This window comes from Rhyacophila brunnea, unplaced genomic scaffold (genome assembly GCF_057557595.1).
Source record: "Rhyacophila brunnea isolate RB1 unplaced genomic scaffold, BYU_Rbru_1.0 scaffold_156, whole genome shotgun sequence".
In the NCBI taxonomy this organism is placed as follows: Eukaryota; Metazoa; Arthropoda; class Insecta; order Trichoptera; family Rhyacophilidae; genus Rhyacophila; species Rhyacophila brunnea.
In genome coordinates, this window is record NW_028232812.1 from 432,697 (window position 1) to 504,785 (window position 72,089).

The following is a 72,089-nucleotide window of genomic DNA, read 5'->3' on the forward strand; positions in this document are numbered from 1 at the left end:
ATAAAGACGATAAAAGTCTATTGGGAACATTGAAAATCTCTTGATACCTATTTTGACACATTTAACTGTTCTATTTACATCATTAGCACTTCTCCTCCTAAATCAGATGAGTTTAAATGTACACCGTTTATCAGATAAAAATGTAATTGATTTAGTGTAAAGATTTATATACTTATACTATTCTAAGATGTGGTCATAATTTTTCGAAATTACATAGTTCTCATTAAAGTGACAAAAAATATACCTATTAGTGTTATGGAATTACATATCTGCGTACTTTTTTAGAGTGTATATGCATGTTTTTAGCTTACTTTTTTTATTCTATGTATCATATCTATGCAAAATTTACATTTTGATTTTATTATGTTATGTCGAAAATTTTCATTAACGATATAATTTTTAATTAAAAATTAGAGAAATTTTTGTGCTTCGATATGTTTTATATATATTTCTCTGTATTTATGCGCATATATAGTCAGTAAAACTGATTACAAAACATAGTCATACATAAACCGTTTTTTCTTTTACACCTTTACATAAGTTTTAAAAACTATCAATATTTAACAGGCTAAAATTAGAGCTCATATAAGTAGAAAGTAAAATATTTATATTATAAATTCATGGATGTAGTTTAGCAAACAAAAAAAAATACTAAAATGTAAAAAATACTCTAAAAAAATACATATTTTTGAAAATATTTTTATCTAATTGTTTTCTATATATATAAAGTAATAAAAAAATATGGTAATTTACTGTTTGACATTATATGAGATGCATAAAAAATACACCGACGAACTTTTATAACCATTCCGATGAGAACTTATAATGGACAGAAAATAAAAAAAGAAGTTGCAACCGATATTTTAATTGTTTTTATATTAGGATTAATTGAAACACTTCTTCTTTTTTATTTGTCATAAATTAAATTTTTTTTTATTAAGTTTCAATGAAATGAACATATGTATAAATTATATTATCAATAAATAAATTTCATGATTTCATTTAAATGTTTAAATGGTAAAATCGCATATGCGAAAAATCATATAAAAGTAAAATGTATAGAAACTCTATAGCTATTGCAATTATTTGCACATAATACAACGATCGTAAATTTTTAATCGAAAATACATCTAATGAGTTTGCATGCAAAACATACTTAATGCAAAATAAAAAATACAAGTATATTTTTTTTTGAAAAAATCAATTTTATATTATAAAATCATAATGTTTTCTAATAGTAAATCTATTAAGTATATGTTCAAATGCTCTATACTAATTTACATATATGTTTTTAAGAGATTTTTCACGTAAAATTATATCAGAGAATGTGCCTATATTTTGAAAACGTGTTAAGATCTACAAAAAAATATGAAAAAAATTCTGAAATATCTAAAATAAAACAGAAAATAACTTTTTTATATGGATTTCCATATGAAACAGGAGAACAGTATAAGCTCACTCACGAAACCCGTAAAAATTTTACATGATTATTATTACCTATTACCAATAATTGAGAAAAAAACATTTATAAAGTATATACTGTATTTACTAGCAATGATTTACCAATGTGAACTAATATAAATAATGAGCATTAAACGCCTTTTGCCATATAAAATGTTACTAGACGCAAATTAGAAAAATTCAACTAAAAATTGTCTTATAGGATAATATGAATATTTTTGCAAATGAAAATACCAAATATTCGATAAAAGAAAGCTTCTTCTATCTAAAAGCTGCAGTGTAGTTCTTTTATTTAAATAAATTATTGAAAATTTTTCTTATAAATACTTTTCAGTAAGATTTCTATTTTACAAATAATTTTTATGTTTTTCAAGTGTATCTTAAGGGTTGAATATATTAATTTTAAAATCATTAAATCTACTTGTATTTTTGTAATGAGTTAAAATTGTTTTATGATTCTTATTAATCTGCCAATATAAATTCTAAATTGAATTAAATCTACAATATGTAAATATTCTAAAAAAATTATATACTTGATCAAAGAAAAATACGATCAAATCAAAATAATAAGCAATAAACTAAATTAGGATATCTATGAAAGCTAAAAGCACTATCGTTTTAAAAAATTACGGAATGTAAACTACTTGTGTCAAACAAATACAACCCCATAAAATATGTACCCCTTAAAATTAATAAAATCAGTCCTTATATCACTATAAAATATTATAAATATGAGAATATAATGTAAAAAAATTTGTCTTCTTTTGGATTATTCTTTTAGATAAAAAAAAATACAAAATATTCAAAAGCTATTAGGCTTTAGTTGCAATAAAAGAAAAAACTAGAATTTAGCCTTAAATTTTGTTTCTCGTAGACTACGTTAAAAAGTATACTATTAACTAGAAATACACAAACTTTCTTTTTAAAACAAATTAGACAAGCTCAAGATTACATGATGATTTAATTTAATCGAGCATAAACAATATATACTAAAAAGAGTTCAAGATGTTTTTACAATATAATAATCACCCTTAAAATTTTAAGCATAGAATCACATAGCATAATAAATTTTACTTCTTCGTTAACTTGGTCATAATTTAATATACTTAGAATAAATTTAGAAAAAGCCATGAAAATGTTAATTTACCGAATACATTTATTTTTTTGTCCACATTTTTTGTTATATATAGGAGTAGAAAAAATCCAGTAACTAAATGAACACTTCGTTATAACACGAACTCTCATATAACAATGAAAAACTCATTTTGCTTTTTATATAAATTATTTCGTTATGTTTTTCCCGTGAAATACCCCCGTAAATATATAATATTTAATGCATGAATTTTTTAAGTTCTACTATAATAGTTTGATATATAAAAAATTAGAAAATATGTTTTTATATCAATAATTTTTTTTTCATTTGGCTTTAGCAATGCTTATAAAAACCCGGTACCTACGATATGGTATTTATATAATCAACATCAAATACAGGCTTTTAAAGTGCTCAATAATTTTTACAAAAATCATAGATATGAAATGTACAACTAAAAGATTTCGATTTGTATTAGAATAGTTTTAATACGTTTAATAAATTACTTTACTATCAAATGATTGTTCACTTTAATTTGGATTTTCTTGATTTTAAAAATTGCATCGTTTTTTAAATTCGAGTTTTATAACTAATAAATAAATGGAACTATATACTTTTATAAATGATAAAACGCACAAAAAAATATTTTGAGGCAGCCTGAATGATATTATTCAAATTATCTTTATATATAACTGTAAATGTACCTAGATTTATAAGTTTATTTATTATTTCTGCCTAGTTATGCCCTGATAAACCGTAATATTTAATCAAAAAATTATTAATAAATTTAAATTTATTGAAAAATTTCTTATAATATCAGAATTTCATGTTTAAGTAAATATAATGTGTATACTATCATGAAATGCCATTATCTTTATCCAAGAAAAATCTTATGTTGAAAAGGTTTATTATGACTTTTAACGAGCCTTCTTACAACATATTTCAATATCATCTTAAATTATTTATTTTTCAGACTACTTGTTCTTTAAAGATACAATATACAGTAACCTAACGTTATTCTAGATGCTATTGTTTGTACGTCGGCTTCAGCTTTATATTTTTTTATGTTGATGCTTTGAATTTGTGTCGTTTTATTTTTGATTAGTTTTATGTAAAACATAAAATCTTGTTGATTGCTTATGTTCATTGTACTTCTTTTTATCTTATTAATTCATCCTAAAATCACAAGTTCAAAAGCTTTTCAGCATTAAATTCATTTATAATATGTAAAACGTAAATTAATTACTTATTATGCGTAATTAACACCCTTAATAAATATTTTGTGTTAAACTAATTGTTGTTTATACATATAAAACGACGATTTTTTTACCAATCATTTTCATATTTTGTAATATATAGCATAAAAGAATTATATAACGAATACACTTTCTATAAATAAAATAGGTTTGATCTTCTATGCTATTGTAATTTATAGTTTATATTTTATAAAGATATCTTTGAGCTATAGTTTTCAAAGGGAACTTGTACTTAAGTTAATTAATGTATACTTTTTCAAATATATTAATCAAAATTACACATAAGCATGATAAATTCCTGCAAAATGATGACTTTCTATCTATACGATTGTTATCCTGGGGTGTGTATATATTCAATACCCATCATTATAGATATATTTTTACATTTAGTTCCTTTTCTTGGTCCCATGAGTTATACATGGTTACACATATTCGATAGCTTAAGCATCTGATTGGTCTCAAAACTTGTTTCTACATCTTATATAAAGGATTTTCAAGATATTTCTGTGATTTGGAAAACAAAATAATAGACAAGAATTTACGGTTAAATATTAGTATTTAGAACTGACAGCAGATTAATGGTTAAATAATCATGATTTTCTCTTTTATTTTAACCCATTGGCATGAATATCTTATACATCTATTTTAAGATATGCAATATGTTTTATTTTGAGTTAGAATATATATTTGGATAGAAATTACTCTACGTCGCAGTATGTATTTTATAAACATAAAATATTCATTTCAAACTTAATATTAAAAATTATAATTCACGGGTTTTCACATAATATATTCTATTGGGAATTTTATACTATCGATAATAACGGTAAAATCTTATTCTTTTGTTCATATTTTTTATAAAATATTTGGCATATGATAATAACATCGTATTGATGTTTTTTTATAAAAATAAATCATATAAATATGTATAATACCTGTAAATAAGAAGCAAAAATAAATTATAAATATTATTAGACATGATTGAAGCAAATTAAACAGTATTTTATTATCAGATAGATCTATAATATACGTAAATTTATAAAAAAAATATACTGATATACTGGAATCTATAAATTGAGAAAATTACTTTTAAAATACATTCGATCACTATATATAATTTTTACCAGAAGACGATAAAATAGATAAGAGCTTATGCTTCTATGCTGTATATACAGAAGGTGAATAGGATGGTATTTATAAAATATTATTTTATAAAATAGTTTTTTGTAATATTATTTTAGTTTATATGTAATCATTTGTGAATGTATTATAATGAATGTAAATTTTAATTTCTTAAATCATGATCTATAATATAGCGCGAATATAATAATATCAGATCAATTTATATAAAAATTACCTAATCATACTAACATTTGTTGTTAAAATTATCATGTGCCCAATAAATATTGTAGCAAATATCAAATATTACAATATTCTTACTTTAATTTGTAAATATTAACATTTAGAATAATTTTTATCATAAAAATATTATTAAATTATTTAAAAATTAGATTGTTATAAATCTATTTTTTTCCAGTCTCCTAAAATACTTGTAGATATTAAGAAATGTTTATAGTAGAAAAATGCATTCGTAAGCATGAACACATGATTTTACTTGTAATTATTTTTTTTCCCTTATATTAAATTTAAAAGAATATCTTTGATATATATGTTCATTATATGTAATTCCCTTGACTATCATATATACACAATTTGATAGTTATTTAATTTTATAAAAATTATTTTGTGCCATTATTATAAGATCTTTAATACAGATTGAATTTAATTTTGAAATACGAAGATCTGTAATTATTTCGCTTATTATTTGATTTTATTTTAAAAACAGTTAATTTTACAACGATGCATTACAAAAACTAAATATGTAGATTTAAATCTAATATACAGTTTATAAATTAAATTTTTTTGCGTTTTATGTCATTTTTTGGTTAGATAATATAAATTCTATGTCTTTGTATAATTTTTTTGTTTATTTATTTTTTATTTTTCTTGTTATCAATTTGATCAATTTAGACGTGGTCAGCCCATTGGAAATATTTCACAATTTTTTGATGCATCTTTTGACATCTTCGCCTAACTTATCTGCAACAACTGCTATTATTTTTTCAAATTTAGTACGTTAAAGGGTCTTGCGGAGTATGAGAGCTTGCATATATGCTTCTACTCGTCCGGGATTTTAAACTTTAATTATAATACAATATTTTTTATAAATAATTTCAACCTATAACAGAAAATATGAAAATAAATATGATTGATATTTGTCAAATATAGAAATATAATAATGATTATTTAAATCCAATCTGCGTATCATAGTATATAAATAATTCAAGTGTCCATAACATGAGAGATGTATGTACTACAATGATAGTTTAAAAAAATGAAATTCTAGCATACACGATAATACAAATTTGTAATTTTATAAGATACTGTATCTTGAGTTCATGTTATTATTTATTGTTATTTATGAATTTTAGAATAATAACAGTATTGCAAATAAAGACCGTTTTTTATAAGAGCTTATATTATCGTTATTTCCGATTAAAAATGAATACACATTCACATTTTTAATCAAAATATTTGTTTGTAACACTGCTTTTTTTCTATATTATAGTTGGAAGCGGAAAGTTATTATAAAATTAAAGCTTTTTACTTTAAAGAATATGTGATAAAAAAAAGATAATGTACAATGCATAAATAATTCTGAAAACGCATTTTATAACATAAAAATATAATATATAAACATATGATAAATAAACTATATATTTTTTGAACACAAGATGTTTGCATAAATGGGATAGCCATTAATAACATTTTATGTAAAATAGAAGATGTAGCTTGGATATGATGTTGTAATATATGTATATTTTAAAAAAAAACAATGAAGTTTACAATATTGGATGGGAGTATAAAAAAAAACCGAATAAATATTTATGAAATATAATAACATATCTGTATCTAAATTTATTACAGAAAAATATAATATATTACAAAATTTGTATTTGTTATAGAATCAATATTATATTTTTTTAACCAGTAATCGGCATATCTATACTTTTTAGAATTTTATAAATCGAAACGTCATAAAACTTGCATTTATGTCTTGACTTTTTTTCATATTATAATTTTTAGTGTATATGATATAAGATATTATTTGATTTTTATTTTAATGCTTAATTTATTAAGTAAACATGATAAATAACTGTTATTTTCTTCTGGATAAAATCTATAATTTTTTTAAAACTTCTGCTATTATTTCACAAAAAAAGATATTCAACGATTCACTTTTAATAGAATAATTTATTTTTTACACAAAATAAGATGTAGTAAAATCTAAACGCTATGAAATAAGTACATTGCTTAATAAAATATGAATCATTAAGCTGTAATAACCCTCGAAAAAATTAAAAAAAAATTTAATTTAAGAAAAAATTGTGTGCCGCGCTTCCTAAAAATAATGTATAATTAGATATCAATTTACATAAAATGTTGAAAAAATTTTTCAAGAACTTTATGACTTTATTTAGTTTTTATTTGTTCATATTATCATAATAAATGACTTTAATATAGCATACGGGCTAAAAATATGAAGAATTTATGCTTGTTTATTATATGGTATCGCCTCTATAATTAATACTAAAATATTAGATTACAAGTTCTATAGACCAGCAATATCCAAAAAATATTACATATATTGATCTTTAGATAACTAAACAATAGGATTTATATAAAAAAACGTATAATTAAGTATAAATCACACATTTATTCGTAGTTTGTAATTATGGGTTAAGTTCCTTTTTTTTATGATTAGATCCTCGGAGACGTTGAAAGCCCGTTTAGAATATTGCACAGCTACTTGATGCATAAAATGCCCTCTTACCTGATCTTTCTTCACAAACATCTAGTCTTCTGCCAAAATATATAGATTCAAGTGTCTTGACAAGCGCAAATTTTTATAGATTAAAGGATTAATATATGATTTATAACATTTAAATAAAATCTAAATAAATTTTACATGATGCATGGTATATCAAGATAAAAGAGTCATCCGAATGAATTATTAGACCATTTAATTACTTGAATAACCGAATGAAAGGGGTTATCTGTGCCTTTCTGTTCCATGAAAAGCGTATAAAAATTCATTTTATTGCCTTTCTTAATATAAAATCCAATCTTTTAGCTATAGTCTTCTTCACTTCAATGAATTTTAATTTAAAATGAAGTTATATATTATTACTGCAATTAATATATGTTTTGTATTAAATTTGTGTGCTCTATAAATGTTAATTGTTTTTAGATATAAACACGTTTCCATGTTACGCCCTACTTGTTATCAATATTTTCGAATTCAAAGGTTTGTTAAAAAGAACACATAGCTGTTTGAATATACATTGGCTCATAATATATGAAAATATTGATGGGTTATTATATTTTTTATGTGATTTATTTTTATGTTTATATCTGTTTTTGAGATGTGTATATATTATAATTTTGCTCCGTTTATTTTCAATACTTTTCACTTTTATTATTTTTAATTATTAGATTCGATATTTATATTTGATTTGCTACAGAACTACCAGAATATGAAACATATGCTTATTTTAAATTAATTAAAAATTGACCATGGATTTTTTACTAATGATCTTCAAATAAGAGGAATTAAGATAATAGAAGAGGAGACTATCCACGTAAATAATTATTAAATTTCATATAACTATCATTATAATTGTAAAATCAAGACGCAATGCCTCGTTTGCTCATACTATCTGACGAGAAATGTATCGCGTCATGTTTGACAGAAGATAGGAATTACAAATAGATTTATGTGATGTACATCTATATCTTCTAAATATTCCAAAAAAAAGTAAATTTACTGAAGAAATTTCTTTGGTGTTAAAAATCTTGTTTAGATTTACAAAGCAAGCATTAGCATCAAATTTTTGAAGACAATGATCGGTATATAGAGAAGAGTCATATATTTTAATAAGAAATATAAGTAAGAATTCCGAGTATAGAAATAAAAAAAAACGTATTTGGTTAACCTGGGAATCCATAAAAAATCATTATGATAAAATATTTAACGATGAAAATATTCGTTATATTACCAAGTAAAATTATCCTATGTGTTAAAATATCTCACAAAACGGATTGGCTGTCATGAAATTTATGGATTAAATTTCATTTATATATACTTGTGCGTTATTGTTGAGTATCACAAAGTCTTTATGTCAGGTAGCAAGAGCCGGTACACATTCAAAACACCAAATATAGCATTTAAAAAAAACAGCATGAAGAAGATACATGATGAATGATATCAAAGAATTTTTATAACGCTGACTGTAAGATCCAAGATAAAAAAACGTGTCATCCTGGCTGAATAAGCAGAGTTTAGACTCTTGAAAAACTAATAAAGGTTTATTTTACTATCTGATATACGTAAAATTTTATGGTTCTAAGGTAAATATATTTGCATTCTACAACACCGCAAATAAAACTCAATTAGAATAAAAGCAGAAAGAACAGATAATCGAAATTCTGCTCGAATTTGTTTCAGTTAGAACAAAAAAAATATGCAAGCAGAAATATCAGAACTAATCATTCTCTAATTAATGTCTTTAGAAATAGCACATCAAAAAATAAAGTTCTTAAATATGCTCTAAAATTTACAGACTTAAGACACCAGTTAAACGGCACGATTGGGGCATTTTAAAGACAATGACTATAGTTTAGTTGATGATTTCAAATGAGCTATATGCATTGAAATAAAAACTATGTGTATTTTTGATGGTAGCGTTCTGGCATAACTTATTCTGTTTTTCAAAAAATTTAAACCCAGTTTAATTCATGTGCAAACTGCTATAAAAAAAAGTCAATGAGCTTACATTTATCCTACAATTTATCGACGATCTAGTGTGTCTTTTTATTCTTTTCTTATTTTAATTATTAAAAAGGTGTAAAATCGCTGCGTAAAGAGACATGATCACGTTGAGTTGAAACTGAATACCGCACATCAATTTCTTAGAATAGAAAAAATGCATTAAATGGGCATTATTTGTTTTTTTTGGTGATAAGCATTGCATTTGTTGCAAAGTCTTATCAAATAAAAATTATGGCTGCTATATACAGTAAATCTGAAATATTCTTACACGATCTGTGTATTTTTAAGGTTCTGTTAATTTTACATACAACCTCTGGTAAATATAATGAATAAATTAAAAGATAATTAGAAAGCTCTGCTCATAAATTAATAGGTTAGTAATCTGAAGGTGGATGATTTATGTCGTAAATGATAATACACGACTTTAATATAACTCAATTGATATTATTAAAAATAATATTATGAAAACGCTTGCTTTAATTTTAGATCAAATAACATCGATTAAATGCGACGAATGACAAAAGAATAATCACCGAGACTATATGTTAAACATATTCAGTTTCTAATTTACAAGTACAGCACAAGCATTATATCTTTCGTAATAATTTTTTTGTTGTCATAATAAATAGCATAACTTCTCTTGTAACTAAAAAAACATGCTTGAAAAAATGTAGATATATCCAAAGCTAACATATTATAGAGAATCGCTAATTCATATCCAAAGAAGAAGATTTTGTGGTTGGAAACAATGAAGAATATTCAAAATAAGATAAAAACGTCCTATCTTAAAGTAAATTGAAAAATATGAATATTTTATGGTGAATTATACTTCATAATACAATACATGTATATAAAATCTAAATGCAAAAATATGAACGATTTCGCAAGTGAATTAATTTTAAAAAAGCCAAAAAAGAGGATGCTTAATGCTCTGTATATGCAAGCAAAACATAATTTTTTTTTATTTATTTATCCAAGCATGAATTTTATTGAGTAAATTGTAATAAAAAAAAATTGCATGCGGAATATGCTTGAATTTAGAATTCTTTTGGATATTTATATGCTAAAAAGTGCATTTGAGTGATCAAAGGATGAATTTAAGAGAAAATGTAGTTTAAATAACTAAGGAATAAAACATTTAACATTAATTTGTAACTAATGAATATTATTGGTCATAGGATTCTAAGTGATATAAAAATAGCAAAGTGGTAAAATAAATTATTAAACTAGAGTTTGGATATATAGGAGCTTATATGGGTGGAATTTTCGGTTTGTGAGGCCACATTCTTTTTTTTGAGATTGTCATGAAGCCACATTCAAAGATTCCTTTATGTTAAAAAATATATAAATTACTTTAAAATATAAACAAAAAATGACATTTTTAGGTATTTTTAATTAAAAGTGTTTTTTTTACTAAAAGTTTCATATCTGGCTATAATTTACTGATTTTTAATTTTAATATATTTTCGTATGAATTTCTGCTAATTATTTTCTCTGTTGATTTTTAAATTAAGCAAAATGAGATAAGATAGACGCACTAATACGTGCTTAGAAATCATTAAAATATACGACTGGATTTTTGTTGAAATTTAGGATACTCAATTGGATTTTCACCTTTTAATTTTGGATCTGTCTTATTGTTATAATGAATTTATGTAAAATCATCTTCTGCTAATTCTAATAGCTCAAATTAAAGCCCACCAGGTGCCTGCATTATGTCTACAAGAACGGTTAATAACACAAGCTGCATGCTTGCTTCATGTTCTAGAAGACCCTTAAGCTTTAATTATATTCAATGTTCTGGACCCAAATACTTCAGAATATATTTATCAGCTCGCTACTTTCGTAATATTATGAAGGATTAGAATATTGCGCAATCGTTTAGAATTTATTTCTTAAATCTTTCTCACAGAAATAAGATCCCTTAAAAATCACAATTTTATGAAAGACTATATATTTTTCCACATGAAAAACACATGTAAATTCTTTCCTTGTAGGGACAAATATAGCTCATTCTTTTTATGTGTAATATTACAAGAAAAGGCAAGAATGCGACAAAATTATTAATCTTTCAATCGACATGCCAATCCTTTTTAAAAAAAATCATTAAAATTTGTTCTTTAAGCTCATATAATTTTATTAAAATTGGCTCTTTCGATTTCATACATAATTGCGAACAATAGGCAACATAAAGACCGCAAGTTCCTTTATTTTAAATCAGCAAATTTTCATCTGTAATTTTTTGTTGCTCTTTTTCTGTCCAAATTTACGATTTATTTATCGTGTAGAACTGAACTTATAAATTTTGTAGTCACAGCACAAAGATTTTTTTGAGGCATATTCATTGCTTTTCTAACAGATTTTTTAGATTTAGCTTCTCTTTATAAAGCCATGCGTGAATTCTACCAGTTTGATTTATTTACTGGTGCACAAATAGTATATATACCTACCAATTTATTAAGATTTACATTGAATATTCACATATTTCTTCTTGTCGTTAATAAACTAATCTCTGTTGTTCTACAAATTAATATTCCTATGACTAAAACATTACATAACAGCAAAAGTCGTAATAATAAAAAAAAATCGAGAACCTTAGCAGAAATATTTTGTTTGTCATTATATCGACAGAAATGAACTAATTGGTATCCAAATTTTGTAAAAAAAACAAAAATTTGCTTTTTAAAATTAACTGACGTTTTATGTTTTCTTTGATGATTAAACTTCTTGATAATGATGTGGAACTAGCTTTCGTAACTCAATCTGGAAAATTTGTATCACCGTTTTTATCATGCATTCCCTGATTAGCTCGATATCGCTATATAGTTTACTTAGTCTCTTTTTAGACAAGCTAGTTTAAAAATCGTCTCTGTGGCATTGAATTCATATATAACAAAGTAAATGTAGCTTAACTTGCTCTTGTTTGTCTTTTTTTCAATTTAAACAGCTTCTGAAACGTGCTTCTTCTATTAACACATAGTGTTTATGCTCTCTATGGAAAGGAAAATATACATTTGCATTTTGATGCTGCAACGTAAGTAAAAGCTACTAAAATCAACGAGAAAATCTTATATTTTGTTGCACGAAAAAAAAGTTCACAATCAAGGTTAAAATTATCTTTTTTTCCCATTCATGGTATTGGGGCAGTAAAATTTCATTAATATTTTTCGTGTCATGAATTTATGTGTCACAATATAAAATAGATTCGCTCATGTGTCCACAAACGTTCCTCTGAAGCTATTTTTGTTCTTAAGTCAATGTTGCTCTCATTCGGCTTATTCTATGATAAAATTATAGATTAGATCATAATTATAAGTGACAGAACAGAAAAAATATCAATATAAGAGTAAATAGTTTGTTAAACATCAATTTCTCTATTTTTTTGGTATACTTAACTTTTACTGTTCTTACTGAATTGCAAGAATTATATTTAAAATTATAAAACGTATTTTTTTATCATAATGTATCCGAAAAACATTCACTAGATAGACAAATTAGCGCGATCTTAGAGCAGATGTACTATAAAGTTTTTTTTTTGCCGATTTAATGTGAATAAAGATATATTTTGGTGTTATTCACATTATAGAAAAAACAGAAAAAAAGGAAATGTAAAATAATGCCTTACAATAGACACAAAAAATTTAGATATAAATGGCACAAAATTAATGCAAAACGGATGAAGTATGCGTCCATTTAAACAATTTGTTTCTCCAACTATAAAACAGGCAGAAATTACAAATAATGTTCAAGGATTATTCTATAAAGAAATGAATAAATTATTGTTTACATTTAGTCATAGCATAAAATTGTATTTAATTCGCATGTATAACGAAATATGTACACAGTATAAATTTTATAAAGCCTTTCTACAAAAATAAATTGAATCAATGTAGAATTTCGCATCGAATTCCAAAAGAACATAATGATTACATTTTTGCAATGAAATAAGTTTATTGTGAGCAAAAAAGAACAAAAGAATTTATTCAGAGTATATGAATGTATAGAAATTCAAGTTAGAAGTCCCTAAAACACAATTATTATCCATAAATCACGCTTATGTAAAATTTTATTACTATATTTTGCACTCACAATAAATTTAAAAAGATGTGTGATTCTTTAAAGTACAAAGTTATTTTTCGAAAAGAAAATTTAATCAAAAAAAAATATAAATGTGCTTAATCCTTTTTTTATGACATACATTGAAAAAAACCATCTTAATTATTCTCTAAAGGCATTTTATATATTTTTAACAATTAAAGTATATTTTTTTCTGAAGATCTATATCACGTCTTTTATATCTAAGATATTAAGTGTTAAACTATCCGTATAAAAATAACATGCCAAAAAACAAACTTTTCAACTTAGAAATATTCCTTTCTATTTCAAGTCATTCGTATGTTGTCCCTTGTTATATGTTTAATCAATATGAATAGAAATGTATTTTTTTTTAAATTGATATTCTTATATTAGCGATGTTTTATATCCTCATATTGTGACATTTCCCATTTCTATGGATATGATATTTTTTTCCGTAAATGGAACGAATACATTATGCTTTAATTTCTATTTTACAGATTTAGTTTTAATTGCCTCTGTGTTTTAATCAATATTAAAACTTATTCGGTAGGAATCTTATTTATTTTTTATTTATCAATCACTGTGCAAATCATCAATAAACAATTTTCCTTTCTATTTGCACCTGTCGTTCTTCTAGCAGTTATATTGATTTGCCAACGTGAAATATGTGGAAGCTTCTTTTGTATCAATTATCAGGTTTTTCTTTTGAAAAATTATTTGGTATAGTTTTTAATTATTGTATTTTAGTTTAATTATATTGTTTGATATTCCCCCTTTTCAAAAATAATTTGACACAAGCATTAAATATAAATATACAAATCCAATATCAAAAGGGATTGTAAACGCCTGGTTTTTGTAAAAGTTTCGCATATAATATGAATTAATGCATTTAAATCTATCCATAGCTTAAATGTGTTGGAATTAAAAGGATTTATGTGCAATATGTGTTCATTAGACGCTGAAAATCCGATCGCTTATTATCTTATATGGATTTTCTGGTTGAGACTACTGCTCTAACGTATACCAAACGTATGTAAACATGTGATCACAAATTTATTGATGTGTTTTATTGCTTCTGATAAATTCGAGGCTTCAGGAAAATAGAGGTAATGATACATATTTTTATATTTTTCAACATTCATCAAATATTTGCATATGTAAAGCCATTCGCTTTTAAATCTTTAATAACAAATTAGAAGCACGTAGAATAGTACAGTAGCAAAAAAAATGTAAATATGAGATTGTTTTGTATAACATGGTATATCTCTACTTTAATTTAGAAAATATATATATATAACTGTAATTATGTAAAGCCTATCATTTTTTGACGCAAAGATTAGAAGATTTTGTGCTTTTTATACGTAATTGTGTTTGTATTTTCCTTAAAATAATTCGATTAACGGCCTCTTTATATATTTCGCTATCTCATTTATTTGTCACAACCTTTTTTTATCCTTTATAAAACGCCATTTGTTCTAAAATTAGATCATATAAAAATAAAAATTCAAGTTTCATTTTCTAAGGATCGTTTGCGCACCGGAAATTCCGATATTAACAAATATGTACCACGCACAAAAAAATGGAACTAGTTAGCAAACATTTTGATGCGTATATATCCACTTGTTCAGACTAAATGATCTTATTTAATAGAATACAAAATATAATTATAGTTTATATTGATAATTTTAAAAATATTTATTTGATAAAAGAGTCAAAATGTCATTGTATAAAGTTAAAAGCCACTAAAAATAATTTGTTTCTGCAAACGATTTGTGGGTATGTTCTTTCAACTATAGTTTCTGTGAACGTTATTTGATATTTAGATCTTTATTATCTTCAATTCTTTCTAAAATATTTATTATACAATCATGTTATATATTTATTTTATTTATTCCAATTTATATTATTCATATATTGAATGTGGTGTTATTTATTGATGATAAGACGATTTATATATCATAATAAACATAAAGCCCCTATTAACAAGCTTATTCTCATAATTACATCACAAATTTTCATAAATAAGTAAGTTATATGGTGGATTGCTATTTTATGATATTTAATCAGATCAATCTACTTATTTTTATAAGGTTTTTCGCAACCAGAATCTAAGTATGTATTCAAATGCAAATATTTTTACGGTGTTGCATGTTGATATATTACTTTAACATAATTCTGGAAAAAACATAACGGTCAGATTTAATTTAATAACGTCAAATTTATGGTAAAGGCAAAGTTCATGATCAAATATTGGAATAAAAATGATGTTCCTATACGTGATATGTTAAATTACAAAAAAACTGCATCGATTTTTAGATTTTCAACCACTAGTTTGTGCCTTTTTAGATTCACGTGGATTTTAGTTTACCCATATTTGCAAAGATATTTTTTTGAATATTTACAATGGCATCTTTATAAATTATTTCTACATTAGATTTCCTTTAATTTATTGAAATGATCATATAAAAAAGAATATTAATTTGCATTTATGCATAGTTTATTGAACAAATCACAATTCAAAAACAGGTCTATTGTAATATCTAAAAACTAGTTTATTTATTTGCTATTTGTAAGAAATGGCACATATATTGATTCTAAAACATATATACTATACCACATTTTACATTTAAAAGATAATCGTAGAAGATCTATTTTATCTGGCAGTCGCATAAATATTCTCATCTAAACCCAAAATAATTATTTTTGCAGGACCCTTGGACCATGCTATCATACAATAAACTCTGTAAACAATTGGTGTTGTCATTTATAATAATCAATAAAGTTTATTTATATGTTACTTATTAAATTTTATATTAAAAGCGTAAAGAACAGCTAAAATTAAATTAAACCAAAGTATCGTCTGGATGTCTACGTCGTTCCAAAGTGATTGTAAATTGAATTACTTTCTACAACTTATTTAGCTCTTAGGTACAAAAAATTCATCATATTTTAAAATTGCTTTACTTTAAAAAGCTTGAGGTCTATGTATAAATATTCTGGTGGAAAGCTTTGAAATTATTAAAGAAGAAAAAGCATCGTAAATCACCTTAGTATTCATATCTTAATCAGTGAAATCTATAGACAAATATTCGTAAAATTATTGTTTTTTTAAGTATCACCTTTGTTCGATGTATTTTATTAATGTACAGGGGATATCCGAGGCTTTTAATAAACAAACCTAATTCAAAATTCAAGGACATATAAAATAATAATAAAATGAACGAAATAAAGCTATTTTTAAAAACATTATAAGATAATTTGATATAACAAAAAAAGATCTGGATGATTAAAATTTGAGCAAACTAGCAAAGTATTGTTTATTTTTCAATTTTAACGCTTTTATTTATAGAGATTTTAATAGATTAAAAAATTTATTATTCTAAAACTTTTCTTAGAATTAGTAAAGACTTATCTTTACAATACATGATTTATAATTTTTTTGTTTATTCTTCTAAAAAAGTCTAAATTAAAATTAAAATAAACCTTATCTTAGTTATAACCCCATAGAAAGTAAATATTTTAATGCTTTTACCTTCAAAAAACAGAGCATATTAAGTATTAGATGAAGCGTTCATTATTTTAAATATTTAATATTTTATTAAACCAACTATTAAAACATTATAGTTTAATTGCTTGTGTTAGGTCATATATACCATAAAAACAGCCATAGAAAATGAGATGAAAATTCTAGGAAAATATTAAATTTTGTATAGAATTTTTCATCCTAATTTAGTTGTATTTTATTTAATAATATGTTTTTATTGTAATTAATATATTTCTATATATACTATAAATTAAAGCTAATTTTTATTCTAAATATTTTGTGCAAAAAAATCATCAAAATTTTTTAAACCTGTATTTTATTTACATAAAATAATATGAGATATAAAAATGCTTCTACGGTTAGTGTATTGGTTTTACATCATGAAAAAATATTTGGGATTTAATTGAGATTATATTATATCCAGAATCAATTTATACGCAAATTAGCATGCATTTAGCTATCTATTATTTTAATCATATAAAGACGGTAATTTTTTCCTTTACCTTCATCATAGCTTGTTCAAATACAAAATATCAAAATAAAATTTTTTAGACAATATTCTATCTGATTTTTTTCTAATCGTCTCTTCATAAAATACATCTTAATTTAATTTTTTTTTCATGCTTTAAATATATCCAAAACAATATTAAAAAAAATCAGCTTAATAAAGTATTCATTTTTACATAAATACTTTATTAGCGCGATAGAAATACTTAAATAATCTCTATACACAATCACATGTTTCTCTTTGATGCTTCTAAAGCCACTATAATTATATGGTCTCTTATTTTTCTTATGCAAAATAAGTTGGTTTTCTTTCTTTAAAATAATGAACTGCGTATTTGCATTCAAATCTAAATTTTTATGTTTAGATAGCATAAAGAAATACATTACATTATATACAATTATTAACAACAAACATGATAGATATAAATTTAAAAGTCATATCTTTATAATCGGTTATGGCTACAAAAAATTAATCCTTTGATTAGTTTAGTAACATATAATGCTGATGATAAATACAAATAAAAATTGTGCTTATATATCACTTTTAAAAGATTTTTCAAATAAATTCTAGTAATCTGAAAAAGTTTAATAGGCTTGCAAAAGCAACAGCTGCTATATGTTTTTAAAAGATATTTTAGGCGATTTCTATTATTAAATTGTTGGCAGGATTATAATTGCTCATAAGTGTGGATATGATATACATCACACAAAGTTTACATTTTACGTTGTTAAATTTTATTTTCTATTCTAGCAAGATTTTTTCGATTCTTTTCCGATTTTATAATTTAATCTGTGTAAATTATTTTCACATAATAATGTGTGAATTAAAAAACATTTACTTTTGTGACGTAATTAAAGCATTTGTATATATCTTTTTGATTCCACTGATTATCATAATATTATCATTAAATAAAAAATGAATATTATTTTGGAAACGGAAAGAGGGAAAATACGCTATATAAGTACAACAAACTTGTAATGCATTCTTTTCAATACTTAAGAATCCTTTTTTGCTGAATATGATTTTTTAAAATCGGCATCTTTGGCACATTACAAAACCCAATTATTTAAATGAATACAAAGATAGCAAATTACATGCTCAATTTGGATCTAAAAATCACGAAATTATAGTAAATAAATGTTTTTTCTTAAGTTATCGTATAAAAAGTCTTCTAATAAATTTTTTGATTTACGTGATAAACTGTGAAGTTATACAAAATCACAAGATATTATATAGGCTTCAGAGAATCCCATTTAAATATATGAAGATATTTGTGGGGAGGGATAATTTATAAACAAGTATATAATTTCAAAAAAATATAAACATTTAAATTAACACTTTGTTAATTTAAAAGATATTTTTGCATATAAAATGCTGTATTGATCCAACAAAGTTTTTCGCATAAAAATACTATCTGTTATATCTACATTACTATATTTAATTTTGCGTAAAACCAGTTGTCATTTACATTAGTTTTAATAAATTAAGAAATGAATTATATTTGAATTGAATCCATCCAATAAAAGTTACCCCTTTACACTATATTTCAGCCCAATAAACTTGCCAAAGATGTGAAAATATACTTTAAGTTCCAGTATGAATGAATTATAATTAGTCTTGTGTTGATGTCCGAGTTCTATTTTGAGGCACTTAAAAAGTTTAATGGTACTGTATAATCATAATATTTTTAATTGTATTTAGAAAGCAAAGATATATGATAAATACGAAATATTATATATTTAACTAAACTTTGCGTTTTTTTAAATTTCGAAGCACTTAAGACTATATATAGTTGAATATTGCAAGCTTTCTTATATTTAAACATCTAAATACTGATTTTCTGTTTACAAAAAAAACGAAGCATCAAAAAATTCTAATTTACAGTTTTGTTACATTTTTTGATTGGTATAAAGGCTAGTAGTGAGTGAACTTAACGATTAAACATTAGACTTATTTTCTTTACCTATTATTGTTTGATATTCATGTACATTATATGAAGAATCGAATAAAATATTCAATATTATGTTTCAAATTAGATTCAAAGTTTTACTTTATCTAGAAAAAATCATTTATAAAAGTTTTTTTACAAATTTTAATTTTTTTACATGCCAGCTGGTTGACATATATTTCAAAGCAAATTAAAACCATCCAGTATAAAATATATTGTGAATCAGTATTTAATAGCTACAGATGCTGCACATAATTAAGCGTTCGTAGGTATATAATATAATGGAATAATAAAGGCCCGTAGCATGACCAGGAATCGTATGATAAGACTGTATGTGTTTCTAAAGGTGCAAATCATTCATATTAAAACTTTTTTAAATGAAATATTCGTTCATCATTCAGTTTAAAACATTTTTAAAACGAAGGATATAATTATAAATTCAAAATATAAATTTTTGCTTTTGTTTCATAATTATAATAATCGATAGTGTAATAATATGATTCTTTCTTTGCGTCACTAGTATAGCTTGGATTGCCAAATAAAACCAATAACTGTAAAAATATCCTTTAAAAAAATATTCGAATGCATGAAACATAGTTTTTTATCATCATTTATTTACATTTTCACTTTTGGTAAATTGAAAAAGAAATAACAGGAATATATTACAAGCTCTGAACAAATAAAAAAAATATTTATCGGTTAGGAAGAAATAACAATTCATTAACAAACAAAACAAGCATCATAGAGCGTTTACGTAAACCGAGATCAACGCAAAATATCATTCTTTTTTAGATAATTTGAAAGGGAATAACCCAATTAATAATAAAAATTCTTAACATTCTAATTATACATGTTAGTGTTAAAATAATTCCACTTTAAATAAAAAATAAATTCAATATAATATAGACATACATTTTTTTATAAATTAAAAACTTTTTACATATTTATAAAAAAAATAATTTTATATCTAGAAAATATATTTCCAAATTGATTATCGATAATAAGGATTCTTTATTATACTTTCCAGCCCTAGATGACAGATGAAGATGTAATGAGATATTTAACCAATTTTTTTTCTATTCAGACGAATTAATTTGATCAAAAATGTTTCATGTTTATGAAAATTACGACATTTAGCCATATTATGAAGGTATTTAGAAAAAAATATATATATGAATTGAGTATATGGGACTTTTTACAGTTTATTTTATAGTTTATTAAAACAGTAGTGAAGCCAAAATAAATAAAATTTTTTAATAACTTAACATTTCATATGTATCAATATTACGATACAAATATCTTGTTTAAAGTTTAAGCAATATAGATGCGATTACATGCTTTAGATTACTTAACACACAAAAAAATACAAAGATCACACAAAAATTACATTTAAGATATAATTATTTGGTCAAGTTATAAAAACAAGATGCAGATGTGACATATCCAAGTACTAGAAATGGGGTTTTTATAAAAAATAATACAGTTATATGAGGCACGAAAAGAAGATAAATTAGATTGGACATGGAATAAGACGTTCCTACAACCTTGGTGTGTAAAAAAGTCTACTGTATAATAAAATCACGCCAAAGGCAAACAATTTCTATAATTTATTGTATTTTTACACCATGAAGATGGTTTTTTTTGCCCGTGTATTTATGTAAAATAAATATTGTGTCGTTTTTAAAAGCTGAAAATCAATAAATTGATTGAATTGTTGACTGAATAAGATTCCTGTATTCATTTCTTTATTTGCAACAACAGGGAATATTGCTTTCTGAAAACAAAAAAAATCGATTAAAATATAGAAAAGCAATATAATCTTAGAAATTTATATATTATATATAATATACACTTTATTAATGTAACTTGGCATTATTATTTTTTCTCGTGCCTTTAAATTTTTAAGATATCAGACTTTAGGTTTCTAATATAGTATAAATGTATACATTCGATTTCCTTACTCTTAAGATGTTAGAAATGCATACTATATATAAAAAAGGCAAAAAATATTTTTAAGGTATCTAAATAAAACGCTACACTTTTTATGATGGGATTTAAGATTTTGAAGTAAATGAATATCATGAAAATTTTCCGAGATGAAACAACAAACGAAATTTTGGAAAATTCTCTATTAATTCAGTATAATGTATAATAAGGTATTTTATTTGTGAACTCTAATAATTATTACTATTCAAAACACGTGATATATAATAAAATTAATACTTTACCACATTTAAATATGAAGATGTATTGTATAATTATTTTTCATATTAACCAAGTCACACTTTTAATATTTTACTCATACACATTGCAAAAATTAGCATTTAAAATTATCTTTTTACGGTATTTTTTTATTCGCATTCGTTTTTTACACGTAAAACAAATATCTTTTAAATTTTCATATGCAGCTAGATATTTTTAAACATGAGATTTGAATGTAATTTAGTAAATTGGTATATTACATCATTATAGATATCATTCTATCAATTCTATTGTGATATTGTAAGAATGCTTAAATAAAAGAAATATAAATTATGCGGAAACTTTTTGTTGACATATAAACACTATTATATACTATAAATAGACGATTTATGCGCAACCGATCATTTGTAAAATCAAAAAATTCCTGATTTATTTAGCATTGTGCAAGTACAGTTATCAAAATGACGCAGCTTAGACAATTATAAGTTTACAAAACATTGTTATAACATATTTTTTACGTTTTTCTTGTTTTTTATTTATCATATTTGCGAATTTTTCTTGAATAATATCCAAATTTGGTAATAAATAACCCCACATAATTTTCGGTCTTTATATTACATTTTAAACTAAATGCATTTCTAATTTTTTATATAAAAGTATAGTCCTCTTTTATAACTTTTTTGGTTATATTTTCATAAAAAATCTATGATTTTCTCATATCAAAGCCGATAATTGATTTTATTTATTTGAATCAGAAATATAAATATTAAATATCTTTCTGATCAAAAAAGAACCACAAGCCCTTGAATAATATGAATTTATAAGAAAGTGTAAAGCATGCTTTATACTGTTAATTGGAGATATTCCTTAATCATTTAAATCAGTATATTAAAAAAAAAATGAATTTTTATTTAGTCTAAGTTATAAATCTTAAAAAATAATTTTTATTTTGCAAAAAAATTTTCCAGTAATGTTCTTATCTAGAAAATTTATCTATACAGAAAAAACAAATTTATATTTTAATACAACACTCGTACTAATAAGAGTTAGAAGGCTTATTTTAATCACATTTATATAGAATATTTCACAGAATTCAAGTCAAAATAAAATTAGTAGTAATTTTAAAAATTATCGATAATGACTGTTCGGTGAACAATAGATTCTAATTAGTTGCTCTCTCTAGCGTTATGTTTTTTTTTTGTAATAAAATATTCGAAAACATATCTTCATGAAAAAGAAATCAGTGAAAATTCTTTTGCTTATATGAATATTTAGCTAGAATTTTCGGAATTCTATATTGCATTACTCAAAGGATTACAAATTTGGTATACATCAGAATCAAATTTCAAAAATATATACGATTGAACACAAGAATAAAATAGACTTATAAGATTAAATCATGCTAATTTGCAAAAATTCCAAATAGAACAGAAAGGTGAAAGTGGTAATATATAATTCTGATAGAATTTAGAATAAAAATATACATAAAAAATTTGTCAATATTCAATAATTCAAAAATATTATTCTATAACGCACCTTGCACTAACTTATCATATGAAAAAAATATTTTTTCATGATATTCGCCTTGATTTTAGTTACCAGCAGAATAATTAGTAAATATGTTCAATTTAGGTTTATAAATAGCTTTTAAATTTTATTTCTTTTTGTTTTATTTTTCTTCAGCCCGCATTATAATGAAATATTAGGTTTAATAAACTTATAATCATGTCAATTTTTATTCTATTGATCTCAGATCAAAAAAATATGATTTAAATAAATTACATGTGTAGAGTTTACCAGATTTCATAATTATCAGGTTTGGATTTTAGCTATATTTGCCATTGTGTAGTTTCTTATTAATAATAATGAGTTAAGTGACCCATATAGATGTATAGGCACATATATAAATAATTTTTATAATCTTGAAAGCATAAAGATTCGATAAAAATGAGCTTTTTCTTGGTTTCCTTATTTAACCAAAAAATATAATTATCATAAAAGGAAAGTGCATTGCGCTTTAATACAAATGATGCATGCTCACATAACGAAAAATACCTTTTAATAAACGTTCGTATATTGCAAAGCTTTATTTGACTAAAGATTTTATGATAGTGTATACTAGAAATAAAATTAAATTGTAAAATTTTTTTGATTCGAAATATCTTTAAACCTGTTTGTAATAATGTCTTATTATCTTTATGGGTAGTTTCACTAGTATCAAAATCAATACCGTGTCACAATATTCAATATTTAAAAGTAGTACAGTAGGTCAAAAAATATAAACGAAATGGTTGTAAAATATGCTATTGAAAAGATATAAATCATTTAGATTTTAGAATTTTCCATAAATAATAATATGTAAAGCCAATTTTCTAATTTATAATGTTTAGATTATATGCATCGGAATAGGTAGACTAACTAACTAATATATAGGATTCGAAAACAATCACACAACATTTTTTAATAATAATACCATCAAAATCATGAAATAATTCATTGATCATCACAGGTTTTCTATTTATTCAAAAAATTGTATTTTACAGTAGACACATATTCTTATACCGATATATACATTATGTCTAATATAAGTAACGTAAAAATCTCATTAGTTACTTTTACTATTATTTTAGCTATTTTGTAAAGTCGAATTCTTTTATAATCTTGCTAGTTACAAATCAAAAATAAAACAAACATTACGAAATTTAAAATACAAAAATAGATGATAAATATATTTTCAGATTATAAAATCATCTCGCTTTCTATAATAAAATCATGGTAAATATGCTTATTAATAAGAATAAATTTCTGTGTAAACTATTTATAATTTTTTATTTATTTTGCGTTTTATTTATTATACATACCTTTTTTTTTACTGTTATAATAATAGGAATATAATCACATATGTGTATTCTGTATAATATATAACAATTCTATATAATTTTTTATATTTTGGTAAAGTTTCTTTTTATAAATTTTATCTATTTAGACGTTTTCAGCCTAATGGGAACATTTCACAACTCTTCGATACATATTTTTACTTCTTTCACAGATCTAATGCAAAAAACGCTTTCCTTCTTCGCAATAGGATGAATTCGCGTGTCTTGAATTTTGTTATAGATTATTTTGAACTATAACTGTAAAAAATATTTACCCTGAATTTTATCAATATTTTACTTTTAAAAGTAATGAATTTATAGAAAATTATTTCATCTGTGTAATTATTTATTTTTTTTTGACTAAAATTTAAGCGTAAATCAAATATTAAAATCATAATTTATTTTTATTTTGATTTTTTTACTGTTTTTTAAAAATATATAATCCTCCAAAAGTTCAATTTTTAAATATGAAAAGGCAGAGAGTCTACAATTTATGTCATTTTATTATATTTAAAATAACAATATTCTATAAAAAATCATAAAAAAACATTAGTTACATTTTCATGATTGTTTAAAAGTAATATCTCCATTTTTGATATATATTTATACAAAATATATGATTTAGTAAAATACTAATTGTCTCTTTATTGATGACATGTGTAATTTACTTATAATTAGAATTATAATCTATTCTATTTATAGTAAAAATTATGAAATAATATTTTTAAACTGACTTTCGTGATATAATTTATCTATATTTTTATATTATCAAACATATTAATCCAATATATCACATAAAAACATAATTTCATAACTCTTACAAATATAAATAAATTAAAATAATTTATTCTATCGAATTGTAATTATGTAGATTTACCATCTATAATATAAAAAAATAAAAATTTGTATATGTTACCCTTTCTATATTCTAATCGTCCAGTATACGTATCATCTATTTAAAAAAAATTGTAATATATAATAAAAGAATAAAAAATTTAGTTAAAATCGTTTTTCTTGTGTTTATCGATAACATTAGGTTTAAAGTGTTTGTTAAAAATAATATTTAAATTTATAATTTATTTGGAAACAAAAATTTATATATTTTTCATCCATAGTTTTGATATACATAACTGTTATGGTCTAGGGTTTATACATCATAAGTCCAAAAGATGTTAATTGTGCTCTAGATCGGGGAAATAAAAGTTTTGAAGATATAAAAGATTATATAATATACCGCTAATTAGCCTTTTATTAGGAAATATATCAAAAAATTTCTAATATAATTATCTTTTTAAATCACAAAAAATAAGAATTTGTTAAATTTGGAAACAAAAATTTATTATTTATCATGGATCATGGCAGTTATGTTCTAGATATATTATAATAATAAATTAAATTAACATTGGTTTACAAGCTAACAACACACAAACACTTTTTATGGCAAAGCAAATTAAATATTTAAAGGTCGTTAATATCTTATCTGCATATTTAAAAAAAATTTAAGCCTGAAAATAAAATTTTTCATGTTGCATCAATTTTATTTCTATAAATATTATTTTTTATATAATTCGCGTTATTTTTCGGATGTGTTACATAATATAAATAAACATACATAATAATTCGAGATTCGCTAGATATTATTTAGATTTGATAGATGTTTAAAAATTGACTTATAGATATGATAAATAAAAATAAAGGAAGATTTGGTCTTGGTTTAAGAAAAGAAATTATAGTCAAATATGATGATATATATAATAATATATTGTGATGAATATTTTTTTAAGATCACATTTTTAATACTGTTCTAATCTTTTTAATGTATTGAATGATTCTAAAATATTTAAATGATCCAGTTTACAAAGTTTTAATTTGTGATTTTATAATATAAAAAGCATAATTTTTTTATATGAGTTGAAAATTTCATCTATAAATAACCTTTTTTAACGGACCAAAATATTCATTGGTACTTTAAATGGCGAATCAGATATTATTTTCTTGAATAAATCTGATTTAGAGGATATAGAAAAAAACATAAAGCTCAAGGAATCGAAAAATGACGTAAATTCTTTTATTGCATATAACTTACTTACATCAAAATCGCATGTAAATCATGTATATAATTATCTTTTTAAGTCATTATCTGCAAGAAATTTATTGATTGATTTTTATTTTGTATTTTAGTTGCAATATACACATAAGCCGTATAATAACAGTTTTTTTATGGTAAGACAGTGTGTATCTGGATATCTTATATGTATTCTAATACATATTTTTTTGAATACTATTTTTCGGAATGCTATTTTTTTCGTATTTGTGTGTTCACACTGCGATTCAGAAAGATATATCAGCAATTATATTTTTATTAACTATACCCAGTTTTATAATTCTTTATTATGGATATATAATTCTATTCTTTCATTTTATGCCTTTGATTACACCTTCTGATACAAAAGTTTATATAATAAATAGAAAAATTTATATATTTTTTTATATGCGTAAATAAGACGCAGGTAGATAAAGGGGTAAATGGTAATGTTGATTCTATCATAGAAAATATTTTTTTATATGTAAATGTAAAACTATGTTTAAAGTTAATAATATATTTGAAAATTGTTATCAGATTTCCTACTCATTTAAAAATTTTTTATAAACGACATACCAAAATTCTTATTTTGAGCGTTTTAAAGACTTTTTCAATTTACAATGTGTTTCTGTTTTAAATATTAATATAATGAAAAAATATACAAATTAATAGTCCTCTAAAAGGATATTTTATTCATAGGCTAAATTTATTGTTTTGATTTTAGTTTAAGTTTTCGAGCAAAACTTGCTTGATTACCTGCGCGCGATCGCATTAATACTCTTGTACACCTTCCCCTCTCTAGAGTCTTCTTCAATACCTTTTATCCTTTCGAGACACATTAATTCAAGGATTTATTCTCAATCACAAGGTTGTATAAGCCTCTATATGATTTGTGACATCTATTTCCTTCAGATATAGAAATTATAACGGCAATCAATTTTAATTAATGGAACACTTCTTATATTTTATAACATTTATTTTACTGCGATTAATTATATATTCGGTTCCTCAAATAGCAATATCTTTACTTTTTAGGCTTCAAATTTTCTTCTACACACTTTGCTTCAAATATTATAGAAATTTTAAATACCATTATCTGCTATTTAGCTAAAATGTCGTTTATAAATTATCAATATCAATAGATTTAACATTTATTTATTTGTACAGATCTACAAATACATATTTTTGATTACGATGCCATTTCATAAACTATAAATTAAAGTGAATGAATTTACCATTATTTATCAATTTAAATATTTTTTACCCTATTATCATCATTGCTTTAGCTCTAATTTAAAGTAAAGCAACAACACTCTGTTCGGATTGATATTTTCTTCCGGTTATTACTCGATATACCAAAATTACTAAAAAATGATACAATTTCTAGTTTGGTGGATTTATAGTGTATATATTAGACCATAATTTTATGATTGTAGATTTAAATATTCTCGTATGTGTATTTTTGAATCATTAAACGGCTATTCAATCCGGCTCATCTGCAAGAATGGAGCATACACCTGTAGATTGCCTCACAGTAAATAGCAATTACGTGTGACATACAGTGTTTATGACGCCGAATAAATTTGACTCTTTTATCATGCCAAAAGCACTTGATCTAAAATAATTTTTACGTTTATATGGATATTTCATGTGTAAAATACCATGAATGTGAACAGATATAAAATCATAGATCAATTTGCTGAAATTGGCCTGAAACTATATGGCTTAAAGATGTAAATCCACGAAGCTTCTAAAAATCCTTTTATAAGGAAATTAATCTTATAATTACACTAGCCATATCTTCATAAAATTTTCTGCTTTATATTGCGTATCTATTTGTATTTTATCGGTTTTTAAATCATTAAACTTAATTTATAATCTTTTCATATAAAGGAAATAATTATTGCTGTCCATATGTTCAAAATACATTAAAAAAGCAAAAGAAATATTAAAGTTATCAATCAACTAATAAAAAATAAAAATCAACAATCTATGTTGAAAATTATAATATACTCAACTGATCGAATTATAAATTTTAGATTTGATATCAATAAAAACAACTAGAATTAACCACTAATTTCTGTTTTATATCTATTGATTACACATAGAATTGTTTTGTTTTAATATCGAAATAATATTTTCTAGCTATGGAATATGATGAAAGCGAAAGTATGCTTAATTATGATGCGAGTAATATAAAAATGTAACAAAGTGTGTGTAAAATGATGTTCTTATTCATATTTGATTATTTACAGATTTGTTTTACAATATGATTATTTGTCATCGCCTGAGTATGTGACTGATTTATCGAATAAGTTTATTTAAAAATTTGGAAACACATTTATAATGAAAAATACTCGTAAAAAGGTATTTTGGCTTGTATTAAATATATACACAAGAGTTTTAGAATTAAGTTATATTTTTTTTTAATAATTTTACCGATGTGTGTCAGCAGGAATTTATGAAATATGATCAATATTTTCTTTTGTGCAATTTTATATATATTTATCTCTATTTATAATTTTCATGATCTGTTTTCAGCATAAAATTCGCTATTTATATATTCAAGCGCATTTTTATGTATTTTTTTTTATATTCTAATATCATTTAATATTTTCGTAGAAATAAGTTGAGCTTGTCGTGGTTTATACAAAACGTGAACAGTGAATATATTACATGTCAAAAAAGCATTCTTTCTATAAATGGACATTTGATTATCATGTACTCTACATTTCTAATGTTATGTATTCTCATATATGGTATAATGGATCTTTATGTTAAATTAAAAAATCGACGGTTTACATCCCAATTTTAGATAGTTCACATGTATAAGTAATTTTCAAAAATTTATTTTACAGCTCATAACACTGTCTCTACGTTCAGAAAGTGCTCAAATTTTATGCAGATCAATAATATGCAAAGTCTACTTGTAAATCTTTCTAATAATATAGGTCTTATACTCTGTTTTTTCCCAGTTCATTACACATTGGCAACATTTAACATATGTTTTTTGATAATAGAATGCCCTCGCAGTTAATCATTATTACCTTTAAATGTTTAAGAAAATAAAATTCATTTAGCCCACATTTATATATGGTTGATTTTAATTTGCTATCTATTTGTCAATGAGCATCAAAAAGGAATTTTTATGCTATTATTACATCGAATAATATACAGAAAAAAACAAAATTCATCATATATACATTTATCTATTTTATGACGCTTATAAATTGCCAAATATATTCAAAACATGTTTAAAAAAATGCAATATCAGGGGGAAATATATTTACATAGGTAAATTTAATTTTTTATACCGATCAATATCTACATTTACATTGTATTAAAACGTTAAAACTTTTTTTGGTCTCATATGCTTAGTAGTTTTGTGCGTGCCAATTTCTTATAAATTTAAGTTTTTTTTCTCGATATCATGTAGTTCAAAAGGTGGTACAATTCTAGCATGAAGATTAATAAAATTTAAAAGGTTTTAGACATTACAATTAACCCTAAGATATTAATAGAATTTAATCATTTTTAAATTTATAATATTTGTAAAAACATTTCTTATTATCTACGACTATTTGATAATGCAAATAAACCTTTTCAAAGGCAAAATTTATTACAAAATACATTTAAAACCTACATCGGTTTAAAACCAAGACTTTTCATTAAATCATATTTCCAGCTTGATGAGCTGTACAGAGCCTTTATTTTTATATACTAAATATTTTAAAGTGTATTTTTGCTAATATTAGGACAATAATATTATCAATAACGAAATTCAGGATTTCTATTGTATAAATATAACATAAACTGCAAATATATTGACAAAATTTGTAAAATAAAAAATATAAAATGTTAATAAATTATATAACTGTTGATTTTAGTTTCCTATATAGAATAATATAATATTTTTTACAATGATTTATAGATTTTAAAAGCCTTTATCTAATGTTAGCCTTACAAAAATTACTTTTTAGAAAACTAACAAAAATTTCAGTCACAGATAGTTAATTTATGATATTAAAGTTCTTTAAAAAATAATTGGTAGGAATTTTTTTTTGTATCTATAGAAAAAATTATTTTTTTGTTGATTTAGATTAAAAGCATATAATATAAACAGGTTTACATTCCGATATTTTTTTATCTTTTAAGTTAAATTTCTAGTCCAAAAGTTAAGTTCTAGGTTTTAAATTACAAAAAATCCAATATAATCACAATCGTACAGATTAATATATAGAATGAAATATTAAAATATTTTTTTATCATATTCATTTTATAATCTTCATAATTTGTCAAAATTACAAAGGATCATATGAAGAGTTTGAAGTCTTTAATAAATTTTATACAAATATTTATGTAATAATTATATTATTTTAAAATTATACTTTAAAAAAAAACTTAAATGTAAAATTTTTTACTTTAACAATAAAATCTTGGTAAAGTACTTAGATTATATAAAAAAACCAGAAAATTCTATTAAAAGCAAATAATCTATTTATAAAAATACATAACGTGTTTTGAATCTCTATTTTACGTTAAATTTTAAGTGCTTATATTGTCTTATATTATATATCTGGAATATATTTTCGATTTCGGGAATTTAAAAAAGTAACCGAAAAAATAGATAAAAGATTATAGTATTAAATAAGGTTGCTAGTATAAATGATAAAAAATAATCCAGTATCACAAAATAGTAAAAAGGCTTAGGAAAAATACTTCGTATGATATGTAAATTCTCTAACCTTTGCCTTTAAATTGAGAAACACAGAAAAACCTTTTTATTATGCAATTTTTTTAAATAAACTTGAAAAGCTGGTTGCGACATAAAACAAGGTAAACATGATTGTAAATGATTCTAAAAAATCATCTTACATAATATAATTTTGATGCCAATAATATTCTTCTATATAAAAGCAACCGCATTTATGATTTTTTATTTCTCCTTAATGTTCATTGGATTTGTTTTGAATTTTTAAAGCGTGATATAGCATATTAAATTTAAATCAATATGTTATTGTATGATTCATAAAAAAATTTTTGAATACAAAATGGCTTGTACTAAAATAAATACCAAACCCATATATTTCTTATAATAACACTTAATATTTGCACATTTATTTTTTATTGTGATTGTACATGTGGAATTTTTGATTTTTTGAATATGATTAAATACTATAGTGAAAAGAGAAAACTTATGTTAAATCGCAAGTATTTGTATAATTTTAATAAATGTCAGTTAGAATATACCGGGGAAAGTTGTGTTTTTAATGTGAAAATATAATATGAAGAGACGTTATAGATTACATAAAATCAAATTAATATATAAAACAATTTAAAATAATTTTTCATTATATTTTTCAAAAAGAAATCAAAAAACACCACATAACAAAGAATGAAATATTAAAAGATAAAATTTACAAGATAAAATTTTTTTCGCAATTTTTAACTTTATTAGTGCAAAAAATAAAAATAATTTTGATCTTAAAAGGATTTTCTACAGAATATATGTTTTAACACAAGTGAGGTATTGCTAATATTTTCTTCTACTAAGTTAAAAATATGTCACAAAGGCATGAAATTCCAATTTAAATCAAAATTTATAATATTCATCCTGCGGATATGAAGTTTTGATTGAAAATATATATGTGCTAAGCTTTTTTTATGGAAAAATTGACATCTACGTATTTGTTTATAAAATTTGTGAAAAATTTTATAAATGAATTCAATCTCTCTTTTTTATATGAAAATGATGGTAAAACGTTTTGTTTCGAGTACATTATATGTATTATAAGTAAGATTTTATACGCATAGCATATGTATTTTAAATCTTTGAAACTTAATATTCAATCTTATTTCACTGTGAAATACAACCGAAAAAAAGTATCATTTGGTTATCATTTACAAATGTTTACAAAGAATCATATCATAACCTAGTATTGCGGCCAAAAATAAATATTACTTACTTTGTATTATAAATTTCTTTGCGTAATCTCCGTTTCTTACTCATTTCATCACTCACGGGAAGGACTTACATACTGAGCATAGTTCTCTATAAAATTTTATATTAGATAATTGTAAAATTCTGCTATTTTTCAATTATATTTTTTTAAATCTCGATGTTACGTAATCCTCATAAATTTGTATATATTGTTAAAAAAATTCATTTTTTATTTTTTTTAATTATAGCTAATTTTTTCTTTATAGTTTTAAAATGTACCGAAAATATTTCTGCATAATAATTAAATAATAAAAAATTATGTTTTTTTTAGTAAATTTAATACAGCGATTATTTCACAAATGATTTACTTTTTATCGATACATATAAGTAATACTTACTTAATTCCTTATAATCGTTTCCCAAATTTATAATATCCATGTTAGACTATATTGAAAGAATTCAAGTGAATCTGTCTATCTATTATAGAATCAAAAAAATACGCATAATTACATCTAAAAATGTCACATAAGAATACAGCTTTATAATTTAGTTCTCATAAAAGCAAATTTATAATAAAAAACACTATTTAAAGTGTTAAATTATAATTATCGACCGAGAGTTTGTTTATAAAAAGTGGTTCAAAATAATTTAAAAATTTTGACCTTTAGTTAACATTTGTTACATTATGTAGTTTACAAGATAAATATAGCCTCTTTTACTAGTTCGGCCAAAATTTGCCATGGAATACGCATAATATATTCTTAATAAATTAGCTGTCTATTTGAGCGCGTTTTGATTATAAGTTTATAATAGTAACGGGGTATATTTTTTTGTTTTTATCAATCTACTTATACATTCTGTATAAAAAAAAACGGAAGAATACACATAAAACCACGAACATTTTCATGTTACATAAGATGAACTAACCACGTAAATTTAATGGTATACATTTTTATATTCAAGCACACATGCCCAGAAGTTCAGATATATCATAAAATAATGAAAAATTTTATGATCAAATAATATTAATTTTTTTATGGCTATGACAGTAAAACAAATAGACTGAAAATCTTAGATTAATAAAATTCAACTAAATTATTTAGTATATATCTCTAAAAGCAGAAAGATATATTGTATAATTGTTGCATAAAATTGGGGTTTTTGCATGGATATAAGTTCTATGGTTTAATAGGAAAAAACTTGACTATTGGTTCTTAACGCTTTGTGGAATAACCATAATTTCTATAATATAGCTATAGCTATATCAACAGTGAAAATTTTTTCTAATATACCTGCAAAAATAAAAAATGGTGCTATAAATTATATATTAGTACCCGAAATCGTTTAAATTAAAACCTTTCTATTTTATAAGCCTTCTTAAAAAGATTTCAAGGCATAGATTATATCACATTCAAAATCCACAGCAAATATAAGTTAGATTAAGCAACGAATAAGCAGACATTACCGTAACATTAAAAGAACAATATTAAACCTGGCTGGATTTTTTAAGCATTTAGACTTTGATTAAAGCAAAATTACCCAATATCAAGAAATAGAGTTTAGCGATAATTCTGCATTCGAAACATTTGCAGAGTCAGTAAAAAATGTGTCTGAGGATTACCATCGGTTTTTATTATCAAGGAGTAAAACTACATATAAAAATCAAATTTGAAAAGTATCAGAAAAGGATTCTTAATATACAGACGAATGAGAATACAAAGAAATAGAATCATATAAAGACTCCAACATTAAAAAAACACGGATAAATTATATCTTTATATCTGGATTTTTTACACCATGAACGATTATTCAGTCACATAAAAGCAAGCTACAGTAAGGTTTTTTAATCCACAATGAAGGATATAAAAAACAAAACGGTGAAATCAAATGATGGTATAATTCAGATTATAATACAAGTTAGGCTGTGTTTATGTCAACTGATCTTTTTAAAATATGATTTATATTTAATTTAATATCATTTCAATTTAAATTCCATAAACATATGTTTTTTTTATTCTAAGCTTGCATAAATTTAATTTTATTTAAATTAATTAAATCGACCGGTCTGATTTTCTGTGGATCCAATATGTCTATGTGACGGATCATCATGATGACTATTTTTTTGCATATAGCTTTAAGATTAATAGAAATGATAAGTTCTCAGTGTTGAAACAATGATAAAAATAATTATTATCCTAAATTTTGACGTGAAGAACTTTTGATCTCACATTAAATTATATAACATATGAAATATATCCTCAAAAAAGATAACTAAATACCAAGTGACCCATAAGAATAGACAAATTGACATAAACACGTGCCAAATTTAAACTAAATAATTAGTTAGTTTATCCAAATTTATGAAGAATAAATAGATGCGAAGATTTAGTGCTATTTTTTCTATATGAGTGCATAAAAAATAATGATACGAAAGGTATTGAATAAAATCATACATATAGCAAAAGAACATGTATGAGTATATTTTTTTGCAAATTATTATGTTTAATCTACTTTAAAAAGCCTTTATTGACATATAAAATATAAAAAAAAATTAAAGGATTTAATCTTATGTGCCATATTGTTTACTTTATTTATGCATATTCTAATATGGGTTATAAAATATGACTTAGAAAGTGTAATAGGCTATTCAAGGTACCACATTACACAATAATGTGTCGATCGAAAATTTCACAATAATAAAAAATTTATCTTATTTTTACAAGTATAAATACATATAAATTCAATTTTTTATTACAATTATGCCCCCTTGATAAGATACATAATCTTGACAGTCTTATCGTGTAAAGTAGTGTATATATTTTCGAAAATAATAAATCCACTTAGATGAAAGGTAGTGTTGTCTATTCATATACGATAAAGTATATTTAACACTAAGAATTGAATATATAAAACGTAATTAAATATACATTGATCTACACTCGATATTCATGAAGCCCACAAACGTATTGCAAAATTTTGTTTATAAAAATTACTAAATGGAATTACTTAGGTATTAAACTATCAAACGACCAAAAAACATATATTTTATGATTTATAGAGCTCATTACCATTTAAAATGTATTTATCATATAATCAACGTGATTTTAACACCTTAAATCAAATTAAAAACGATTAATCGACATTATTTTGATTCATTTATTTTGTAAATATCATCGAGAATTAATTATCAATATTTTAATTATTTTAAATAATCTTGCATCTGCCATTTTAAGGAAATTATTTCATAAAGCATATTTGATTTATATAAACAATTACTGTAAAAAAAGTATAAAAATGGAATGCCATTTTTTTAAATTTGTTTTTAAATCATAGAGAGCACAATGTTATGAGTTCAATACAAAAATAGTATTGATAGAAATTAGACGCTTGAAAACTAAAATTTTTTACTAGCATCAATAATACGTTAAGAAGATAATAGGCAACACGCACTACATGAAATAATATGAGAAGTATAGCCGTTTAAGTCTAAAAAGTAATATTAAAGATAAGTTCGGCTAGTAAAAGATATGTTCAGAAAAATAGTGCAAGTTTTTAGATCAAATGTGTATATTGCATGCTGTAAAAATATAAATATAATGCCTAAATTATACATTAAATTCAAATTTTATATAATTTATGCCTTTTTTGTTGACCAATTATATGATGACTAGAAAATATCTGAATTGTATGTTTAGTCTATCAGATAGAACAAAAAAAACGTTACAGTCTAAATACATATCTAGCTTTAGAAAAATCACTTATATTATAAGACTATTTTTATTTAAACTAAAATTTGGAATACGAGCTTTAAAACAATACAATTATCATTTTGAATGTACATTATATAAATTTTATAGACATACAAATTTGTTACCTTTTTAGTGCCTAGATAGCTTCGTCCACGTTATATTCTTACCCATAGAAGCGCAAAAAATTAAAAATAAATCTTCATGGTGGATAAGAATATTAATTGGTATATGGATGGATATAATCTTATGATATTCATCACATAAAAGTATATCAAATATATGTTAAACATTTTAAGAATAATAGAAAATCAAATTTAAACATACTTGCACATCTATTATCAAAATGATTTTATAAAGTGTATTATATGAATTTTTTTATGTTAAGACTAGATTTCTAATATCTAAAATTTACCTACATGAATATTTGATTTTGTATTTATTTTAACGATAAAAATATAAATTTAGATATATTGTATAATGCATATTTATATATGCAATTATAATATCTATATTAAATTATTGCAAGTTAACTCTAGCTGGATCTTAATCACACACTGTCTAATATTATATCTCATAATCTATTTAACAGAAACAGACTGTACAAGCGAAAGTAATATTTTATTAAAAAAACATACTACAGACATAATCACGATAAAGCGAATATTTCTTTTCGAGTTAAAAAATATAATATATCATTTATAATAGCAGCGCATTTAAAATCCATATTAGTTGAACTTGCAAATTTCTTCCAACAAAAATGCAAAATATTTGAATTTCTGATATATAATATGCACATTGTGTATCTTATATCCATTTATTTATACGTTACTGTTTTTTTTGTTTAAATTTAGAATAAGTAAATTATTTATATATAAATCCGGTCTTAATTGAAGCGTAAATACGATGTTTTTTTATGCCATCAAACGTTCTACTTCATGACCTAATTTATTTTATAATTTCAAATTTATAAATATGAAAAAAACCTAGATAAGACTTATTCGTGTCATTGTATATTTTTGGAAAGAATCTAAGATAGATAAATGTCTTTACCTATAATATATCCGACATAATAAAACAAAACCTGCATTAAAATAGTATAAAACAAAAAAATGAAAAGGCAAATATTGTTATCTTATTAAGACTCAGTTTTATTGCAAAAACTGCTATTTTATAAATTAGAAAAAGAAAATTACATTGAAATAATATAAAATTATAGCCCTCACTACCTTGTAATTTTATTACTATAAAAATGACATTATCATTGCAGGCACTTGAACTCATCTCATTCGAAATAAAAAAGCAGTTTATGACGATAGATTAGGGGAAGGTTTCAAAAGATGTATCGAGGAGTTTTGCAAAGTTCACAATGGACTGACTACGTCTTAATATATTTAAATGATAAAAATAAAATTAAAACACAAATACAATATTTTATTAAAAATTAGCCCTGGAATACATAAAATTTAAGTTTTGTGAACTACACACAGAGATTCTGGTATTTGAGAGAGCCTTTAGCACAAATAAAAAACGAAGTTAAAATATAACGAGCTCATCGGCTTGCAGGAAATAATTCCAGAAAATATTCAAAGAGTATATCAAAAGAAATTTATATCCATCTATTTGTCTGATCACAATAAATTAGATATAATTATAGAAGTCTTTAAATTAAAAAAATGCAAACAAATATTCTAAAAATAATATTTTTAAATTAAGGGCCTAAAATATATAAATATATAACTAAATTATCTTATTGGTAAACTAGTCAAATGTTTATATTTTTTTATATAATTTCTACATATAATTTATAATCACAATCTTTGTATGTTCTAGTTTTGCGTATTAAAGTTCATAATTCACAATAAATATACGTTGAATGATTATAGGTTTTATAATATCATGTCATATTATGATCACAAAGTACTACAATCATCATATATTATCGCAACTAAAAAGCATTGATATGCAGTCGAATATATATTCCGCTGTTAGAATAAATATAGAAAAATGGCTTTTATTGACACAGCTAGATACAGAGAATAATAAAATAAATGATAAGTGTCGCTATATGCATAAAAAAACGGAATCGAGATTTGATATGTAAATATCTTCTGAAGATATTATTTACAAATTTAGGATTAAAAAAGCCGAATTTAGGATCTAATCATATTCATATATAAAATATTGTAATTTTTTTATTTGTATGCAAAAATACTTTCTATAGAAAATAGATTTTGATGTTTGATTTGTGTGTAAAGCCTATAAAAGAACTTAGAATACATTCTTATATATTATATACGAAGTAAAAAGACTAAGCCTATATATTTCATTATAGTATACTTGTTTAAAATATTTGCGCAAAATTTTATGCAAATATAAGTATAGTTAATTTTTTGTTTAAACTCATTCTTTATAGCTTATTTTCTAGGCTTCACTGGAAGAAAATGTTTATGATTTACAACACCTGAAAAATTTCTATTAATATAAATTATAAAAAATCCACTTAAATAGAAACAAAATATGAAATCACAGTTTACTTCAGATAAAAAAATAATTGAATATTTAGTATTGAAGGTTTATGACTTAATATCAAAACAAAAAAGGAAATATAAAATCAAATATGTCTTAAATTACATTTTTTGTCATTTTCACAATTGTTTTATTGAATTTGACACTTTAAGGATAATTAAACTGTCAGTTGCCACAATGCTTAAGATTTCATAAATTTAACATCATGTCTTATTATATAAACATATGAAATTAAAATTCAGTTGATTTACATAGATTTTCAGGGTTATGACAAGTTAAAGTTAGTTTAGATTATATAAATGTCTTTCTTATATTTAAAATTATTGCTTTTCATAAAAATAATTATATATCTAATCTAAATTTTTTTTTAAATATTTATTATGCAGATGATATACACTGTCATTTTAGAGCCGTTTATTATTTCGAAGGAAACCTTTTCCACTTAGATAGTTGTAGAGAAAAACCAGATACAATCTCTTATGCAGTTAGTTACTACAAATACATGCTACGTAACAGATATAATTTGTCAACTAAGAATCTTATACTTAACCAAGAGATCTTTTTAGGTATATGATATATATCATAAACTATAAATCTGAATAAAATACATATTTTTTTAGATATTAATAGATCTTCGAGTGTTTGTCAAAATAAGGAAGGTTATCTTGTATATTATGCATATAAAAAATATTTGGCTAGGTTATAAGTCAATTTACACAAAGAATAATGCAATATATACAAAGTTTTGTTTACTATACAGATTAAAGTATAAAAAAAGATTCTTGAATTTTTATTGGGAATATAAAAACATATCACTTCAAAAAATCGCATAAAAAACCAAAACCACATTGTAAAAAACACCTTTACTAAATAAACAACATGATTTACACCCCAAAATATAGAAGATTCATATACAGAAATTTTCTTGCTGAATTCGTTTTTTACATCATTTCTTTTTAGATCATAATTCCAGAACTATTTATTATAAAATAATCAAATACAGTCATATATTTGCTTCAATTATTTCGAATAAAAATATTGTTTGGTTTTAAAATAATTTGATTTATTATAGTATTCTTTAATATTCAAAGTTTTGTGTTTATATAGCTTCTAAACACTCGTCGAACCATATTCGTCTTTTGTATTATATACAATATGGTATTTTATAACTATTGACGATATAGTTACCATTTATTAAATTCATTGATTTTTTCTATATAGCTAGAAAAATTAAATTTCACCCGCCACTCAACAGACGCAGTATTAAATAACATATGAATACAAATAAAAAATTTACGACTACGTTAACTAAAAAATTAGCTTTATTGTTATATAACCATCTATTTATACCAGCACAATAATATAATGTAATCTTAAACCTATTTAAAAAATAGTGTAAGTATTTTGCTATATAATTATATTTACCTAAATATTTAGACGATTATTATAGTTTATCTGGTTTCTAATTGTTTATAAACAAAAATATATTAAATATTAATTTGAGTTGTTTCTGGACCTCTTGAAAACCAAGATAATTCTATTATTCTATTCTATTATATTATTGTCAACTTATTTGTTTTTTTTAACATATTAGAAGATTTGCTTGATCTATGTTCCATGAGAATTTATTACCTTATATATTTACAATTATTTCTTTTTTTTGATAAATAAAATATATCATCATCTTGATATCTTCTATTATATTTTATCTTTAAAAAATTTCACATTTATCTTAATTCATGCTTAAATAGTATCTTTTTTTGAGTTTTTCGCACTAATTCCATTAAATGACAGAATAATAATAAATTCATTTCTAATGCGTAATTCAATATATGAAATTTCTAAGGTAAAATTAAACTCTTTATATTGATTCAGAGAGTTAATTTTTTAGACAATCATAATAATATGTTTATAGTTCCATAATACATATTTAAATACGCGTCAACTCGTTTTTATGGCTTGCAATCATATTCAAAAACCATAGTATTTATTTAGATATTTCTATGTGAAAATATGAGTGCTATGGAGTATAGTAACTATATTTATTTGTGCTGATTACTATGTTAATGATTTCGATATTTTCAGTCGAATATTATAGATAATGTATAAATTTAGTATTCATATTTTGGTGAAAGATTCTTTCTTTAAATTATAAATATATAATCTAGGCCCACAATGGCTTTCTAATCTTTTTATGCTTATCACTCTTTCTATGTATATTTATTTGATAATTTTGAAGGCAAAATATTTTGAAATCTTGTGTCATCATTTAATATAAATAGAATATTTAGATATTTCTTGTATTAGAACATGATATATTGTAATTTACGGTGTCATCTTATCGATATTAAAATAAAAGTACCACAGTTGCAGTTTACTCAAGTTAATCCTACAGGTAGTACTTATTGTCATAGATACTTCAAAGAGCAGTTATAGATATAGTATTTTGTACCTTTTATTATGAAAAGTTAGCATACCTGGTTATAATGCGATGGTTGAAATTTTCTTTAAATAGACAACAAGATTGATCTGTAACTTTAAGACAATTTACCAAATTCATGACATCTCTAAACCATATTCAATATATATTTATATTGCAGTTTTAAACACGAGAAAAATTTTATTTCTTCAAATTGCAATTTTTATATAAGAATATTTGAATATGATGGATTTTTATATTTGTTTATGTTTATAGTATTAATTTATGACACTTGAACTCATCTCATTTGAGAGAAGAAGAGCAGTTGGCGAAGATAGATAAGCGTAGGTGCCAAAAGATGCATCAAGGTGTTGTGAAATATTCCCAATAGGCAGACCACGTCTAAATAGATAAAATTGAAACCAATCCATAAATAAATATATGCATGTGAGCCATTATATTTTATACTTTAGAAACGAATATAATAAATAGGCATCCGAAATATAGGGAGGAATTCATAAAAGTGATTTATTAAAATAAAAACATTTTTATTAAGGGGAAATGTGTATAAAATGCAGACGTGAGTAAAAATAAGTAAAAAGTCTATAATTAAACTTTCATATAATTTTCACAAATTCAAAATAAATTAAGAAACGTTTAATACGACATTCTTCAGCGTGTGATAGAATAATTTAGTAAATTGTATTTATTTACTATATATCATTTTATTCTGAAGACACAAGTTACTTAATCTATTAAATCGAATTCGACTCGACATATCTTTCTTTATATCTCCTTACATTCCTTGGTTTTGAAAATTGCTCTTATTACGAATCCCGATATGGTGACATATAAATGTGTTTCTATTATACTTATAAATGTAAGCATCTACCAGTATGCGTAATTTAATATGCTCTTTGATGATTCTCTTTATGAATTTGGTTGTTATTTCTCTGTTTCAAGTCATATAAATTATAGACTTAGAAGGGTTTAATGTGTTTTTCGAAATCGTAATCTCGACGCGAAATTTCATTTGTTCCACTTCTCTTTAAGTATACCGCATAATTTATACTATCTTAGTTATGCATATTTCCTGTGTGTGTGTTTCCACGTTCGTCGTCATCATCAAAGTTTTAAAATGGGGTAGAGGTAATTGATAATAGGATTGCATAAGAACTGAGCACACGATATTTCTAGAACTAATTTTTTTACGTTTTTTAGTGGTATATTATTTCATATTTGAATTCAATAATTTTATAAAGAGAAATAAGTCTAAGAAGATCAACGAAGGCTAGAAAGTAAAATAATACTTTATATAATATGCATCTGCATATGGAACATAATTTTCAGTACATTTCAAGCGTGAAATAATATAAGTCAAGAAATTAATTTTTTTAATATTATGTCGAATTCGATGTTCTGATTAAGAAGTATATAGAGCTTGGATTAAAATCAATTTATATTTATCAAATATCAGCTTTTCAAATACAATACAAAATATCCCAATTTTTTATTTTTTTTAACATCATCTTAATACCAAAACAAGATCAATTTAACATACGAAGTAGGTGCCAGATATTTATATTACATAGTATTTTTCTAAAAATAAATTTTTATATGCTGCTAATGGTGAAGGAATGTATAAAATCTCGTCAAATATGTTTGAAAATATTTACCTACCGAAGACTGATGCGCATCTTATATATGTTGAAAAAACTTTTACGAGTTTAAAAAATATACATCTCTTGAATTGCTATCTCTATACAATTAAACAACTTTAAAAGTTTAAGCTTTATGAAATATTTTGGAGAAAAAAATGCGTTTTTAGCTAAATTTTTAAGGTTTTTGTAATATAACGAACTTCGTTGACGCTGAAAGGCTATAAATCATAACATTTATTGTCGGAAAGAGACAGAGATCTAATATTTACCTATAAATCTTTAATATCATTAAATCGATCATGGGATGGAAGCAAAAAGATTCAACTTTACTTTTCCAAATCAATTAGTACAGTTTTAATTGATATAATAACATTTAAAACCATAATCTGATCTTTTTAATATAAAAAAATTCTCGAAATCAATACACGAGAAAAATCAATAGATCTCAGGTCATACTGTTGTATTTATTTGTCTTTAGTATTTTTATTTTATCGACATATCTTTGCTGTCAATTAAAGAAACATGTAAGCACCTTTTGCCGAACAAAATCATTAACAGGTGCTCATTTTATGCACATATAAAATATGACAATAAAAAAAATTTATTTTGGTCATGCCATAAAGATCAAATTTCATATTTCTCTCTATGTAAAGTTCAAGCAACGTAAGAAGCACAGGCTTAATTTTATTCTTTGCATTGCACTCTTTGTTATAGTTTTAATGCAATTACAGGGACAGATATCTTACAGATGCACAAAGAAGAATAAATGTAATATGTATGACTGATTTAAATACTTATATATGATGCTTAAATTATCTGTTCTCCTCACTTTAAATTAACAACAGCTTTTGCACTTCTTTTAAAAATTAGAGGTTCGTTTCAAAAAACGGATTCCCAATAAAACTATTTTTTAATTTTTATCATGAAAATAATATACCGCACATAAATGTGAACTTTAAAATCCAAGAAAATGCTGCTATTATAAATAATAAATATGATTTACGATATTAAAAGCACCTCACGCTTGCTTAATTTGATCGAATCAATCATTTACATTAAATCTATTTTTTTTTAGCGCTTACGCTTAGGCACAGAATATCTCAGATTAAAAATACAAGTTTACAAGTATAGGCAATATAAGCTATGAATACAAAAATTAATAAAAAAAAACATATAAATATAATTATAAATTTTAGAACTGAATGATATCGAATATTTGATGATATTGATAGAAACAATATTTAAAAATGACTTTTAGGGTATTAACGAATTTTTAAGAACAAAAGAAATGATTTTAAGTAACAATATTTTTTTTATTAACTGAATTGAATAAAAATAAAGTATGTAAAAATTCAATTGGCTGAATATGAGTTTATTTATTGTTAATAGAATTCGTATGTAGGTATTTTTATAAGTCTATATACAATGAGTTTAAATTATCAATATTTTTATTGAAGAGGTTTATTATATATGCATTATATAATTTAAAAATAAAAATATGTTTTGTTATCATTATAAGTTGTTTTTGAGTATATAGCGATAATTATGTCCATCTCAAATAGAATTATGAAGATGCAATCGGTTTGAATTATTAAAATATCGTATAAATAAAGAATACAGTTTAATAGTGACGCAAAAAGCTGTTTGTCATAAATTTATAGATAAATATATATTTGAGAAAAAACCGAAAATTTTAGTTTAAAACGATATAAAGATTGCCATTAATATAGCTTCTTCTTATATAAATTTTATGTTAAATCTACTTTATGGTAATGAGAAAAGATTTTTTATATATATTTAATATTTTAAATCGTCATAACAGCAATTCTCAGAAACAAACAATCACCCCGATTTATAGAAATAGTATGAAAAATAAAAATGCTAGAACTTTCACATATTTTTGACATTTTTGTATAAGAAAATCATATAATCAGATATTTTTGTCACAAATGCTGTACAAAATTTATAAATGTGATTAATTTTATTATAAATTTCTAAGATAATTTATATATGCACATACAAATAAATCAAGAGTATTGTATGAGTAAGATAATTTTATGTGTATGTCAAAAATAATTGAATAGTTTTATGTATGATAGAGATTTTACGTTTTTTTAAAAATAAATATAATTAACTCATAAATTTACTTAATATTTTATACATATATCAAAAGATATTTTGTCAATTGATTAGCTTATTTTTGCAGCAAATCGCATAAAAAGTGAATAGCTGTGAACTGTGCAATTATATTAGTATAGTAAGTTATGCTAATTACATTAAACTTGTATTTTTCGAAATCTTTCATTTGTTGCTTGAAATTCTTAACATTCCCATTATACAAATCGGTATTTTAGTCATAAAATATTATTTCTGTATTTAAAAAAAAATACCTTTTTTAACTGAAATTTACCATGCAATATAAATTATCTTCAATATTTATATTTTACTAGATAATTTGTATATAGCCGGATACCTTTTTATAGCAGAAAAAATATATTTAACAATAAAAGTTATTCATTTAATTTTTTATATGCTAAGTTGATGCTGAATTTTTTTTTAATTATTTAAATATGCATTAGAAAATGCTATAGTTAAAGATATTTTGCGAATTTAAAAATAAATTTACATTTATGTGTTTATAAAGTTTTTATAACTCTATATTGTGTCATAGGCGGCTTGAGTTCATTGCATAGAACAGATAACAAAGAATATCTATATAAATTACTTTCTATTTACATTAAATTCCTTTTTTAATTCATCCGGACTTAAATGCATAAATGATTTCTTTCCAAATGCTTTTAATTAGAATTCTGCTTTACTGTTATGCTATAATTACCTTTTGGAGCTAGTAGTGTTCTGTCCACAGAAAATAATTTTTATGTAACATACTACTATTAACTGCTAAAATATGCATTTGGATGCATTTTATACCAATAAGTTATATTATATTAATTTAAATTTTATAAAAAATCATACACAATAGCAAAGAAATACCAATTATGTTAATGTCGTTTAAGGTCTCAAATATTTTTAGAGACAGAATACACTGCAGGCTCAGCAGCAAAATGCGTTTTGGGAAATATTAATTATTAATTCATTATACAGCTGTTTTTATTATGGTCTCATTTTTGATGTATATACATCAAATTTGTACTAATTTAACATATTAATTACGTATCAATGATATAAGGCGCTTTTTGATGTATTTAGGTTAAACTATGAAATAAAAAAAAATGTATATCTCAATTTGCTTTTACCCGAAAATTAACACGTATGGTTTGGATAGTCGTAGCTCACATGCTGACATTGGAAATGCGTGTTTAATCGAGATTAATTGAAAGCGCTAGTAAGAAATGTATTGATGAACACTTCGAAGAGAAAAAAATCGCCTTCGGTATAAATATGCGGTTCAAACCGGAAATCAAACAAGTTGAGCTTGAGAGAAATACACATATAATTAATATGAATTTTATCACATAGATTAAATACATAAACGCATGTTTTACGAACGAAATGAATTTTATAATTGATGGGTTCATTAAATTTTTATTTTTCCTATATTTAGTCTTAAGAAGTTATGATTCTTCCATAGAACGGATAACATATATTTTTTTGACAATTATATTCTAACAATACATAACCTTATCAGTTTCTCTTCCCGACAAAGAAAAGAAAACGCCTTCCCTATCCATATTGTCGGCTTGATGATTCTGCTCTTGTTAATATAACACATTCAAAAAAAAATTCTTTTATCAATTATCAAATATATATAAAAAAAGAAAATTCTACGATTCAAAGTTCAAACTTATAGAATTTCTTGCATAAAATTCAAATAATCAAACACTATGAGGGCAATATAAATGCACATTTCTTAAATTTCGATAGAGAATACAATTTTGATTAAATATTTAGTATTTTCTGTTCTTTTATATATCAAAATTGCACTAGATTATTTTTAATGTTTTATTTTAGAAATGCTAAAGATGCAAAATTGCGCAAATAATTGCATAACACCCGAAATTTATTATTCTATTTAATTTGGAATTTTCATTTTGTTAAAAGCCATTTTCGTGCACGAATAAAAAATAAAAAATAAATTTTGCATCTAAATACAAACAAAAAAAGACAGATGCAGCAGAATTTGGGTATTCCTGTGATTAAAAAATTTTGCTATTATTATTTTTATAATTCTACACACAGTTTAGACATGTGTTTTTTATATATACTGAAATGCTAAGATATAATTCTATTTATAATTAATGCATAAACGAATGAATTTTTAAGATAGTTTGATAGTTACAAACTGAATTACAATTATTTATAAAGAAAAAAAATATGTACACTTAAAAACTTCTTTATAAGATGCTAAAGAAGAATGGTTTCTATATTCAAATGTAAAATAATTTCTAAATAATAAGACTAATACATAATGTTGCATAAAAGATAATAAATTACAGGTTTTATATGTTGAAAAATATTTTTTGAATAGAAAATATATTAAATATCATATTTTTTCTATTAAAGATTATGAAGATCATATCTTGTTCGATACTTTAGAATGATCATTTTAGGTTTTTTTACTTCTGCAATACCAATTTAAGCTATCAAAAGATTTTAAGAACAGAATTTTATGCGATCTTAACAATACAAAAAATTATTTAGCAAATATTACAATAGAGTATTGTTCCACAAAGCATAAGGGGATACAAAAAATAGCACCTTAGAAAGCGATATCGGTTTTTAATTTAAAGTATTCTTGCGTACTTATATAATTCAATATGTGTCTACATCACTCAAAAATTCAATAAAAATTTAATTTGCCATTTTTTATTTTGAGGTACATTGAAAATACCTATTTTATTTATATAGACATACTTCTTTGCATATTAATAGTGTGAAAATCAAGAAAATTTTCGCTGATTGGTTCTAAATAAGTTTTAAATAAGCTAGAAAACGTAAATATTAAATATAAACATATATATTTAAATTGTGCAATTAATGCTAAAGATTGTATGTTAGGTTTCCATTAGGAGCACATAATGCAAAATTCAATTTTTTCCCCCATATATAACCAAAATTGCAAAAAGTCTAATTAGTTCTTCATAATTCATAGTTACATTATTTTTTTCAGTTAAACATGCAAAAATTTAGTTATTTTATTACACTAATATAACATCCATAGTCTACTTGCTCGTTAGATAAAATTTCAACATAAAAGAAAGCCAAAATAATATATGAGATTATCTATTGAATATAAAACACGACTTGATATGCATTAGCATTTCAGATTCGTTAATTTGACATTCTCTTGCATAAATTCGGGTAAATAACTATAAGAAGCAAAATACGCCAAAAAAAAACATAAAAATATTCTTTCGTTTGCTTCGTAGCCATTTAGCAGCAAAAGTTTTTTTTTTCCACAATAAAAGTAGTAGTTAGTATTATTACATGGTTTATTTATTTTAATTGCAGTCGCAAATATAAAAAATATGCGCATAAAACTCTTAAAGAACATAACATTCTGGTTCTTCAATGTGAAAAAAATCATCAACAATATATAAAAAATTATTTTGATTATATGCCCAATTTTTTACATATTTGTTACTTTTCATAACACAATTTAGTTCTGAAGTTTTATTTACATCAACTCTATTTTTCTAGCATTCAACACTCTGTGCAATATCTATGTAAGACATCTTTTTTTTTTAATAATTAATTCATAGAATTTTATATTATAGAAGATCGTGTCTTTTATAAGTATTATTTTCTTATATATGAAATTTTAGATTTTTATCAGAGGCTTTTATAATGAATATAGCATAAGAATCACATTTTTATCGTGATTTTATTATGATAATAATAGTATTTGATGGTTTTTAGAGAAATTATTTCATATAGGTAACAACGGGATATGCGATCTACAAAAATGCGTTGATTAACACACAACAAAATGCATCGTATAATGAAATAAGTTTCAAAAATCAAAATAACATAAAAAACATATAAAAATACCTGATTTGTCAGTTATTTGAAAAATTTTAAATATCCATGAATTTTTTGATAAAATGTTTTTAACCTATTTATAAAATATAAACAGTGCGAATTACTAATATTACGATCCTTACTGCTTCGATGTTGTACAAAAAATATTTAACAATCTTTCTATTTAGAAAAGATGCCGAATATTTAACACTATTCACAGTTTTTAAAGCAGGAATTCATTCACGAGCTTTGATGATGTTTATTATTATTTTTTTACACTAATATTTCTTATATTTGTGAACTAGAATTCTAAGAAAAACATTTATAAAAATATTTATATATAGCATTTAGAAGATAAGACACGTCATAAAATGCATCTGAAAAATACTTTTAGAGCTTTAAAAATATTTATAGATGCCAGTATGGCATTCAAGATGTAAATAAAAATATTTATATTTGATTTGAAATGAACACTTAGGTTATTTAATATTCAATCATAAAAACCATCTTTTTATAAAATTCAAAGCTAAAAGAATTTCTACTGATTTTATGTATACGTATTTTTATGAATATGATATTTTGTGTGACCCCAAAAACAACAAAGTGTATCTATTATTATGTATATATGCAGACTTCGCATTCTTGTCTATATAAATAATATTGCTCTTTGTTTTGGGGTTTTAATATGGTTTTTATGTCAGAAAAGCTAGAAATCATAACTTTTTGATTTCTTCGGATAATTCATACAAGTATTTTATTGATTTTCATGTGATTATATTGTTACAATATATTATTAAGCTTGGCTGTTTTTTGAGGTTTTGTGCCGTTTTTCCCACATCTAAATATATAAAAATAAACAATTCTTTGATTAGATTTTTTTTAGTGATATAAAGAAAAACTGAAATAGAATTTGAAAACGGTCGAAATACAAATAAAGTTCGAGCGTAATACTTAAATCTATATGTTTGTTTCTACACGCGAAATTATTCATTAAATATCACAAAAAACGCCGTTTGTTATATTTGAATTCAAGTAATTTTAGTCAGTATACATCTATGAAACAAAAAAAAATTATAAAATTCTACATGCAACTTTTATCCGTAAAAATTGTACCCAAAAAATACTAGCATTTAACATTTTATTTAACAACGATCATTTTTTAAAAGACGTTTATTAAAACAATCATACGTGAATTCCTAGATTATAATGAAAAATATCTCGATATATGTAATATCGTAATAGAATTTTATCTGGCGATATTATGTTTAACGGCATATTATAAACACAAAGAAAGAGAATAGCCGATCGCATATTCTGAAATATATTAAGAATTCATATGATCTTTAACGAAAATAATACACAACTAAATAGAATTTGTTAATATTCGGTTTTTAAAGGTCTTTCTACCACAAAAACTTGATTTTTTTCTATATAAAATGAAGTAATTATCAGTTTAAATATATATTTATTTTTTATACAATTAGACGCATTTACATTTTTATTTCTTGTTTGTAACTAACTCAATTTTTTTTTGTCAAAATTAGACGCTAGATCCATTTATTCTATTTAAAAACTGTATATGTGTTATACGATGCTTAGATATTAATGTTTAAAGTCAAATATCTCAGCTTGAAAAGCTAAGAATGTAGCACTATAAATAAAAAATGTAGCTTTGTTTTGCAAAATGAAGTTATTCATTTTATCAAATTCTATTTCATATTTGAAATTTAAATTTTACTACAAATATTTACTCCTTTCGTAACTAAAATTGTTTTTTTTTTTAGTACACAATCGCTATCAACATTTCGTGTAAACAGAAAGATGATTTATTTGTTGCGTATTTACATAGATCATATAATTTATTTTCTTCGCACGCGTGGCCCATAAACTTTGATCGAATCTATTCGATAATCAATAACTCTTTTGAGTATATATGAGTATAAAAATAAAATAATGTGATATTTTATATAATTTATTCTAAATATAAGCAAAAAAATATTATGAAAAAAAAATAATAGTACTTGTTTAACTAAATTTTGAAACAACTAATAATTTTATAGGTAATACATTTTGTAACCACAAAATTACAGTTTTCTCTGAACTTCTTTATTCTGAGGTATCTTAGCCACATTTGAAAATATATCTAGTTGCTCAATGCTTAGTTGTTCAAGTGTTTTATATATTGTAAATGTTTGTGCATGTGTTTTTACTAGCTTGTAATATGTTGTTCTTTGAATATAAATGCTAAATATGTATATACAAATATAAGAGGTTAAAATTTGTATTATATATGTTTTATACATGGTTGGAATCTGCATACTTTTGTATTGATGCCAAATATATTTGCGGATCAATTTATACTGGTCGATATTAAAAATTATATTTGTAAATCTAACATATGCAATAAAAATGCAAATTAAACAAGGTAAACATCTTTATTTATGTAAGTTAAAAATCAAACCAGAAAATTCAATACCAAAACTCCAGATTTGATCTTTAAACGCAAAAATTTTGCCGTATATATATTATATTGGAAAAATATAAATAATGATGTATGCCTGTACGAATGATTTAAAAAAGGGTGAAAAATCTCATCAGATAAATTTAGCTTAATTTTAGTAATTTGAATGAATCTTACAATATCTGGAAATTTTTTAATCTTGATTTATCAACTTATATGCGATAAAGACGCGTTTATATGTAATAGAGGTTATGGTTTATACATAAATTCTTTTGATCATTAGTTGCTGGATTTTTATCACTATTATTTGTAATTTTTTTATCTATAAGACTAAAAAATCAGTGCTTTTTTAGGCATAATTTGGTTTGTCTTGATATAAATAATATTTTAAAATATGCAAATTGTATTTTTTAAACTCATCAAAAAAATTATAATAAATTGGTTTTTTATATAAATTCAAACGAACTGTGCATTCAAAGAACCTTATTTACTTTCTATTAGTTAAATTTCGTATTTTATAGCTCTAACTATAGAATACTATCTTTGAAGCATCAGATTTTATATAAAAGAATGACGTATCTACTCGGAAAAAATAATGTCATTCATATATATTATATTTTTTTTTCTAGATAAAATGTAAATTTAATATAACATGTACTAACCTTATACAAATTTGTAACCTTAGATGTTTTTTCGAACATAAAGTGAAAGTATAGAATTTTATCAAATGAAAAGATAATGCAGGGGTGGTACAATATTAGTTGCTCAAAGATGCGAATAATTCAGTCGTTTTTAAATAATATTCAAACCTACGGATCATTATATGTTTATTGTATAGTTTTTGATGTGGATACAATGAAATACAACAAGTAACCTGCAAAATAGATATATTTGCATATATTTAGCCTTTCTATTTCTAAATTTATACATAAAACAAATTTTTAAATAGTATTCAAGTATTGTGATAAAAATTGACATTTTATTTTTAATAAATACACCCAATCAATTTTATTACCTTCTTAATGTATTTTTAGTAAGATTCGATTAGGGGCAATGATTATATTACAAAATGTTTCCGATACGCATTAAAACATACTAAATTTTGTTACAGCACCAAAATTTTTTAAAAAATTTTCAAAAATAAGATTAACAAAGGATAATATTTTTTGTTGTAAAAAATATATTTTATTCACGATCAAACCTTTATGCTTTTTTCTTTTTTTTATCATTTGATATATTTAATGTATTTGTAATAATTTTTGGTGAAGCTATATTTTCACAGATATTTTTCATGAATTTTTGGGCTACTTTACTATAATAACTACGACATGAAACCTTATTAATAAAGGATATCGCATAAATAATATATCCAAATCAGCGTTTAATGCATGAATAAAATTTATCGCTGAATTCTATTTGGTTTATATTAGAAATAGCCATTCTATATAATAAATGATTTTCTTCGATTAACCCAATGGTTTTTTTATCGAAGAATACATTTGATAGCTAGAGTTTAATGTATATTCAATCCTCTATCTGTAAAAAATATCTAAGAGTATATTAAAAGCAAAGATGTTTATAATCATATGCACATTATCAACAAAGTTTTTTTTATTGATTATCAGAGCTTCAAACAACAAGAAAACGCAAAAATTATGTAAAAAAATTATAAGAACCAAAAAGTAGTAAAAAAAGTCAAAAATCATAATAGCATAAATTATAAGACTATTTTTTGATAATAGGCCCAAATGTAAGTTATACGCTTTATTATTGATATTTTTTGTGATACAGCTTATTTTATAATTTGTATACAAATCTAAAATTTTGAATCACTGTATGAAGTTGTTTTATACCTTACACGCCATATATATAAATATAAAATATCTACTAAAACATTTAAGCTAAAATGACTTTCATAATGGTATAGTATATTTATAAGCGCAATTCAGTTTTAATTGTATATTATTACATAAAAAGTTAACTTTCATCAAACCTTTTCAACGAAAAAGGCAAGATCAAGAAATACATTTCATAGAATTATCCAGACTCTGATGTACAAAAAAAGTTTTTTTTTATGTTTTTAATATTATTTTATCCAAAAAAAAATTATAAAATACATAAATTGCTAAATCTTAATTTTTTTTTATCATTCTAGATTCAATTCAAAAGTGCTATTTACGCTATTACAGAAAATTATCCATGATACTGTAGAAAGAACTATAAATCATCATTGACATTTGCGGTATTTATATTGTATTTAAATATATTTAAGTGCACAGATCTTTGATTGTACTCATAAGCTATTCATTCACGACAAAATCTAACAATTATAAGAAACTTATAACCATTAAACGTTTTTTATATACTTTATTATAAACAATATACCTAGCTTACTGTTTGGTATTGTTTTTAAAGTTTATAATTAGATATAATACTTTACCTAATAAGTTATTTGCAAAAATATGTTTTAAAAACTATTTAATATACATTTTTCGTATCCTATTGATTTCTTTGCCTGTAAGATAAATATTCATATTAATCTCAACATTCATTCTACTTCTAGAAAACTAATATAAGGAATATTCTTACAGTATTTTTTCTCTGACTTCATCTTGATTTCAATATTATTCTGCAATATTTTTATGATTTATGCCACAAAACGAGATTCCAATAAGCGTATATCTGTTATATATCATTATGCTATTAAATCACAACAATTAATAATTCTATATTATCATACATAAATACTACATCTTGGATTTTATTTTTTAAGATACGTTTATTTTATATCATTCGAGTTAAAAGATTAGAAAAAAATAATTTCTTCAATGTGTAATAATGTAATGATTTTTTTGTATCAACAACTACAAAACAATTTTATTTTGTTTTTAATATCTTTTTTTTTGCTTAACAAAATTTATTTTTTTACAATATATTAAATTATACATTTTATATAAATTTAGCGCCTGAATATATAAAATTTATGTCCGAATAATGGTACAAAAAGAATAAGCGCAATACAGAAAGCCCTTAAATACACAAAAAATTTATAATATATTGGGATCATCAGCTGCAGATACAGAATCAAGCTATATATCAAATAGTGTAATAAAAAATTTAATTTTTAATCTATTTATCTTATTAAAATATAATAATTAATTCATTATAAACACCTAAGTTTAAAATGATGCACACCAAAATAATATACGAATAATTTTTCTACTGATCAATGTTTCTTTTTTCAAATTGCAACCCCAACCCCTTAAAAAATGAAATATATAAAGCAATTATCAATTTTTATAAGCTTGTCGAATATAAGGATTCTTATTACAAGGTTTTTCGTGTACATTCTATCGATAAAATTTTTTTATGAATTAGATTTATTTTCATATTTTAGTTTATTGAACTCAAAAAATAAACATCAATTGGATCATTATTTTTAAACATCATGTCATGAAATGATTACATAGCGTTGTAATAATCATATAATCGAATCTAAAAGAAAAAACATTACATTCGAATTCTTATATACTTTGTTAGAATCAATATAGAAAAATGGCTTTTATCTATGTAGCTAGATACTGAGCATATAAGAATTCATATAAATGTCGCCTTAAATAATCAAAATAAAAAAAAAACAGGAAAAAAAAGAGATTTTTTTAGTGTATTACAGACAAAAATATATAATTTAAGTAATTAGAAGCTAGATTTTAAATTATATGATCTTAATTAAAAATGTTTTTTCAATATTTATTGCATAAATTAACTCAGTAGAAAATAGTATTTGTGAGTCAAACGCGTGTATAAAATATTTATACATTAGAATTACATAGTTAATCTATGATATACAGAGTCAAAATATCAAACTCATTGCATATACTATCGTATACTTGTTTAGACTAAATACGAAAATTTAACACAAAATTAAGAATAAGGTCTTTTCATGGGAAACATTATTTATAGCTTTTTTTCATTGCTAAAATGGTAAGTTTAATGTTCACAATGTTGATAATATTTTTTTATTGTAAATAATATAAAAAAATACTAAGAAAGAAATCGAACATGAAAGTTCAGTGCATTTCAGAAGTAGAATAACTTTTTATAAATTTCATATACTACCAACATTAATAAACATATAAAATCTAATATATGTTTGAAGGTTGCTAAAAATACATCTATTAGTTTTTTAAACACTATTTCAAATAAATTTGACTGTTTGAAGATATACTAACTGTTAGCGTGCAACAAAAAGTTGAATATAAAGATGAAACAGGATGTCTTAGTATTAAAATATTTTTAATGAAGTTTTTTAGTTTATAAAGATTGTTGAATAACTGAAATGCTTTTGTTTAGTATTTATCTTTACGAATTTTCTTTGTTTATATTGCAAGTTGCTCTCTAAAATTATTAAAAAAACTAGATCACTAGCAAAAAATGTTTTATTAGATTTAAATTTGCTTATGAGCACACCCTGACAGTTTGCGGCTGATTATAATTTGATGAAAAACTTTATTAATCTAGGGGGTGGTTGATGAGAATTTGTTAGAATCTCGCTTATAGATAGCAATGCAAAAGGTATGAACAAAATTATATCGAACAATTAGAAGTTTAAATCTTATAGAATACATGTAGATCTTTTTTTATAACCTAATATATATAAAAAAAAATAAAGTAGCATAATGCCGTATTGTTTTAGATATTTATTATCTTCAGTTTCTTGCATATAGGGGATGGCAGTCTAATATATTCTATGCATAAAAAGTATTCGACTAGTTTATAAGAAAACTCTAAAGCAGATTTTCAATATCACATACGGTTTGTTAACCATACGAATCCTAGTATAAAAAAGATTTACAATTTTGATGGGTATTTAGAAATATAAAACTTATAAAAGATATAAAAAAACTAAAAACACAGTGTAAAAAAATGCATTTACTTTAAAAATACCAAATTTATCTCGCATAAATACAGATAGATTATAAACAAAATTAATAAAAATATCATTTTCTTTCTCAATTTTCTGACCATAATTTCAGTCTATCAAGTCACAATTCCCATAACAATTTACCAATTAATTTTATATAGTAAAATTTACACATTTGCTCAATAATTTTGAATAAAAAATCAGTTTTTTTTCAAAAATTACGTTCAAATTGTATTTTTATCTACGAATTCATAGTTTTGTCGTTATGTATTTTCTAACACTCATAAAAACTATATTAATAGCAATCCTATGGAATAAAGGTAATATGAACCTACTGTAATTATTATTGCCATTTATATCATTCATCGATACTCACAGATAGCTTGAATAAAAAAAAATATAGGAAAAAAAGGTGCTGTTACTAGAATTAAGTGAATTCATATAACAAATTCATGACTATATAAATTATATAACTAACCGTATTCATACATTATTATCTTTTTCACATTTACAAAAATTAAAATGCGATTTTATTCATTTGTTTTAAAGTGTATCCGTGCTTTGAGGTCATCTTTTGTTTAATATAGAATTAAGACGATAATTAAAGTTTGATCTGCATTTATGGTGTTTTAAAGTATGCATTCTGCAACATTATATAATAAAGATGTGTTTAAAGACCTTTTTGAAACTAAGTGAACTTTATTAGCTTGGTATATTATTTTAACCTGTTATATTTTTTTTTACATATTAGAAGATTCTTTTGAGCTATGTTCCATGAAAATATATTACCTTAATTATTTGCGATGTTTAAAATATATTTTATTTCATACAACATTTTTCATCGTAATATCTTCTATGATTAGTGATTTTTAAAAATTTCTTCGTATCCTTAATTCATGCCAGAATCTTTTTAACTTTTAAATTTTCGTTATAGTCATAAATATATTTTTAAAAAATAAATTTCTTACTTAAAATGCGTAAATTGATTTCATGTAAGAGTATGAGTGAAAACGACGCTGTGATTTATATCACAGGGTTAATTTTTTTAATGAGAATTGCAATAAGTTTATAGTTTCATGATACACAATTAAAATATGAGCCAAATTCGTTTTTGAAGATATCAAATAAATATAAACAACCATAGTATTATATTTTGATATTTGTACGTGAAAATATTTTTACTTTGATTGAAATAACCATATTACTTTGAGCTGAAAACTATGCAAATGATAAAACATTTTCAGTTGAGTAAGTTTAGATATTTTTATAAATTTAGTTTTTTAATTTTTGCGGGAAGATTCTTTAATTAAATCATAAAATATAAAATCTGGGCCTTCTTTGGCTTTCTATGCCCAAAATGCTTTCTACGGTATAATAGATTGATAATCTTGGTCGAAATATATTTATTGTATTACAACAACATAATTTTTATTCTACGGTTGTATTTTACGATATTAAAATAAAAACATCACAGTTGCTGTTTACTGAATTTTATACTTCAATTAATTTATCTTGCCATCGATACTTCGAAGAGCAGTCATAATGTAGTATTATATACATTTCTATAGAAAATAAGATAACCTGGTTATAATCAGATAGCACAAAGTCGTCTTTAAAATAGAAAACAAGATGTATCCATTATTTGGTAATATTCAATAAGCTACGATAATTCCAATATATTCCTAATCTAAATTTTTAGATCGATATTTATGCGACTTTATATATTATTCCTCTAAGATGCATTTTTTATGTAAGAATCGCGTAATATCATAGATTCTATGTGTGTTTATAGATTTAATTTATGCCATACACTAAAAAGTTAATCTAATGCTACTCTATTTTTTTTGGAAATTTAATGTCTTCTATATTAAGAAACTGCGAAATAAAATAAAATTAGCCTTATGAATGTGTATAAATATTGATGCACTTTATGCCTTTGATACAAAAATCTAAATTTGCAAATTCATATACATTTAAAGTTTTTGAAAGATGTTCTAATAAGCAGAAAATAGTACAATATTTATATATAGACACCTGCATCAATAAAAAGTACACAATAAATATATATAATTTTATTGCAAAGATTTTTCAATATAGGGGTATTTTTTTATTTTGAACTAATAATAGTTTAACTAATAAATAAAATTTTTATGTTTTTGCAAGCCCCCTTCTTGCGGTAATTTTCGACCACATTCACTAAATAACATCCAATGGAAACAATACCTGCAGAAGCAAAAAACCTAGCTTTCATTATTCTGTTTTTTAATATCTTTGATTTTTAATTTCTCCGTATTTTTATAACAAGAAAAAACACATAGATTTATAAATTTAGCAATGAATATTCATTATTTTTATGAAATTCTTCACATTTTTATTCAATCATGGGTTATAAAGTTTAAAAATATTGGAAAAATTAAATTTGTATTATATTATTATTTTTTGATTTAAAATATGTATTCTATTTTGTAAAAAAAATATAAACAATTTTTATTTACACATTTGATTAGAAATCAAGAACACAAAAACATACTTTTTGCCATCGTATCTTACATTAGAAAACTATACAATGATATAAGTTCATTTTTAAGCATTGAATATGCCTTTTAATCATAAAAATCTTGTTTTGCATCTTTGCTGATTTATAATTCTAAAATACAAACCAAAATAATGTTTGTGAATCGTTTAGAAAAAATAATTTTTACATGTTTTATTTTTCTAATTCTAGTACTACCAATATAAATTCATATATGAGAAAGTCTCTGATAAAAATACAACGCGAAGCTTTTGTTACGTTTAAATATTGTTTTAAGCGTACAAAAAGGATATAAAAATATGGAAATAATAAACTGCAGCGATTTGATGTTACTGTAAAATTATATAGCAAGTAATCTTAATGTTTTTTTTATTGTTATCAGCTATACTTTATACCTAAATATTACGAAAATGTTATATATATTGATGCAATTCGACAAAACTATGATCTATAATTACCATGTCAAAGATTAATATATGTATTGTTTTTTAACTTTTATTTCGAATCATATGTGTTTAAACAATACTAGAATTTATATAAATATTTAAAAATAGTCAAATTATTTTTTTCGATGACTGTGCCAGTATAAAACTGTAATTTTTGTATATAGGACTTTTTTGAAGCCTTGAAAAAAATATAAAGATTATATTTAACTCAAGAATTTATATAACAAATTTATTTTTATATCTAAGTTATTTAGATGCAAACCACAAAAATGCATTTTATAAATAAAACAGATTCTTAACGCTTTGTAAAAAGTAAAAAAATATTACTATTTTTGAATTATTTATATGTTTTTTTGCTGCATAAATATTGTCTTGAGATAAAAATGTATTGTTTTGTTCTACTTACACATCTCGTAAAAAAGAAAAATATAAACATACTTTTAAAATACTATGGAAAATAAACTAAAACTTGAAAATTTTAATTTGCATTAGACGAATTCTCCAAATAACAAAAAAAAAGAAAAATATAGTTTAATATACGTTAAAAACGTTTTTTTATATTGAAGTAAGTAAGAATCATAAAAATATTAGTAATATTTTAAATTTTAAATTCCATATTTGATTGTGCCCTTCTTTTGAAAAAATACAATGAACAACACAGTGTATTTATTTAAATGATGTCGTATTATCTTTGATATACATTAAAATACGATATTTTTTATAGTTGAATGTTTCTATAATATGTTTCTAAATTAAAAATTTGATTAAAGAATTCAACCAAACTTAATGCACTAAAAATAGGATAATTATTGCACAAAAAAACATGTATTGTCACTGTTATCGTTAAAAAAAGCACGGCATGGTATTTCAATGAGCATTTTGTAGTATTTAAAATGTTGTCAGTAAGCATTATATTTTTATGTTCTAATACTAAATATTTTAACATATTTATGGTATATATATTGCACTATGATAAACGGATTATAATGAATACATCTTATTGTTTTAAAATCAGTGATCAAGAATTCTTTTTATTAGTAAAAATGATATTTTTATTATTTTGAAGGCCTTAATTATTATTCGGTTTTTTTTATTTTTTTACCATAAGGGAAGTAATATACAATACATACCATAGTGGATTTCGCTAGTTTATAGGCAAATCAGAGCGCATATTAAGATAAAAACTGGAAATTGATGGTATAATAAACTGTTTAAACCCAATAAATCGGATTTATAAATGTTACAAACCTAAAAAATATAAATATCGTTTGAAATAGCAATTTTTATTTAAATAAAATTTTGATAAATCAAATCAGCAATTTTTATTGTATTAAATGGCTTTAACATACATCAAAAGTGCCATTGAAATGGGCATAAATATATACTATTACTGAAGAATGCCAATTTAGATTAGCTATTTGGCACATAAATACATTTGAAAAGCATATAGAAATTAAAAAAGTGTTTTTTTTTGCTGCACAATAATACAATGCCAAATTTTTTTGATCTGATCATATTATTAAATCTGAAACTTGTAATTTTTCGATTTTTAGGCATTTTTTCGTGATGTACTCTTTAATCTGTTTTGTGGGATGTATTTTATACTCTTATTTTAATAAAAGGTGCTAAAAGATGAACTAAATGGCTTCATATATTATTTCTGAAGAATCATAAGCAATATTTTTTTGTAACCGTTTATTATATAATATATTCACATGTTTTGTATGATATTCGCAATTACTGCCGTATCATATAGATAATTATTTGGCAGTAATTATATTTTTTGTTATATAAAGTGTAGTCAGAAATGCAATTATAAAAAATATAATGCTTTCGGCTGTTAATCGAGATCTGTTACATATAAGATAAAAATAAGGCTCATTTGTGGGATCATTAAATTATAATAGAAGGTTCGAATTGTTCTGAAAAATAAAATGAGGGTGCCAAAATAATGCTTTATTTTGAATAACACAAAATTAAACCAGAAATAAACATAGAAACGGTGCATTATCTACGTTCAGATTAGATAATTATAAAAACAGATTTTCTAAAATATTTATTTTACATCTTAAAATTGTTGTCAAGATAAAACTTGTTTAAAATAGAAGAAAAAAAAAGTTTTTGCCAAATTTAAGAATTTATGATATTTTAATAGATTTTAGATATTCGATATGAATTAATTTTATTTTTAATACATAAAAGTATTATTTTTTTAGTATAATAATATAATATGTCTATATAACAAATGACTCTAAAAAAGTTAAAGATGATTTACCATATGCAATCGAAGGGCTTTGAAAGCGTTATTGCTATTTAATATGTGCCATATAAGAATCTTGAACAGACTTATAATCCCCAAAATACTTTCTATTGATATATACATATTTTGATGTTTTCGAATTTGTTACTTTATTTTTAGCCATTCTATTTTATTGTTTTTTTATACGAATCAATTTGATATTTCTTATAGTGAAATTTTACCACTGTCATAATGATGCAACAAATGTTAAAATATTGCACATTGAGTATTAAATATGTAAATTAATCTGTGGTTTCTTATATTCAGTGCCAAGGAATAAAAATTTTTTTTCATATAACATTTTAGTTTTTTTTCTTTTATTACATACGATTTTATGTGTTAATTTATATGCTAAATGTATACTAAAACCCTTTTAAAATTAAATATGCGAAATTTTTATAGTTAAGAATTCTTTTTTTTTTAATAAATCAAATATAGAAACAAGATTATAAAAAAGACTTTTTTTACACCTACCTACAATCTCATAGATTCAAAATTATTTAAAGATTGTTTATATGTTTTTGGGCAAAATAGATGCATAAATCGTAGGACATATGCTCGATTTTTATTAAAATCTGAAATTTATCTGCCGGCTTGGAACAGGTACACATGTATTTTACAGATAATAGATGTCTTAATAATATACTTCTTTAAAATTCAACAAGGCTGCCAGATTTGCGGCTTTTTTATAATATTAACGTCTATTATATGTTTCATTATATAAATAAAACATCAGTAGATTTATTTAATGTTATATAATATGAAAATATCTTGCATTGACCTTAATTTAACCGCATATAAAACACATAATTTACCACATGCTCCATGATATAAATCTAAAATTTCTAAAATGTAAATTTTGACAATGATATGTGCAAACTAACGCCACATTTTATGATTTGAAAAGTATGATAATTAATTTATTTCGGAATTGTAGTTTATTTATTTTCGGAAATTTTTAGAAGAATATTTCTTCTTTCCTAAGAAAATCTTACTATAGACTATATTCTGATATAATGCATCGTTTTAGGCAACTCTTCTCTTTTCAAAATACTTTGCTTTAAGGCCTTTTCCACATCTGCCGGTTATTAATATCATAATGATAATTTATTAGATTTCCAAAGTGTAGATGTCATGCAGAGACATACAATATATAATAAATTTTTTTGATTCTATGTTCCCCTATAATACACAAATTTTATACTCTTCTTTGATTTTATATTTTTTATTTGCGTGAAATCCGAGAGATTGGAATTCTTTCAAAAAATTATAGGCAAAATGATAGGTTAATTTTCAGAAAAAACATAAATAATATAAAATTTTTATGTTTTATGCTAAAAAATATATAAAATTTAGCTTCTAACTATATCAACATAAGAGATTTATTCTTGATGCAAGATAATTCTACTTTCTTTTGTTTTTTCTTGTATAATTCCTATATTCGAAATTCTAGAATAGAATTGTATTTGCTAGATGTAGCATACTTGCATAAATTCAAATGTTTCAAAACTTTTTTGTAAGATAACTATATAAAAAATTGTCTTTTTATACTTGTGGATACATAAATGCAAAAATAAAATATTTTGAATAGAATACAAAATTAAAACTATAATATGTTTAAAAAATGATACGTTTTTATATAAAACAATCTTTTTAAGATTTCTAATCTTTGAATGATTTTAATAAATTTGGACCTAAAAGTTCACTAAATATAAACAAATTGCAATAGAAAATAATAAATAGAAAACTATACTAAGCACAGATGATTGTCAATAGAAAATTCTATTGAGTTATTGGATAAAATTCGACATTCAGAAGATATTTTATAGTATTAAGATTCGAGAATATGTATATTTATATTATAAAATATGTATTAAAAACTTTATTTGTCAAAGTTATCTTATAAACTCAATTTTTTTACATTTTATATTTATTTATTTGATTATCTATTGCAAAGAAAAATATTCATATAATCACTTACATATACCATCGGTTATAAGTTATAATTTAAAGCTGTATGATAAACATGTAAATTATATATCGATAAACGGCTAAAAATAAACGTTCCATTAACTGTTTATATATATAAAGTGTAAAATAACGGTAAAAATATAGCATACATCGAATCCTGTGCTATTAGAATTATAATTCAACCGTATTTCAATCGATATGTTTTATTTTATTTAAATTATATAACATATATTTTTTTGCCATAATTTCAGTTTGATGATTCTAAAAAGCTATAATATAATTGAAAATATCTTATTATATGCAAGTGGCTTCTTATATGTCAATTTAGGCAAAAAAATGTAATGCATTATACAGAAAAATAAAAAGAAATATATTTCAAAGCTAAATTACATAAAAATAGCAAAATATAACATTCTTTGTTGTGAAAACCTCTAAAACCAAACAAATATCTCAGGTTTACTTATAAAGAAATTGCATTATATCATAATTACAGAAATCATGATAAAAATCTTGATTTTATGTGTATAAACTATATTATAATACTACAATTGCCACTTTTTTGCTAAATAATTATAGATAGATCTTTTAAAATGAGTTCAAGGGTATTATATTCTGTGTTTTACTTTTATAAAAATATTTGAGGGTTTCATATAAAACATACTTTTTTGATTTTAAAGTATGAAAAACTAAGCCTTGGGTGAGAAATTATTCTTATAAATTCTATGACTGTAAAAATGTAATGGGAATAAGAAATATTGAAAATATAAGATAGGTGTTATTGTATTAAGAAGTTTATTACATTATTTTGAGTAGTTGAGTACTAAACACGATTTAATGGTGAAAGCATGAAGACTTTAGTTTTATTATTATTGTAATTTCAAAATCTAATGTGAAGCATATGAAACATAAACCAGCCGAAATAACGTATATATAGACGGTTCAGTATATGTAAGATATGCAAAAATTATTTTCAAACAATATGTTCAAATAACAGATTTGAAAAATATATGTTGTGTGTTTTAGCTACATAAATAACTTTTTTAAATATGATAAAGCTATAAAACAAGTTATAAAGTGCCAAATACATTAGTTTTGACATTAATTTGTTATAAAATCACAGCAAATGAGAATCAAAAAGAACTTTATAAAATTAGATATCATATAAAAAGTTCTAATGCTAAAAAAAATATATTTAGATTGTATAGTAAATCACGTAAAAAAAGTAAGCCAAGAAATATTATGATTACAAGAAAATTCAGCATATAAATAAACTAACTTTTATATTGGTTATTATAGTGCCATCTAAAAGCATCCGGTGTATCGTTGTTGTTTTCTAAACTACAAGATAAACACTAGCTTTTGTTTGTAGAATATGAGAGATCCTACGATATGATTGAGTAAATAATCGATTGAGATATATAAAGGTAATGGTAATTATCATTAGAAAAATTTCTTTATTGTAAGTTTAAAACATATAAAAAACCTTTCTATATATATTTCTTGTAATCTTATGTAAAAAGGGCCATGTAACTTAAAAGACAAAAGGTATCGAATTTTTTTGCATGGTACCAAGATAATTTGTTTGTGGCAATATTAATGACCACCAGCATAAAAAAATATAAAAAACCTATTTGAGTAAATTCAAAAATATAGATTTGCTTGTATGATGGGCAGTCAAATGTACAATTAGATATTTTTTATGGGTATAATTGGGTTTTACGTTTTATGTCTTTTTTAAAGAATCCTAATGGTTATACAGTAGTAGTTCATTTTTCCTGATTTTTATATCGTACATATTAACACTAAAAGCCTAAAATTGCAAAATAAAATTGTAGATGTACAAATCATGCAAGATTCGTCGTAATATCACAGAAAAAAAATCTTTAAAATAAACTTTATCTTGTTAAAAGGAAAATTTTCGATATTGTAAATTATAACTCAAAATGAAATTTTTTGATTTTTTTAATGGTAGGACTAAAAAACACATAAATAGCATAGTCTTCTAATCTAATTTTTAAAAAAAAAATAAAAGTTTATTTTTTCAAAAAATATTGTAATGTAGGTGTATAGATTATCAGCAAAATGTTTTTCTATCTGATATTGCGAATTTTCAAGAATTTTAATTATAATGAAATATAATGATACATGTTTAGTTATACAAAATACTACATTCTAGTAATATTCGATATACTAGAGAAATAATATAAAAAAACATGTAAAATATACTTTTGTGCGTGTAGGCACAGAATATATTAGATTTTGCTTAGATTTGAAAGTAAAAAGTTGTTATTTGAAAAAAAAGTAAACTGAAAAATTACGATTATCAGGATAAAAAAATCGATATATATTCTATTTATAAATTTACAATTATTTTTAAAATCCTCAGATCGGCTATTAATGTGTGTGCGTATATAAACTTCTCTATAGTTTTATGTAGCCTATTACAAGTTTATGGTATTTTTTGATAGCATATTTAGTATTTATTGCAAGAAATCATCATCTAAGGGGAAAATATTTGTAAAATGTCATGCATATGAAAAAACTTTATACAAAGATTTAGCGCAGAACATTGTTTTGTCATATTAGTCTGAATTTTTGTCTAATACATTCCAAAATCAGCACCTAAACCGTGAATTAAAACAATAAAATTATCAATTATCATAAAGAATAGTAAAATGAACATTTCTAGAGATCTTAAGACAATACAAAGAATCGAGGAAATATGAGAATTCTTTTTATATCCGAAATTTTATAAAGTTTTTGTTTTAAAATTTTTAATACACGTTTTATTTGTTTATAAGTATATATCCTATGTTTAGAGATAGATTTATAAATCTCCTTCGGCAGAAAAATAGCACAAAAGTTTGCAGAGAATCTAAACATTATATTTTTTGTATTAATAAGGCAATGGCTTCAAATTTAAAATATGCAAAAACTTTATTTTACCATTCCAATTAACTATAATAACATATAATGTCTGAACTGTTGGCGATACTGATAATGAACAATCACAATAAAAAATACCCAGAATATTCTTAGTAACTTAGCTGAAAAAAGAATACAAATACATGAATTGAAAACAGCATTAAATATAGAATTTTAATATTAAAAAGCTTGACAGCGCAAAATAAAGCTTGTTTTTTACATATTATTTTATTTCAGAAATATAATAGAGCACAAAAAAATCTATATGTGCATTTCAGGTGTATAAGATACGCTCTTTTTTGATAAGAATAATGTGAGATTTTCATATAAGATTATATGTGACTATATATAAATATTTGTAGTCACATAACAATACTGTATGAAAATGTATTTATAATATAGTAAACAATTTTTTTGTAGTTTTATGTCCGATTATCGTAAGATTTCAATTTTTGTGATAATATTATTACGAAATATAATAATAGTCTTTAATTTAGGTAAAAAATTCATATAAGATATAAATAGCATATAATTTTACATGAAAAGGTTTTCGCATAGTAAAATAATATAAATCAACTATTATAAAGTATAATATACCAGCTTAAGAAGTAGCAAGAATAGAAAAATATGGATTAGTACAATACATAACTCAAAATCTATAAATTTCAAGATCTTTCGTAAAATATTTACAAGAAGTGGAGAAACTGTAAAACAAAAAAAAGCTTTCAAAGACTCACATATGGTTTTTAGCAATAAAATATATGTAAAGTAAATTTTCTTTTTAATAAAAGTATGGTATGCAAAACGTAAAATTTTTTTTTGCACATTTTTTATTAGCTTTACTATTGCAAACCAGTATTACGAAATTATTTGTATCTTATATCCATCAAAACAATTCATATTCTGCATCATCATTAAATAGCAAAAATTTCATTAGAAAAATAAAATGGTGTCAAAGAAGTTGTATATTCAAGTGTAAATATGCATTATAAATATGTTTTCTCAATTGTTTTATTTCTTTACATTTGAGCATGTTTAGTGCAGTATTAGAAATAATTGCAAGTATAAAAATCAAAGACACTAATTTTATATATATACGAGTTATTTATGTTTTAGTGCTTTTTACATAACTTTTAAATAAAAAACCACTAAATATCATCACTGTCGAAAAAAACGAGATTTATGTTCTAGAAAAAAGAATTTTATTGGTGTAAAATCAATTTAAAAGTTTGAAATTCATGATAATTATCACGCTCGTTTAGATTGCGATTTTTTGTACTAAAAATATGACTGTAAGAAAGTCAAAGCAAGAAAAGGCTTTTACGTATTGATTTAGTATTTATGATTCATATGGTTTTACTAATAATGCACAAAAATATATTTATATAAAATCATATTTTAAGATAAGATTAAATTTAATTTTTTGTAATTTTGTATGAATATTTTACATATTTACCTCTTAAGGCTTTTTGTTATTTTTTCTCATGTACCTAGGATAGATATACAATTTAAGAAACGTAAATTTACATATTTTCCGGCAAATACTATAAAGATATCTTTATATGTGATATTTTTTTGGGTGATTTGAAAACCCATAATTTTTGAAAATGATATATTCATATCTAGATTATATCAGCATCCGCAATATAGATTAATCATACCAGTAACTTATGGTATTGTTTTTTGGTGTTTTCGCATGAACAGAGTGCAAAACACTAGATAAAAATCCATTTTTATGATCAAACTAACAATATATTGCATATTTATTATATTTTTGCATCGAAAACCGTAAATTGTATATAATATATTCAATGAAAAACAATTTTAACATTGAGTATATCTGGAAAGACCACATAGAATCCTATAAAATATACTTTTTTGCGTATATTATATATAAAATCAGATATTATACATTTTTTACCATCATCTTACATAAATTTGTGATAATATAGACAGCATACACTATTATTAATGCGACTCGCTGCTAAAAATATATAAACTAAATGTATATATTCTTAGAAATAGATTTTCAATCTCTTAATGCTACAAACATAAAAATTTTTATACTAATATGATATATAATACATGTAAATTATAAAAACAAGGTTTCTTTAGGCTTGTTTTATATAAAAATATGACATAATTGCATCAAAAAATTCTATTTATATCTTTTATATTGCAATCTCAAAACACAGCCTATTCTCATTAAAACAATCTCAAATATACTGATTTCGAAGGAGAATAAACAAATTATTTAATTATATTAACCAAAAAACAATATTTTATATTTTGAAATTTAGAAGCCTTTAATTATTCCTTTTATATAATAGATGTATCTTTTGCATGCTTAATTTGTTATATTTAATACTTTGTGATTCTTTCAATATTATAAATGGAAAAATATTTTACATTAACCTAAAATCTACCAGGAAACTTTTTTATATTATGTTTAAGGATTTAAAGATATAATATATCAATTTGAATCTAATGCAACTAAGAAAATATATATTTTCTACGTAATTTATAATACCATATGGCATATAATATTTTTGCTGTTACGAAATATCATATGCTATATATAATGGAATTTATGGTGGCAGCATAAGCAGTAGCGCATTCAAACTTTTTATCTAGAAAAACACTTGAATGTGATGTCTTGTGTGTTTTAGACGTATATTGAAAGGTTTTGAGGCGTGATTTTTTGCTTGAGATACATGATACTTTGATTAAAACTTGTGCATCAATAAATATTCAAATCAATTGTTTTATGTAATTATGTTTATTCTATTGCATTTTCTTTTTTTATGTTATATTTTTACTTAATAATTTCAAATAATAAAATTTGGTGGATGTTTGTCTCCAGATACCTGTATTTTTTTATATTTCAGTTTTTAAAAAGCATGATATAATATTAAGAAAATATTTAAATATTATTATAAAAAGAAAATTAAAACCTATACAGCGAGTATATTTGTATATATGAATATTAATAAACATTGATGTAAATAAATCACTCTGTCATAATATCAGTATAGCAGATAATTATTTATATATTATAACGGAGAATATAATATGCGTGCAGAAAATAATTTATGATAAAAGGACCAGAAAAACGTAAAAATATAACAACGTTATAATTTAAAGAATTACTTGTCAATAAAAAGGCATAAATTTCTTTTATATTTTAGATCACAATTTTCAATCATAGGAAATCCAAATTGATCATTTGCAAATTTTATCATCATTAATTCAATTTTTTATTATTTTTCTTGCTGAAAAATTTTAAGTCAAAGATTTTGTTTTAGACAAGTATTTAATGATTTATTTCGCTTATTTTTCTAGTATAAATACAATATGTAATATAGTTTCTATTTTGAATGGCAAATATTTTATATCAATTCTTAAACTAAATACAAAATCTAGTAAACTCTTCGATTCAATATTTTTAAAAAAATATTTTTATTAGTTAAAAATGAAATGTGTTTCTGTAAATATTCGTTGACAGTTGCAAATGTATATTTGGTTGACGGTGCTACAAAAACTGTGTTTTGAAGAAAATCAAAATTTTCGTTTAAATCTAGGCTTCTATTTTCAATCAAAAAAAAGCCGTTAAAAATGTGCAAAATTCATCTAAAATGTTCAAAGTCGTATTTTCATGAATTCCAAGTAAATTGTACCTATAAAATAAATAAATCTAGTGTGAAGACTGAAATGCTTCTTATCTTCTTAATTTATTGGATAACTTTTTCCGGTTGATAATTACTGAAAATGAGCCGTGGAAAGGTATATAAATATTTTTTATGTATCAATTATACAAAGTAAATTTTCCTTTAGATTATAAAGTTATCGGATTGAAAAAATATTTTAGTATTTAATTTCTGACAAAATTCTTTCTTTTTGTTCAGTTATAAACGAGTCTGATGCTAGTGAGTATGTAATTGTTTATCTGCTACAAGGATACATCGTAAAAATTTTAAAGTTGTCTTGCATACCTTCCCTTGATTACTGAAAATGTGTAAAGTTGTTTAAGAGCTATTATAAATAAAATGTTTAATGCTAAAATCTTATTACTAATTATATACGATATATTGTTTTCTGTTTACTTGTAGTCACAACTATAAGACGAGTTCGAAATTTAATAATGTTTTGCGTGCGATGATTTCTAGCCCTTTAATATTTCTGCCAAAACATTGTTCATATATTTTGAATTATAAACTGATATATAAACAAAGAAAACGGATTTAAAATTATATATAAAAGTTTATATCCTACACATAAAAAAGAAAACGTTTTGAATTGACGATATAATAATGCGATAAAATATATAAGTATAAAATATTTAAAACTATGACAATCTTATAATCTTACAGCTACTATATAAAATAAGAATTATAACTTATTTCATTTTATCAATCATATATAGAAATAATATAAAAAAAATTGTTTTTATAATATACAAAAAATTATTGGTCTTTTGGCAAGAATATCGATCCAGTTTTTATTAATAAAACCAAAGTTATGTATTTTTTTTGCAGAAATCTTTATAAAAGTATCTTTAGAACATATTAAATATCCTTATAAAATAATTTAGAATGCCCATTTTAGCATTGTGCTAACATTTTCGGTTATTAAAATATTAAATTAGTTCAAATATGTTATAGCTTATAAATATATAATTATAAGATTCATAGAATAAATTTATGTTAAGAATAACTTGTTATGTGTTTCTATTATGAAAAGAATATTTTATAGGAAGATCAATCGAGTGATTTTTTTTAGTTCGATCCAGATATGTCCATATAAAAAAATAATTGAAACTTAATTTTTTAATTTTCGCCCTTTGTCCGAATTTTTCCTTTGAATTATTGTAAATAGCAAATTTCATAATTTTCATACAAATAAAATAAGACTTTTAAAAGGCGAATTATAGTGCTTACATTAAAATTAAAAAAGAAAACATCGATAGCAATAAGAATATTATAAGATTTTTCAAGAAATTTAATATTTTTTTAACGGATAAGCACTATATACATACCTTAATTGGCTTTTACCATAAATATCAGACGAATCGTCGAATAAAAATATAAATATTATAACATCTTATATCCTTTTTGCTTGTTTGGTATCTATATAATATAACTCGAAAATTTTATAAAAAAACCATATATTAATTATATTTATAATGGTGTGTTTTGTTTCAAATTAGATCACGATTTTGCAATAAATGATATTGCATATTTTTGTACACATCTATTTTAAATTTGATTTGATTTGATTTTAATAATCTCTGTAGGCAATGTTTGATTTTATTGAT